Below are 67,247 nucleotides of genomic sequence, written 5' to 3'. Positions count from 1 at the left end.
AGAATAAGTGCTCGCAGGCGATTATTCAGGTGTTTGCAGCTTGGCGTGATATGTACTGTTAACTACTAGAAGTATTCACGGTAGAAAGATAAAATGTAGAGGTCAAATGTATAATAGCATTCAAGCTGAGTTGTGAATAGTATTCACAAACTCCAGTCTATATAGTTGTGTGTAGTCAAGAGCTGCTAGCCCTATTAATTATATGAGAGATAGAAATAGAGATAAAGAATTTATGAGAAGTGAGATTTCTTACATACTCTCTTCTCTCTAAGACTTTGTCTATGAAGTCTTTCACTGAGTAACTTCATAGAATCAGCTCAGTACTGTAGTAATACTCACTAAAAACTCTTCATATCTATAAAAAACCTCAGTGAGGAAAAATCCCTTATTACTATAAAGAGAAAAGAGTCTGTCACTCAGTTTCTTATTCTGTGAGATTCTTTATAATTTACAGATTCTTCTCTAACTATTACACAGATTCATCTCACATCTTCTATACAGAAGAATTTCAGTTGACTCTCAATCATTTTCATAAGATTCTTATGTGATCATTACACAGATTCATCTCACAGATGAATCACTTTCTGTAAGATTATTCTTATCAAAGAGAAGTATTTATGAGTTGATCTTTTACTTATTCTCATGAATTATTGTTCTTTGATATGATAGAATTGTGAGGAATTTTTCATTCTTTTATCAACTCTGTAGAATTGTAGAATCAAGATATCTGCAGTCTGCAATCACTCTTTATAGTTATATAGAAAGATTCAGACCTGTAATTCATAATCACTCTTATTTACTAGAGTAATCTAGCTGTTTCACAGAATTACTCACAGTGTAAATAAATCTCTCTAGAGTAGTATAAATATCTCAGATCTGTCTATGAAATCTTATCTTCTTTTCTCTTTTTCTGTAACAGCTTTCATTCTTATAAACTGTGAGTATTCTCATTTATCTATAAAGTGTTTTCACTCAGATAATAGAGAGAGAGTGTTTCTAACAATATCTGTATATTAATTCAAGAACTTCTCAAGAATAAAAATTTTTTCAATTTCAATATCTTTATAAATGATATCTAATTATCACTGAGCTTCTTATAAGTGTTTCTGTAACTTCTCTGATCACTTTTTACTGATTAATGAAGCAGAAACACTGTCACTCATAACTGTGTCTTCATCTCTCTCAGCTTTATCACTACATCTGATCTTCAGACTAGTGATCAACTTCATGTCTTCTTCAGATCAGCTTCTGACTTCAAGCAGTGTAGTCTCTCTCTTTACTGTAAGTCTTCTTACAAGTAATTTCTTACAGACTCTAACTAATGATTCTTGTAAAGCTCTTAGTGTTATCAGTATCTCCTGTACTCTTACAGGCCTATGATCACTCTTTCTCTGCTTACACAATCTCTGATCAGATATATGTGAATATGTCTAGATTTGTTATTAATGATCCTCACATCACAGTGCATTTCTGCAATCTTATTGTCAATAGAAGATGAGTCTTCAGGTACTCATAAAATTCAGATAATCAAGACAATGTGAATACTATGAATTCATAATAGAAGTTAATCTGAACAGATAAGTCTTCTCTCTACATCTCAATTATTTTCAGGCTGAATACTTCAGTACAACTGAAGAAGTAAACACAGCTTTATAAGAGATATCTGATTACACACACAGACAGCCAGCTCTCAAGACTCTGTCATAACTGTATATACTCTAATATTCAGCTTCTCTGAAGTCTGTGCATTTCTGACAGTCTTTGTATCAAATATAACAATTATCTGTATCACAGACATAATACTCTCTGCTTCTTTAAAGAGAGAAATTAATAGTTATGAAGAGATTGAGTGTCACAGATAATGAAAGTATAAGTTTAAGTTTTCTTTATTTTTTCTTTATTAGTCTTCAAATTGTGTTCACAGCTCTGTTTATTTTCTTATTTTTTAGCTTTAATAAGAATATGATTTCTTCTTTTCTTGTATACACTGCAGACTATTCATCTCAGTAGAAACTCATTATCTTATAAACTAGAATTTACAAATGACAGTGTTAATATCTTTATCACAATCAGGTTCTTAGTAAAGATTATATTATTCTAACTTATCAGAATTTACAGTATGAAAGTCATATCTTAGCTTCTATAGATATCTTATCTGTTTAGATAATTCTTAAGTGAACTTATTCATCTTATCAGAATGCTCTTATCACTGAATCTTGAATCAGAGCTTGTAATCTCACTTCTCTAAGTTAATAATTTCTTTAATCTGATATTCTCTTTCACTCTCTAGTACTTTATAGATAGAGTAATGAGTCACAGAGTTCTCTTCTGAGAATTTCTTATATTCACAGAGTAAAGAGATATGAAAAACATTGTATATCTATAACTTAGATAACAGTTTCAATCTGTAGAACTATAAACTAATTTTCTTCATAATCTTGTAAGACTCTGTCTGTAAGAGATTCAGCTTCTTACTAGATCTCTACATAGTAATATTTTCTAGACTCAGTCAGACTCTATCATCTTTCTTAAAACTCTTTACAATGTGCTTGAAGTCATAGTATCTCTTCTGATACTCTTAAGCCTTTCTTAAGAATTCACAGACTTTCTCTCAGATCTTCTGAATTCTCTCAGCCTGTTCACAGGCATTATTACACTCTATAGTGTACTCTTGCAGATTCATCAAGATTCTTCATGAATAAGTCTCAGTGAGTATCTTAAAGAGGGTTTTATCTGTGCTAATATACTTTGAGTTGTTATATATAAACTCTGTGAGTGATAATCAATACACTCAGTCATTCTGATTGTAATTAACAAAGTATCACAGATACTGTTCTAATATACTTATCAGATATTCTATCTGATCATCTGTCTGTTGATGAAAAGCTGTGCTTAGATCTAATGAGATCTTTAGTATAGTTATCAGATCAGATCAGAACTCTTCTATAAAGATTGATTCTCTGTCTGAGACAATGTTTGCAGACAATTCATGCAACTGAATCACATCACAGATGAAGATATAAGTCAAATTCTTTGACTTCAAGTTCTTACAGATGAGTATAAAGTGTGTTATCTTGATAAAGTAATTCACTATTATCAGCACACTGTCAAAGCAGGCATTATATATGTCCTTGCTTTCAGAGAGACTTATAAGAGCATTCATTTCTAGCTGTTCTCAAGATTCTCACAGAATGAGTAGAGAAGTAAGTTCTTCATATAATTTGAATCATACTATCTGTGAACTCTGATAAATAGCATAAGAATTCACTATCTTCTTTATAAGTTCTCATATCTTCAGTCAGAAGTATTTTCTTACAAGCAACTCATGAGTTCTAGTATCTATAAAATAACCTATTAGAGAAGAGTCATGATGCCTTTTAATAAGTTCTATGCATAGAAACTTATTTATAGATATATAAATTCAGCTCTCTCTTTATAAGAGACTATTTAAGTTTCTTCAATTCTTTATTTCTGTAGAATTGATTCCTGTTATAAGCAGTTTCTGAATATACTGAGCATATTCATTCTTCAGTTGTAGTTCAGACAATCTGAATAGAAGATCTTGTGAAGACTTATACTCTATTTTCTCTTACATCAGGTCTTTCACAGTACTTCTCAAAGCCTGTAAATTCTTCAGATTATAGATATTCTCTTCAAGAATTCTTATAAAGATTCTTAGAGTGTTGACTCTTAGTATTGTAGAGAGTAGTTATACAGGCTTCTTCTCTTTCTTTCTTCTCTTCTTCTGTAGAGAATTGAGAGACTCTTCAGTTAATCTCTTTATAATACTCAGTCTGAGCATTCTGTGAAGCTTTTCTATCTTCTCTAGTCTCTCTGTGTCTGTTACTCTGATCTTCTTAATATAGTCTGATCTGTGAGAGAATCTGTCTGCTGAGTTCTTAGTTCTCTTAATATATTCTATCTTGAATCAGAACTCACTCAGTCTCTGAGCTCAGTAAATCTATCACTGCAAGAGTTTCTTGATTGAAGTAAACTATTGTAAGCTGTTATAATCAGTTCTAATAGTAATCACTGTTACAAGACTCTCAAAGTAGTGATATCAGTGATGAAAGAATTTCACTATTATAAGAAGCTTCTGATTATAAATGTTATAGTTGATCTCTGCAGATTACATCTTCTATAAGAAAAAGACCACTAAAATCCAGTTCTCATTTAACTGTAGTTGTGAGACTATTTCTAAAATTATAAAGAAGAAGACATCTGTCTCTAATCTAATTAAGAGTAAGAGATCAAAGTGAAACAGTATCACTGTATTCATGAATATCTGTTTCAATCTTGTAAAGACTCTGTGAGCTTCTGAGATAAGAAAGTTCTCACAGTTCTCTCTTTTCAATAATCTTTTCATTCTCTATTCACAGAATAACTTCTTCTTATTTTCATTCTTCAGCATGTCTGTAAGAGTTAAGAAGATTCTCATGAATACAAAGATAAATCATCTATAGAAATTCATAAAGCTCAGAAAGATCTGAATCTCATGAATACTAATTAACTCTGATTATAATAGAATAGTCTTAATCTGTGAAGATTCTATCTGAATATTATCTGCAGTGATTACATATTTTAGGAAATTAATTCAATAAGCACTGAAGTTGTACTTTATAAGCTTAATATACAGTTCTATCTTATCTAAGATCTTCAACATACTTCACACATACTCAGTGTGTTCTTTCTTCTTCACAGAGTATACTATCACATCATTCAGATATATTATCATGAAGACATTCAGATATGTGTGAAGTGTTTTATTAATGAAAGACTGAAATGCTATGAGAATATTAATCAGATCAAAAGACATCACTAGATATTTAAATAATCTCAGTGCAGTTCTAAAGACAGTCTTTCATTCATTCTCAGACTGTATTCACAGCTGTGTATATATATTGATCACATTCAGTTGTATGAATATAACAGCTCTTATAAGACAGTTAATTACATTCTCAATCAGAAATAGAAGATAACAGCTCTTTATTATCTTAAAGTTCAGATTGTGATAGTCTATATATAATCTGAGATCTTCATTCTTCTTCTTTGTAAACATCACAGAGACTCTCACAGAGGCCTGTGAAGATCAGATAAAGTCATTCTTCAGATTCTTCTTTATATAGATCTGTAAGATCTCTGTCTTATAATAAGAGAGCTTATAGATTGATTCTCAGAAGAGTTTCTATTCTTCTATTAAATCTATTATCAGATTCTTCTCACAGTAGAGAGAAAGCTCAGCTGTCTTTACTGAGCTGAATATCTCTGTAAGATTTCAGTATTTCTCTGATATCTGAAGCTCAGTTTTCATGACTGCAAGATTCTCAGACACTTATAAAGTTATTATATAGATGAGCTTATCTTCTCTAATTAACTCTACAGTATCAACTGATTCTATCTCTATAAGTAAGTCTGCTAACACTGATTGAAAGTATAAACCTGACTCACAGACAGCTATGTGCAGATTATGTCTTTAAAGTTGTATAAGTCTCAAGTATATGTCATCTGTGATATCTGTGATAATTACAGTTTCTGCAAATCTTCTTCAGATTTCAGAGAGATCTTGCAATTCAAAGATGACTCTTATAGATCTCTCAGTTCTCAGGTCTGAGTTCTTATACTCTACTTGTTATAAGAGCAGGTTCTTAGTCTTCATCTTTCAGCTCATTCACTCTGCAAGCTTTAGAGACATCACAGTGATCTGGGATTCTGAGTTCATCAATGCTTCTCATACTTGTGAGATAGCAGCACTGTGATGCAGTCTCTCTCTGTGAGTAAGTATTTTCATCAGAGAAGTAACAGATTCAGGTGTCGGCTTTAAGACTTTTAAGAAGGCTGTTACTGACTCTGTCTGTGACTTCTCAAATTTCTATTTTAATTTGTCTGAACAGTTTGTATAAAGATATTCTGATTTAAAACAGATGAAGCAGAGTCTCTTTTCCTTGATCTCTCTGTTATATATTCTGTTTATAAGAGCTTATGAAGCTCTTTCTCTCTGCTCAGCAGTCAGATATAAATCTCTCTATATCTTGTCATCTTTTTCTGATAAATCTGTTCTCTGTTGTTCTGACTCTCACAGAGCTAATCAGTAGTTCACTCTTTATAAGTCTGTGACTCTCACAGTGATCTGTAAGTGATGAATGAGAGTCATCAGTTTCTTCAGAATTAAGAACTTAGAGTCTTACTTAATGAGCTTGTTCTGCATGTTTTTATTCAGTCTCTTCATAAATATTATTATTCAGGTCTTATTTCAGAGCCCTGTTTTCACAGATCTTAATTCATATTATAATTCTATGAAATGCTGTGAGTAGTCTTTATCAGATTTCTTATCTCTTTTTCTAATATTAATGATTATGACTCAGATGTTCTCTGTTCAGCTTGCAGAGTTCTTCAACTTATTCTCTAAATAGATCTTGAGAACAGATTAGTGAAATCTCTCATAATCATTCTCTAGATGATTTAGCCAGTTCTTGACTTCAGTGTAATAGAGATCTGTTATTATATAGATAACAGCTTCTTCATCTTTCATGTCACACAGTCAGGCTTATGAGTCAATTTTAAATGCAAACTCATAAAAGCTTTTATAGATTGTGATTTAATAAGTGACCTTAAGTGATTGTATCTTAAGAAAGTTTCTTTTCAGTTCATAGATATCTCTGAAGATTATGTCTAAAGACTCAGTTTGAGAGTGTTTATGAACAGTAAGCATTTCTTATAGAAAAATAGCTTAGTTCTGCAGAAGATACTCAAGAATGTTCTTCACTGAGATTGATTTATTCATGAGTTTGAAGAGTTTCTCTGTCACAGATGCAGAGAATGATGTTCTGTGAGTGATTGATAAGTTCTCTAAGACTTCTTTTATAGAGATTATTCATGATTCAGATGACTGCTTCTGAGTGTCTGCAGTAGAGTTCACAGAGATTGAAGCATATGAGTTTCTAGTTCTTTCAGTTATAATGAGTGATTACTGACTAACTGAGCTTGAAATATAAGAATAAGTACTCACAGGTGATTATTCAGGTGTTTGCAGCTTGATGTGATATATACTGTTAACTAGACTGACCGTGTGACCGTGTCTGGGACCAGGACCAGATTTTTTGATAGTCCCATTACCAATTCAACTGATCCCATTACACGGTTTTAACATTAGATAGTAGTCTCATACTGTCCCAGTGGAACTTACTGTCTACTCTTGTCACATTTTCCAAATGGGACCATGATTTCCACTTCTCAATTTAAATTATTTTTATTGCTTTAAATGACTTTAAATCTCATTTGAGCATTACCAAAAAGCGTTACTTTTTAAAAAATTAAAAATAGTCTAAAAAAAACCTTAAAATGTCTAAAAATAGTAACTTTATGCCAAGAATGGGACTAAATGGGACCAAATGGGACCACTTTCTCATTTTTTTCAAGTCATGGTCCCATTTTAAAATCTGATATATAGTCACTTTGCATGTTTTTTTGATAGCCAGTCCCAGCGGGATTCACGCCAAGAAATGTATGGGACCAGACCAAATGGGACCAAACGTGAAATTCATGGTCCCGGCGGCCAGTCTACTGTTAACTACTAGAAGTATTTACAGTAGAAAGATAAAATGTAGAAATCAAATGTATAATAGCATTCAAGCTGAGTTATGAATAGTATTTATGAACTCCAGTCTATATAGTTGTGTGTAGCCAAGGGCCGCTAGCCCTATTGATTACGTGAGAGATAGGAATAGAGGTAAAGAATTCGCGAGAAGCGGGATTTCTTACAGAACTATTTATTCATGATGAAAGACAGATCTATATAATTATCTATATAAATGATATTCATCTCTACAGTCTGAAAATCAATAATCTGAACTGAGTCAAAGCTGAAATCACTACTAATTACAAGATCAAGAATATAGAGAATTTCAATCACTATCTAGAAATGAAGATTGATAGAGATTTAACTTTATTAATATTATTTCAATCTCTCTTTATAAGAAATCTTCTGAAGAAATTCTCAATGAATGACTGTCACTCTACATTCACTTCTATGAAGAAGAACATCAATTTCATAAATAATGATAAGAAATCAATTATATAGATAGCAGAATTTACTCTACAGTTCTATTAATTCAGTATTAGATCTTTGTAATATCTGATATTCAATACATATTCTGATATGACTTATATAAGCTTCACTACAGAATTTCTTGAATAATTCAGCTTTCAGTCTACATTAAAGAACTTATCTCTCTGAAGAGATAAGCTGAAATCTCTCATAGACTTACAAATAAGTGAACTATCTAAAGAGAGAGAATATGAACAGCATTTGAAGATCTCTACAATCAATATAAAAGACTCTATTCTGATTTACTCAGATGACTCAAAAAATGAGAATTTGAATAGATTAGACGCAGGCATTACTTATACTGAAGATAATATCAATTTTATCTCAGATTTCTGAAATTTAGACTGTGAAGCTGAAGTCTTTGATGCTGAACTATTTGCAATAGTGAAAGCTTTCAAACTCATTGAAATAAAATCTTATAAGAGAGAAAATAGTTTGAAAGAGATATGAATATTCTCTGATAGTCAAGCTGCTTTAAAAAGACTTAGAAATAGTCAGATTTATAATGATCAAATGAATCTTGAACTGATTTTAAACTCTGTTTTGAAAATTCAAAAAAGAAGAACATTAAAAACTGATAATTCATCTACACTGAGTTCTGACTTATATGAATATTCATGGCAATGAATTGATTAATTCAGCTGTAAAAAAGAGTTCAGAATTAAGCAGATCTATTCAAAAAACAGTGTTCTGTTCTTTTATAAAGAGAAAGATAAAAGAATCTTGTTTAAATAAGTGAAATGAAAGCTGGCAGAAACAAAAGAAGAGTATACATTATTCAAGATTTGAGATAAAATCAAAGTGGAAATGTTGTTCAATTAAATGAAAAAAGAAAATATTCTCATCTATAATTCAGCTGAAACTAGAACATGATTATTTCAAATTCTATATACAAAGATTTGATGATAGATTTAATTCAACAGAGTACTTATTCTGCAATACAAATGAAAATCCTGAGTATATTGTAATACATTATGTATTATACAATAGTCTCAGAGTCAGATTGAAGAAGAAGTATGATTTAAATCAATTAAATATAAGATTCTTATTCTCAACTGAGACAGGAATTAAATACTTAATAGACTTTCTATCAGAAACTTAAGCAGTTATAAGACAATGACTGAATTCAGAAGTATCTGAATATGAAGAAGTGGAAATTAATTAGATATAGTCTGTTAAAACAGCTATACATCATTCGCCCCGGTGGCCGAATGGTTAATGCGGCCACCTGGTAGCGCCTTGGCGTGGGAAACCAAGGCGCGTGGGTTCGAAACCCGCAGGGGATACATTAAATCCGGAACTCAAGCACCTCAGGTTCCTAATAAATACAGAGGTGTACAAATCGCTCCAATGAATCGCTCTATGTTCCTGGGCTGGGAAGTTATTATCGCATGTATCTAATTGTCACTCCTTTGTATTTTCCTATGTTCTTGTTATCTTGGCGTGGTCTCAACACCTGTATTTCCTCCTGTATAACCAACACTTGGCCTGTATTTAACATCACGCAAGGACTCATCATAAGCTCCGCTTGCATATGAGTATAATGGAAGAATAATAATAATAATAATAATAGCTATACACTATCTTTTAATATTTTTTTTTATTATTCTTATAGTCTCTCTTTACTATACTTGTTTCTTTCTGTTCTTTTCTATCTATCTGTTTAATGTGTCTATCTTTAAGACTATGTTCTCTTTTCCTTTGTCATGATATTTTCAAATGATTTCAAAGTATCAAAAGATGTTGAAATACTGTAATTTGTAAACAGTTTTTATATTCTGAGCCGAAATTTTCTGATTTTACATATCTGAAATTGATAAATGTATAATAGTTGACTCTATAGATGTAGGAAAAACTCTGAGAACTAAAGGTTCTTGAGTAGATATCATAGTCTCTGACTGTATACATATATAATTGAAGAATAATAATAATAATAATAATACATCAAAGAACTGAGCTGTATATAATTATACACTCTAATATCTAGACTGGCCGCTGAGATTATGAATTTCACATTTGATCTCATTTGATCTGATCTCATACATTTCTTGGCATGAATCCCGCTGGGACTAGTTATTAAAAAAACATGCAAAGTGATCATATATGAGATCTTAAAATGAAATCATGACTTGAAAAAATAAGAAAGTGATCTTATTTAATCTCATTTAGTCTCATTCTTAGCATAAAGTTACTATTTTTAGATATTTTAAGGTTTTTTTTAGACTATTTTTAATTTTTTTAAAAGTAATGCTTTTTGATAACACTCAAATGAGATTTAAAGTCATTTAAAGCAATAAAAATAATTTAAATTGAGAAGTGAAAATCATAATCTTATTTGAAAAATGTGATAAGAGTAGACAGTAAGTCTCACTGAGACAGTATAAGACTACTATTAAATGTTAAAATCATGTAATGAAATCAGTCAAATTGATAATGAAACTATCAAAAAATCTGATTCTGATCTCAGACACAGTTATACAGTCAGTCTACTAATATCTACAGAATTTAATTAATTATTATTATTATTATTATTCTTTCATTATACTTATATGTAAGTAAAGCTTATAATGAGTCCTTACATGATGTTAAATACAGGTTAAGTGTTAATTATATAGGAGAAAATACAGGTATTAAGATCATATCAGAATAACAAGAACATAGAAAAATACAAAAAGATGACAATTAAATACATGCAATAATAACTTTCCAGCTCAGAAACATAGAGTGATTCATTGAAGTAATTTGTACACCACTGTATTTATTAGAAATCTGAGATGCTTGAGTTCTGAATTTAATGTATTCTCTGCGGGTTTGAAACTCACGCGCCTTGATTTCTCATATCAATGCACTACTGAGTGACCGCATTAACCATTCAGTCACCAGGGCGAATTTAATTAATAAGAGTATAATCTATCACAGAGATGCTGAAATTGAATCTGTAGTATACTGTAATGTGATTAAACTGAAGCGGTGGCTAGTCAGCAGTGTCACATAGAGGTAGTAGTTTAAGAAGCTGTATGAATGAGCTTAACTATCTTGCTTGAATAGTGAGCTTGTAGACTACAGAGTTATTGTGAGAATATCACAGATATAATACTTAGTATACTAAGAAGATTGTATGAGACACATAGTCACTCTTGTATATATTCTAATAGAAGAAAAATGAATTACTGACTTCTTTAATGAGAAGCCAGTATCTAGCTATTCTATATAGACAATGAGTGAATATTCTTCTCTCATTTCATAAGTGAGAATAGCTGAAGTAATATCTCAGCAGTGTCTCACTATTAAGAAAGAGTAATCTGCTGACCTTGTATAAAAGTGAGATTCTCATATTTATCAATCAGATCTTTCTATAATATATCTGAATGATGTCATAGAGTGATTGAAAACTAGTTTAAATAGCCTGTGAGATGAATGAAATCATCTGTATAAAAGTGATGAGTTATATGAAACTGCAGTGAGGTCTTGATGCAGCTGAGAGTATGACAATACTCTTCTCTTTAAGAGCATAGTTCTGATGCTCTCAAGATTACTGAATTAGAAGTTATCTTTATTATATAGCAATGATTATCAACTGATTAACAGCACATGTGCTGCACATGATATAAAGAAATAGATAAGTTTTTCTGCTGACTGTGTAGATCTTTCTTTTCTCATCTTTATTCAAATCAAACATGTGATAAGTGAGTTTCTTATATATTAATTTAAGATGTGAAAAATGTAGTTAATAAGTAATTTACAGATCTCTCATCATATTTCATTCTATATATAGAATTCTCTGTAAAAGTGATGTGTTTTAGAGACTGTCAGGAAAAAGAGGTTATACACTACTGAACGCTATCAACATCATATTACTACAATATTTCTCATCATCATTAGCTTACTATAATACTTGTCTAATACTCGCTTATGCTAGCTCTCTTGGCTCGCACATATATTTTACTATAAATAGCTCTATCTTTTGTATGAAATAGATATATTAGATAGTGTACAGATAATATAACAAGCAGATCTTGATATAAATAAGATTCATATGTCTTCAACATATTCATCTGTGACACTCAATCCGACAGTTATGAGCCTGGTAAGCAGCATCTGAAGAGAAGCGCGATACACTGATCTCAATCCTCATTCAAATTTGACAACAATCATTTGAACTGAGATGATTGATCCTCATTCATATACGGTCTGATCTACTCAACTGTTATACCCGATTCCCAGTAAGCAGCATCTGAAGAGAAGCGCGATACACCGATCCCAATCCTCATTCAAACTGATAACTATCATTCAAACTGAGACGATTATACACCGATTCCAATCCTCATTCGAACTGATAACTATCATTCGAACTGAGACGATCATACCCGATTCCCGTCCTCATTCGAACTGATAACTATCATTCAAACTGAGACAATAGATCCTCACTCGTATACATTCCGAAATACTCGACCGATATACACCCTGAATTCTGATCATATTCATAAATACTTGAACCGATTCCTCAATCCATTCAATATAACCGATATGACAGACAAGACAATGTCTAGTGTGACAGTTCATCTTAGTGTTCCTGGAGATTGGAAACTTTGGTACAAGCATATGCTAGGATATGCAAAGGACAAGAAGGTATCAGACTTCATCAATCTTGATAAACCTGATATCTTCTCTGAACTAGAAGAACCTCTGGAACCCGAGTGTTCAGAAGAAGCCACCGCAGAGGCCAAGATAGCATATAACATCAAGATCACTGCTTGGAAAATCAAATATATGAAATATGAGAAAATGAATGAAGGTATGACAAAGATATGAGATGTCATATGAAGAACAGTGAATGTCACAGAGCTACAACATGTACACAGTGAGAATGATGATATAAAGAACATTATCTGTTTATTAAGAGATTGTCTCTTCCTCACAATCACAGACTATCAAGATAATGTGAGAACCTGATACCATGATCTCTGCAAAGCACTGAAAAACAGAGATATAGAGAAGTGATTAAATGACTGATCACTCATTGAAGATGATATCAAAGAGGCAGATATAGCTGAACAGTTCAACTTGAAGAAAGATTTCTTAAATGCAAATCTAGTTATTGATGCAGGTTATGTATAAGCATGAGCTAAGAATGTCTGATATGATAAAGATGTCATATCTTTAATAGAGTTAGTTAAGAACTTCAAGAAACAGTATAGAGAAATGAGTATTCTCAAAGAAGATAAATCTATAAACTTCACTACTCTTAATAAAAGATCAGTGACATTCAGAAACTGCATCTGCAGAGCCTGTCACTGATACACTTAGTGCTACTATCTCAATTCATCAAGGAAGCCACCTGAATGAAAGGAAAACAGGGAGAAGAGAACTCAGATTGATCAAGCTCTTAAGAATCAAGAATTGAAGAGATGTATTGATCATGCAATATCTAAAGATTCATTCACAAATACAGATATAATAGATGTCAATGAAGCAGTTCTAGAAGAAATGATTCTGAAGCAATCAGATCATCAATCTATTGATCATCAATCTATTAATCAGCAAATCTGAAAAATATCAATGAACTCTTCACATTCTTACTTCTATCTCTGAAACTTCTGAATCTTTGATACTAGCATGAAACAGTATATATACAATAATTGAACACATTTTCTATTCTTTACACCTGCGAATGAGAATGCAGAAGTCTATACAGGCAATTCCAGCACTAAAGTTGAAGATTATGAAACTGTTAGAACTATCATGATAAATGAAGCAGGAAAGCAGTTCAATGTCAAACTCATCAATGCAGCTTACATTCTGAATTTTCATATAAATATCATTGCATGAAAACTGTGTTTTCATATAGAAGGCATCTATTATGATGGAAAAGACTTCAGATTGTAAAAACATACAGATAATACAATCTTTGCATGCATTGAAGTATTTGAAGAGTTACTAGTTACAGAATATAATAGTGAAACAGCTGTTTTCTTAACTATCTCAGAAAAATCTACTACTGAAGCTGATGCAGCTATCACATCACATACATCTAACATCACTATATCTGAAAAAATGATATTTTCAAATTCTTCAACTTCTACAAATTCTTCTTCCAACCTGTTAATATGCATAAAATCTTCTCAAAAACCTAAGATCTCTATAGCTACTCAGTCAAAATGGTATAAGAGATTAGAACATTCATTGAAAATCATCATTCAAAAGCTTGCAAATGATGCAACTGATGTTCAAATCACTAATCTAGAAGATGCTGCAGATGAGCTTATCACTGAGCTTTGCAAACCCTGTCATCTATCTAATGCAAAAAATCAAATATCTAGATGTTCTCACATTAGATCTCAAATATCATTTGAATGTCTACATGCGGATATCACACATGACTCTATGCAGTGCTATAATAATGAGTATAAACATTATAACATTTCAATCCTTTCTACACCAGATTCAATGCCAGAGCCAACAGGTTCTGATGTTGATATTAATACTCATTCAGCTGTGATAGATAATTGAACACAGAACATTGCATCTAGAGCTCATGATATCAGTGCTAATTTTAATGAAGCTAATATCATTGAAGGCTGCAGAACACAAAATCACAGAGCTGCCTATCTTGTGACAGTTGCAAATGTCAAAGTCAATTCTTTTCAAATGATCAATGAAGCATTCTCTTATTCTCATTCACACTCAGACTTCTACAAGTCTCAAAATTTATTTCCTAATACTGTTTTTACTGTTATCAATAATACATCTATCTCAACAGCATCAATTCCTTCAAGGATTCATAGATCTCAACTGTCAGATTCACTGAACCACTGAGCAGATGTTGAAAAACACTCACATCATGAAGAATCTGAGAACGCTAGGCTTCATCTCTATGCCAGAGAATTGCTGTCTCTTCTCAAATGATTGATTAATTGTCTTCTTCTATGTGAATGATATCGTCATCCTATCCGAAAGATATCAATCCGAGAACATGTTCAATCCGGCGATATTACAGTTGATTGAGTGCCTACGGCCCAGATGCCAGTGGATGGCCTCACTAAGGCTCTGCCACGCCAGAAACATACAGAATTCGTCAAGATGCTAGGCCTAGTTAATATATCAGATATCATCGAGGCGCAAGCAGAATAAATAATCTATCTTGATGTAATCTCTACAGATTCATCTACACTCTTTTTGTTGCAGCTTCATTTACACTTTCTTTTACATATTACATTCACTGAAGAGGGTGTGTCAGGAAAAAGAGGTTATACACTACTGAACGCCATCAATATCATATTACTACAATATTTCTCATCATCATCAGCTTACTACAATACTTGTCTAATACTCACTTATGCTAGCTCTCTTGGCTCGCACATATATTTTACTATAAATAGCTCTATCTTTTGTATGAAATAGATATATTAGATAGTGTACAGATAATATAACAAGCAGATCTTGATACAAATAAGATTTATATGTCTTCAACATATTCATCCGTGACACTCAATCCGACAGAGACAAAGTTAACAGTAGTGAGAGAATTTTTTGAAAAGATCTTCTTCTCTATAAAACATTTTTCTTTCTCTTCTCTCAATTACAACAGTGAGTGTATGAGAGTATTGTTCTTGAAGAATAATAAAGAGCTTATTCTGATGTTTTCTAGTGAGTAAATGTCTTCATGATGCAGCTGCAGTCTCTGTGACTGTTAAGAAAGCTCAGTTAAAGATGAAGACAGTGATGTTAACAGACTGTGAAAGCATTGCTTTCATTATCATATCTTCTTCTTCTTCTTCTTCTTCTGCTTCTCTTGCAGTCATGATAATAGTTGCTGTGTCTTGCAGTGAGATGTTATTTCTTCTGCCACTTGATTCATTTATATCTGATTCTTTCTCTGTCTCTCTCACTACTGTTGTAACACTGCTTTTCTTCTCAGTCAACACAGTAATGTATGACTCTGTATGATTATTTGAAGAGGAATCTGAAAAGAGCTTGATTTCAGAGACAGTGACTATAAGAAGCTCAATCTGTAGTTTCTCTCTCACAGCATGTCTAAGCCCTGCTCAGAATACTACTGAGTTAAGTTCACAGAGTTCTGCAGTTTCTTTGTCTTCTCTCTGTGAGAAGGCTTCAGTGCAGTCTCTGATCAGTATTATCACTTATCTACACTGTGTTAAGCAGCTGAAGAAGAGAGGGATTTTATACATCTACTTCTTCTTTCACTCTTATTATTTTTATTATATCTGTAATAATAACTTCTGTCTCTCTATAAGTATTATCTCACAGAAAAATGTCATATTAACTCTGATAAGAAGCTCAGATGCTTAAACAGTACAGAGTGAGAGTCTCAGAGCTTTAAGTATTGACAGATTCTGTCAAGACTGAGAAGATTTCTCTTATTCATCTTTGAAAGAAGATGAAAGTGTGAATCTCTGAGATGAAAAAATATCTCAGAATAGCTGATCTTAAGAAGAAGTCAGTCAGTGCTGCTGTTGAAAGTGTCATGAAGATCAATCACTGATTAAAGAGAATCTTACTTTAATTAAAACAGATAACTGAGATGCTTTATAAGTTAATAAATTGATACTTTAAGTATCTCTTATACTCTTCTATAGTATGCTTCTCTGCAGTACTACAGTGCTAACTATTTAATAGATAAAGATATCAGTATTAAAGACTTCAACAGTAAAGAATGAGTTTGATAAGAATGTAATTATTAATAAGTAGACTCTGAGATTCTCTCTTTTTACTTTTTTAACAGGCTGCAGTCTCATTAGAATAGCAGCAGTCTGTAGATTGATAATATTAATCTTTTTATTAATTTCAAATATTTCTTTTCTTTAACTGCTTCAGAAATTTTACACTTGTATAGTCTTATTAAACTTCTAAAAAATCCTTTGAGAGAAAATAGAAGAAGAGTGCTACAGAGCTTATAAGATATCAGCTCATCACTGTGAGATTATTTCTAAAAAACTCTTTAAGAAAAATGAGAAGTCTTAAGCAGTATTTCTTACTCAATATCTCTGATGTGTAATAGAGCAGTCTTTACTAGTTATTTTATAGCTTATAATCTCTTTCTCAGCATTTTTCAAATGCTCAAGTGATTTTTATAAATTCTTTGATAATGAATAATCTTCTTATTTAATAAGATATTAAAGCTCACTGTAATATATTTACTTATTCAATATTTTCTTCATAAGATATTTGATATCACTCTCAATCTTAATATCATTCAGCTGAGACAGCTCTGTCTCAGAGTATTATTATTATTATTATTCTTTAATTATAGATGTATACAGTCAGAGACTATGACATCTACCTGAGAATCTTTAGTTCTCAGAGTTTTTCCTATATCTATAGAGTCAACTATTATACATTTATCAATTTCAAATATGCAAAATCAGAAAATTCCAGCTCAGAATACAAGAACTGTTTACAAATTGCAGTATTTCAACACCTTCTGATAGTTTGAAACCATTTGAAAATATGATGATAAAAGAAAAGAGAACATAGTCTTAAAGATAGACACATTAAATAGAGAGAGAAAAGAACAGAAGGAAACAAGTACAGTAAAGAGAGACTATAATAAAACAAAATTATTAAAAGATGATGTATAGCTGTTTTAACAGACTATATCTAGTCAATTTCCACCTCTTCATATTCAGATACTTCTGAATTCAGTCATTTTCTTGTAGCTGCTCTAGTTTCTGATAGAAAGTCTATTAAGTATTTAGTTCCTGTCTCAGTTGAGAATAAGAACCTCATATTTAATTGATTTAAATCATACTTTTTCTTTAATCTGACTCTGAGACTATTGTATAATGTACAATGCATTACAATATGCTCAGGATTTTCATTCATATTGCAGAATGAGCACTCTGTTGAATCAAATCTATCATCAAATCTTTATATATAAGATTTGAAATAACCATGTCCTAGTTTCAGCTGAATTATAGATGAGAATATTTTCTTTTTACATTTAATTGAACAAGATTTCCACTTTGATTTTGTCTCAAATCTTGAATAATGTATACTCTTCTTTTGTTTCTGCCAGCTTTCATTTCACTTGTTTAAACAAGATTCTTTTATCTTTCTCTTTATGAAAGACCAGGACACTGTTTTTTAAATAGATCTGCTTAATTCTGAACTCTTTTTTGCAGCTGAATCAGTCAATTCATTGCCATGAATATTCATATGAGCAGGAACTCAATGCAGATGAATTATCAGTTTTGATGTTCTTCTCTTTTAAATTTTTAAAACAGAGTTTAAAATCAGTTCAAGATTCATTTGATCATTATGAATCTGACTATTTCTAAGTCTTTTTAAAGCAGCTTGACTATCAGAGAATATTCATGTCTCTTTCAAATCATTTTCTCTTTTATAAGATTTTATTTCAATGAGTTTGAAAGCTTTCACTATTACAAATAGTTCAGCATCAAAGACTTCAGATTCACAGCCTAAATTCCAGAAATCTGAGATAAAATTAATATTATCTTCAGTATAAGCAATGCCTGCGCCTAATCTATTCAAATTCTCATTTTTTGAGCCATCTGAGTAGATCAGAATAGAGTCTTTTATATTAATTGTAGAGATCTTCTTCAAATGCTGTTCATATTCTCTCTCTTTAGATAGTTCACTTATTTGTAAGTCTATGAGAGATTCCAGCTTTTCTCTCCAGAGAGATATCTTCTCATGATCAATTTTCTCAACATTTAATGAAGAAAATTAATTCTTAATAAGTGAACATAGTCTATACAGTTGAGAGGGCATTTTCTTTAAAGTATTATTCTCATTTCAATCAAGAAATCTATTTCAATCCAGTTCATTTCCTGAGTTAACTGATGAAAATGAAGAAGAGACTCTTTCTCTGATTATATGATTTGAGCTCATCTTCATGACTCTCAGAGCATAGTTCATACAGGCCTTTTCAAATTGAATAGCAGAAGATGGAATTAAAGCTTCAATTTTCATTACTTTAATAGAAGATGACTTGAATGCTTTCAGAATTCTTCTCAAAGCTCTATTTTGTAGACTTTGAAAGAGTTCAGTGAAGTTTCCTTGATTGTTTCATCATACTTGAACTTCATAATCAGCTACTGAGATAATACAGACTATGTATAACTGTCTCATAGTCTGAAAGAATAGATCTCTCTCAGTATTTGATAGTCTGATTATACTGTTCAGTAGTCTCTCTGCCTTGATGATTCTTTGTTGAATATGATATTTAAAATTCAACTTGGAGTTTAATCATACTCCTAGTCATTTGACATTCAAACTGGGTTTAATCTCTTTATTCAAAAGTGTTAGACTTAGTTCTTTCTCATTAAATCTGGGAAAAAAGTGAATTAGCTCAATTCTATTCATATCAAATTGAATTAGATTGATATCTGCTCTAACAAAGATTTTCTTTACTGCTTTCTTAATTACTTCTAAATTCTCTTTGATTGTCTTTGAACTGTAGAGTAGATCAATATCATCTATATAACTTAGAGATCTCACTATTTTCATCTCTCTATTCTTGAATAGATATGCAGTGTATATTGCAAATAAAACAGATGAGATTGAAGATTCTTGTGATACTTCTATTTTTATCTCAGTTTTATCTTGTTTTCTTTCATCAAAGAATAGTTATATAATTCTTTTAGATATGAAACAATTTACTCATTTTATTAGAGAAAGTGGCAGTTTTAACATCTTCAAAGTTTGAATTATCTTAGACTTTGACACATGATCAAATGCATCTTTTATATCAATAAAAACTGCAGTTGAGACCAGGCCTTCATGCTTTGCTACTTGAATATCATGAATAACTGAGAGAACAGTATCAATTGCAGAACATTGTTTTCTATCTCTCATTTATTCATTAAATAGAAGAGAATCACTAATAGAGCTTATAAAAGATAATCTAGTAGCTATTATCTTTTCTAGAATTTTTCTCAAACAGTTCAACAGAGATATTACTCTATATAACTTAGAAATTGAAGTCTTTTTATTAGATTTTACAAGGATTACTTTAGTAGCTTCTCTCCAGCATTCAGAATGATAATCATTTTTTAAGAGATTGAAAAAGAGCTCAAAATATTCATTCTTTAAGTAGGAATATGTGTTTTGAATAATTGAGTGATTAATTGAATCAGGCCCTGCAGCAGTTTTAATTGAACTTGAGAATATTGCTGACTCTAGTTCATCATATGTAAGCTCAGGCCATTCCCAGTTATTTTCATCAATATATTCATGAAATGACATATTCTCCTCTTCTAAATGTGATGAGTTTTGGAAGAGAATTCTCATAAAAGCTTGACATTTTTTCTCAAAAGAGTTTGCTGTATGTAATTCATTCTGAAATTTATATTCTAAGGTTGGAAGCTTTGCTACACTTCTTGTTTTAGTATAGTTGAAGGCTTTGAAAACTTCTTTTTCTTGTGCTTCTTCAAGAAATTTGTTCCAGCAATCTGTTTTGGCTTTTTTAATATGTGAAAAATATTCATTTTGAATAGCTTTGAACTCTTCATCAGATATTAAGTGATTCTTTCAATCTCTCTTAGCAGTGACTAATTGCTTTCTTTTAGAAGTGATATTCTCATTTCATCAAGGTTTGAAATACTCAGAAGACTTTTTCTTTGAAATATTTTCTTCAATACTTGTTAGAAGAATAGATGTAATCAGCTTTGCTCTATTCTTAAGCATTTCATTTGAGATATCTTGACTGTGATTTCAATAGAGCTCACTCTGTCTTTCAGATTTCAGCTGTTTTACTCTTTCTTCAACTGCTTTTCAATCAGCTTTTTCAAAGTTATACTGATTAGAGAGAAGAGGATTTTCACTTCTTTGTTTTTCACTCAGTTCAATATTAAATTGAATGATCTCATGATCTGATTCTGAGGTTTCATTTGAATCAATAAACCAGTTTATAAGTCTTTTTTCAATTAGATTTTATGACATGAAAGTTAAATCTATAATAGATTTCTGTTTCATATCTTTTCTAAAGAATGTTTGTTGATCAGACTTGTTAACTAAATCTATTAAATGCTCAAAAGTTCATTCAACCAGTTTATCTGCTCTTACTGCTCTTGTGCACTCTGAGTTCTATCAGGGATAATGTGCATTGAAGTCTCCTGCAATTATAGAGTTTTTTAAGAGAGTTATATTCAAAAATTCTCTATCAATTGTCCAGGTATTGTTGTTTTCTTTCAATGATTTTTCATTATAGATATTTATAAGTTGAATAGTATCAAACTCATTATCTTTATCTATAATGTCACCCACTAGAATGTCAGAGTCAGATATGATATTAAATCTCAGATTAAATTGATATTTTGATCTTTTTCTCCCATAGATTGCTACTCTTGATTTTATCTCAGATTTTTCAGGAAGAAAGCAGTAATAGCTTGAATGAGAAATGATGTACTTTTACTCAGTATCAAAGTTTGATTCTTGAAGAAGTACAAAGTCAACTTTTTATTCAAATGCAATCTGAAGACAAGAATAAATGCAATTTGAGTTTCTATCTATATTGTTTTGAATAAATATGATTTTTGAAAAGTTTTTAAACTTTTTTTGTTGTTTTTGTTGTACATTCATACTAAAAGAGAGTGAAGATATAGTAGAATCTAATCACTATCATCAGATAGTAGATTATAACTATTTTGAAAAGCAGGAATCTCAACTGCTTACATTCTATCTAGTTTATCACCAGAGTCATTTCTCAATTCTCTAATCTTAACAGATGTTTGAGAATTCAAATTCTGTTTACATTTAGCTGAAGAATTGAAGTTTGAAGACCTAGATAGTTGAGAGTTTCTTCTTTTTGAGCTTGCAGTTGTGAATTTACTAGCTTGACTTTTCTCCAGTTCTTCTAAGTTCTTGAAGTAAATACACATTCTTTTGAGCTAGATGCATGTTTTTCTTTGCAATTGAAGCACTTAAGCAGAGTATGTTGACATATTTCATCTTTTTTTGAGCATGTTTCACATTTATACTCACTAGTTTTGTGATCTCTAGCACAGAATGCGCATTTTGAGTCTCTGAAACAAGAGATTGCAAACTGTTCATATCTTTGACAGTTTGAACACTGTGTTTGAGCTTTGAGATTCATTCTTGAATCTTTGTATTCATGAACTCTCATTTTCAAACCTGCTACTCTTACTTCAGAGATTCTTGATTGTTCAAGTGTCTTTGTATACACTAGAACAGAGGCATTTCTTCTACTCTGTCTGAACTCAATTGAATTAAGTCATACAGACTCTTTTCTCAGTTGAATAGAATTGTATTCTTCTAATTCATTTTTGAGAAGCAGCATTTCTTTCTCACAGTCAAAAATTTCAACTGAAATATTATGAAGAATGAATTTGTCTCACTTTTCATCTCTTTCAGATAGAATTGTTGTATTCAGTATAGATTCTATTACTGATTTTCAGAGATTCTCATTCTGAATGAGGAATTCTGCACTGAATTCAGGTATTGTAGTCAAAATAATAGAATTTTCACAGAAAGATGGCTCAATTGAAGCTATGACTGATTTTTGAACTTCAATATCAGTCATTAACTGAGAAAAGAACTGCTGATTAATTTCATTTCTAATTCTGAAAATAAGATTTGAGTTTAGCTTGTTTTTTTGCAAGCTCTTCTGATTTGAGACTTTGAGAATAAGTCTTCTGTTTCTGAAGATTTGAAAGTTCTTCTCTTTTTGTATTTCTTTTTTTTTTTCTTTCTATGAACAGAGGTCTGAGTAATATTCTTCTCAGTTTTCTCAGAATTTTAAGCAGATTTTGAACTAGCAGGTTTGAAGACAGTAGATTCTGCTACTTGAGCATATATTTTCTTCTGATTTGAAGAAGAAGATGAAGAAGTAGAAGATGAAAAAGAGTCAGTGACTGTACTGAAAGATTTTAATGTTTTTTGAATTGTGTTTGAAATTTCAAGTTTGAACTTGATCACTTCTTATAGTTGTCTAGTCTGAGTATGAAGAATTAACAGAACTTCTTCATTCTTCTCACTCAGACACTGTTTTTCAAGAATTTTACTTGCTTTTTCCAGTTTCTGTATCTCAAGAACTTGTTGTTTCTCTATTTCTTTCTTCTTTCTTCTCTTTAGAATTTCAATCTCAGAAATAGCATCTGGGAAAACATCTTTTTTCACATCAACTGAGTGTACTCTTGAACTTATTTTACTCACTGAATGAAAAGTTGATCAGACTGTTTCAATTGAGAGATTTATCAGTCTATTTTTAAATGAAAAGTTGATCAGACTGTTTCAATTGAGAGGTTTATTAATCTATTTTCAAATGAAAAGTTAATCAGACTGTTTCAGTTGAGAGATTTATTAGTCTATTTTCAATTGAAAAGTTGATCAGACTGTTTCAAAAGAAGAATGAAAGACTTTTATATATAAAACACCTGATTTCTTTCACACTAGTTCAGTAACTAGGTTAGATTTTTGAAGAGAATCTAATAAACTAAAAGTGATTTTTAAGATAAATCAATAAAATCTTTACAAACTCTTTCTTGGGATACAGTGAGGAAAAGTATGATATCAATTGATAATAAATCAGATGATATGACAGTTTTTAAGAGAAAAACTGACAAAAAATAAGTCAATTTTTTGCAGAGAAATTGATTAAAACTATTCAACTACGGGCGCTAGCCACCCGCAGAATGCATCTTAAGCTAATTATATTAACCCTCTATAATTAACCGACCACCGCGTCCGTCCTCTCGGGCCAGTCACTAATTTCCAGGGGCATTAGTTAGTGGCTGCCACCACCCACTTGGTGGTATATACACCAAGCTTCCGATTGCTGATCTCGGCCTCATTAGATGCTCATAGGCCTATCAATCAGCTGTCATGGCCTTGCCCCATGTTAGGGACTAATAATAGGCTTGATGACTGCAGTCCTCTCTGCCAGTATTAGAACTTGATAGTGAGCTTGCAGACTCTAGCCTATCAGAGTGCCCTGTCTAGGGCCTAGATGTGTGTCTAGGCCTGCTAGTCAGGTGGTTTTCAAAATCATTCTCTGTATTTGAGAGAGAGCTAGCTCTGATGACAGCTCTAGTTAGAGACTTGCTTAAGTAGTATATAATCACTATATTAGGCTTGGCTCTATATCATTAGAACCTTGACAGGTGTACAGTAGAATAGTGAGACATTGACATTCTATGCCAGCTCTAGTGAGTGTTCGCAGGATCTCACTTAACTAGTGGCTTGGCTTGCAGTAGAGAGTTCTACCCCGCACCAAGCCTTACTAATTAGACTCAGCCTCTATTACATGGGGGCTTTCATGGGTAAGAAGTGGCAGGTGTCAGCAGTGAGATTCGAACTCACACACCTCTAATGTGTGCGGCCTTGGTTACCAGTCTTATCAACTGGGCCACGCTGGCGTCTCAGAGTATTACTTATAGAGCTTTAAATAGAAAATGTGAAAAATAGAATGAATTGATTTCAATTCTGAGAGTAATTTCAACTTATATATTTACTTATTCATAACTTTTATTACTAAGAAAGATTCTAGTTATTACTCACTGAGCTTCTTACACAGTCTTATTATCTTGATATTCTTTACTGAAAGTAGTACTTAATTCTCTATTAAGAACTTCATTGAAAGATGTTTTTAATTATAGTATTTTATATATCACTTCTGAGTGTAGTAGATACTTTTTATTATCTTCTTATAAATTTTATTTAAAAGTTTTAATCTCACTTTTACTTCTGATACTGAGAAATACTCTATTCTCTATATCTGTTTAATATTCTGACTATCTATTTCTCTCTTTAAAATGTTGTTCATAATGTCACTGAGTAATAAAGAATTATATTTATAATAAGTATAGAAAGAAGATATTTTTAAGATTGCATTCTTTGCATTATTATATATGAATTCAGTGATTAGAAGATGTTTGAGCTAATTATTCTGATAATATAAATAGAATACTTAAAGATGCTGTTCTAGTGTCTGATTCTGATATTCAGTCTGATCATCTGTCTGTAGATGAAATGCAGTACTGAGAAGATGTCTTATTATAAGATGATAGTAAAAAGCTGATCAGTATTTACTGATAAAGAGGAATTCTTAATCTATTATCAATAATTTCAGAGCACTGTGATTATAAATAATGATATCTAAAAATAGATCAGTCAATTCAGAGGCTTTAATCTTTTTATAAGTAGAGATATATCTGATTATCTTTGTAAAGCAGTCAATAATAATCAAAATTAAGTTATATTCTTTAACTCTTGTTGACTTTAGTAGATTAACTATGAAATTCATTGATAGATTCTGTTATAAGCTCTTTGAAACAGACAGTGATATTAACTTACTGTATTACTTATACTGCAGAATCTTTATTCTTTGATAGATATTATAAGTTTTAATGTACTCTTTAACATCTGTCTGAAGCTTATCTTAAATATATTTATGTTTTAAAAGCTTCTCAGTCTTCTCTAATCTGAAGTACTCTGTATGAGAATTATTATGATGAATTCTCAATAACTTCTAACACACTGCTCTACTATAAGAGATGAAGACTAAATTATTTAGTAGTAGAAGTTCACATTCTTCTAGTTATCAGTGACTTGATTTCTTAGCAGTATCATTCTGCTCAGAGTCTGTCTCTTTCAAGTTCAAACTGAATTCTTTCTTCTTCAACTTCTGAATTTAAACTGTAGTAGAGATGTCTCTCTTCTGTAACTTATCAATAAATTTTAAAACTAGTTAAGTTAAAAGATTGTAGATTATTTCATTCTTTATCAATTCAATGATTGTAAGATATAATATAAGAAGCTTATAATCTTCAGTGTCAGTTCTCTGTAAGAATCTGAGTTTTCTTTCATCTTCTATACTGAGTTACACAGCTGTCTTATCAGTGCTGTTTCTGAGCTTCAGAGAACTTTAACTCTCTGCAGTCAGCTTCTTCTGCAGTAATAGTAGAGATTCTTTTATAGAATTCTTCTCTACATTAATAATATTATAATCAGACTGTCTAGATAATATATCAGCAGAGTTAAGCTAATCTGAACAGTATCAGATATAGAAATTATACTCTGAAAGCAGCTCTGTCTATCTGACTTAACATTCTATCAAGCTCTTTATTGTCAAGAAGTAATGCAGATTTGTATAATCAGTGAGAACTTACACTGAGTACTTACTACTCTGAAGATAATGTTATCAGATCTTAAAGAATTTAATAATTACTAACATCTTTTAATTATAAGTATTATACCTTCTCTGTATAAGTAATAACTTCTTGAAGAAGAAGATCACTGATCTTCATTCACAGTGTTTTATAAACTCTGTAAAAAAGTCTTCTCTTACAGACAATTTATTGTCTGTATTATTAGAAGTAATTATTCTCTGATTCTTTCAATGTTGAAAGATCTTCAGTGTCAACTGTGAAAAGATTTCACAGATCTTATTTCTGAATACATCAGTCTCACACTGACTGAGTAAGTCAGAATTAAAGTGATTTAGTATTGTAATATGTGTAAAAGCTTATTTCAATTCTGTAAACATCTGTACAGTGTCTTGAGTGAGAATAAATAGTTCTGTTTTTCTGTCTTTCATACTTCTCTTTAACAGATCTGTAAGAGAGGCAGTAATCTGTGAATATATATAGATGAATTATCTGTAGAAATTTACAAATTCTAGAAATATCTGCATCTCACAGTATATCTATGACACTGATCAGTTCTCAATGACAGAGACTCAGCTTCTGTTCATTGAAATGCTGTTTATCTTAATAATATAATCTAAGAAATCAATCTTCTGTATGTAGAATGAGTATTTTTCAGTGTTTGTATAGAGTTGATACTGTCTCAAGTGACTCAATACTTCTTAAACATGAGTATCATATTCTTTCTCTGATTTTGAGAAGATTAGAATGTTGTTCAGATATACTATGCAGAAGACATTGACAAGGCTCTGCAGTGTCTCATTTATATGAATTTGAAAGATGGCTGAAGTATTACAAAGATTAAAAGATAAAACAAGATATTCAAAATTACTATACTTGATATAAAAAGCTGTTTTTTAAATATTATCTTCATTAACTCTGATTCTATAATAGACATTCTGTATATTAATCTTTGAGAACATCTTTGCTTCAGATAATTGATTAATTATCTTATCAATTAACAGTAATAAATAGTAATTCTTAACTGTCATCTTATTAAGGCCTCTGTAGTCAAGCAACCGCTCCACCACGAACTCGCTCGATTTTTCGAATAAGAACCCGCCGATAGATCCATCGAAAAGCCCTCGATCATACGAGCATTTTGACCCCATCGCCGACCGCATACCCCGTGTGGTGGTGGAGTTATCCAGCCAAACGTGAACTGGATGTTGTTCGAAGCTCCTGTGTGGGATTATCCCCCGTTCTCCCCTACCACACCACAACCCCGGGCCAGAGTGCCATACAAATTGTAAGGTGAAGTGACCTAGCCATATGCACCAATCTTCTCGATTTTGGAAGATCCCCGACCTGTAGTTGTGGAGATATCCGAGGAGCGACCTCCGCGAAAACCCTGTCCATCTTTGATGTTCCAAAACACCAACGCCAAGTCTCACCCTCGTACCGCCCTTCCCAATCTGGCCCATCCCCAGCAGAAAAATACAAAAAGATACCTCGGTGATAATATCAAGCACATAATCAATGGACTCTTCTGAAGTGCAACCTCCACAATCCGCTGCCAGTGTATCTAGACTTCAACACCAAGTCTCACCCCTGTACTACCCCTCTCAATCTGGCCCATCCCCAGCAGAATGATACAAAAAGATACCTCAGCAACAGCATTCAATACATAATCAGTGAATAATGAGTCAACAGGATATCAACAACTATAAAATCAGTATACTTCAAGGTCTGACTGAGCCTTTGATCCCTGCATAGTGAGATATATTAAATCTAGTTTTAATATCTCAATATTCAATAGATTCTGCAAGAGATTGAGAACAGCAACACTGAGTTTCTATTGAATTTGAGAATTAACTCTATATTAATATAATCATTGACAAAGTCTTCTATTTTGAGATATAAATAACCAGTTCCTCTACATCCCGCTGACAATATTTATATTATCATATAGAAACAGACTTATATTCTCTATAATATCAAGACTCTGAAGAGAGAAAGTCTTGATAGAGAGTATACAGTAGTGCATATCTTAGCAGTTTCTATCTCATTCTTTCTGCAGCAGTTAATGCAAAAAAAAGATCTTAGAAATAGTTTTTTACTTCTCTTGAAAAAGTAAGGTGTTTTTCTCTGGATTTTATACAATATTCTTACAAAGAATTAAAAACAGAGTTGTTTTCTGTCATAATTTCATATTCTTTTAAGTAAGAATTACTTTTTCAGTGACTGAAGAGCTTTCATTAATACTTAATTCTTTTTTACACTCTTTATTAACTGATTTGAGTTGCACACTTGTTGTGTGAGAAGAATTAAATGATTTAGAATAAAATTGAATAGTTTTAATCAATTTCTCTGTAAAAAATTGATTTATTTTTTGTCAGTTTTTTTCTTAAAAACTGTTATATTATCTGATTTATTATCAATTAATATCATACTTTTCCTCACTGTATCTCAAGAAAGAGATTGTAAAGATTTTATTGATTTATCTTAAAAATCAATTTTAGTTTATTAGATTCTCTTCAAAAATCTAACCTAGTTACTGAACTAGTGTGAAAAAAATCAGGTGTTTTATACACAAAAGTCTTTTATTCTTCTTTTGAAACAGTCTGATCAACTTTTCAATTGAAAACAGACTTAGAAATATCTCAATTGAAACAGTCAGACCAACTTTTCATTGAGTGAAAACAATGAGTTCAAAAATACACTCAGTTAATGTAGAAAAAGATGCTTTCTCAAATGCTATTTCTGTCACGCTCCCGGCCGCGCCAAGGCCCCGTTGCGGTTCCACACGGCCCATCGCTTCCATGCGGATGATTCCATCCTGTCCGAACCGGTTTCCAACCACTCTATAACATCATTCAGATGTATCATAGGAAGATCTGATTGATGAATATGAGAACCTCACTTTTATATGAGGTCAGCAGATTACTCTTCCTTGACAATGAGACGCTGCTGAGATATCACTCCAGCTATTCTTGCTTATGAAATGAGAGAAGAGTATCTACTCATTGTCTATATAGAATAGCTAGATGCTGACTCCTCATCAAAGAAGCCAGTGATTCATTTTTCTTCTACTGAAATATATACAAGAGTTACTGCATGTCTCATACAATCTTCTTAGTATACTAAGTATTATATCTGTGATATCCTCACAATAACCCTGTAGCCTATGAGCTCACTATTCAAGCAAGATAGTCAAGCTCACTTATACAGCTTCTCAAACAACTATCTCTACATGTTGCTGCTGACTAGTCATCACTTTGATTCTGTTATATTACAATTTGAATCACTTAATCTGATTACACATTTGAATCAGTCAAGCTCTAACAGACTAATATGACCTCACACACTTATACTGGGACTGACTCAACTCCATTCTCTGAGAGAAATACTACATCATTCTCTAGAGTGTGTACATCTCTACCTCAGCAGAAATCTGAGATTCCTGAACTCACTGCACATTTTGATATGAGCTCTTCAATCACTCTGTCACTGCCGCGGCCTCTACACATCTACATCTATTATGAAGATAGAGAGATTAAGATCAGAGATTCTTTAAGATACAAGAGAAACATCTTATCTGAATTTCACAGCTTTATTTGTACTCTTGAACAGAAATTTCACCTTAATCTGAGCCAGTATAATACTCATGAGATATGAGTAATATACACTGCCAACCTTCTTGAAGGCATCTCTGTGACTACTTGAGCTATTAAGAAGAGAGAGCTTAAGTGTATCAATACTGCTGTGACTTAGGAAGAATTCAAGAACTTTCTACTTGATCAAATTGAAGATCACTGCAACTGCAGCTTTATGACAGTGCAGTGATTCAACTCATTACATTAACAAGATGATGAGAATCCTTCTGATTTCAATGCAAGATTTGAAGAATATTGAGAGAAATTAACTGATGATTTGAATCAATTAAAAACACAGCTTTATCTTATAAAGCTGACTCACAAGATGCAGATAATAATATCATAATATCAGAGTTCATTAATCAATTGCACTGAGCTTGTCAACCTGGCTTCTCAGATCTATTTGAATAATCAATTCTCTGAGAAAAAGATCAATAAGACCTCTTTTAAGCAATCAACAATGAGATCTAAACAGCATTATGACAGCTTCAGTGTGAAGAAAGTAAAGAAGAATTCTAAGCATTCTGATTCTTCACTCACTGTGAAGAAATATTAAAAAAGATTTGATAAAGATCTCTGTTTCAACTGTAGAGCTGGTAGTCACTATGTTAGTGATTGTAAGAAGCTGAAGAAGAGAAGAAACTGAGAAGATATCTTCTTAAAGTTGACTTCTCTTCTGACAAATGTATTCATGAAAGATAAAGAAGAGAAAGAAAAGAATTGATAATTCTCACATCTCTGAGTTCATGTTATGATCACAATGTATACTCTGAATGAGAAGATATCAGTGAGATACCTACTCAACTTCAGAACAGATATTAACTTCATATTCTATTGACTTTTTCTTTGAATGAAGAATTGAAAGAAGATAGGCCTGTCAGATCATGTGAAATTTACAGATGAAAATGAAATGTCACTGTTTTAGCATAATTCAAGCAAAGTGTGTGATCATAGACTCAGAAGAAACCTTCAAGAAGAGCAGTCTGCTTCTTCACACAGTTAACATCATAGATAAGAATGTCATTCTAGGTCTTCTATAATTGAGAGAAAACAATTCTCTCATTGACTGAGTCACTCAGATGTGGCAGTATCATCTCACTGATGAAGAGATGATGATAGAGGAATCTGAAGAGTTTCATCAGAAGAATCTTGAGAAAAAGATTGAGTTGATATACTGTGTAGCAGGTGATTGAGACTTGAAAACAGGTGAAGAAGTCACTACTCTCACTGCAAGATTAGCAGCAGTATCTGTCATTAAAGATGAATATATATGACATCTCTTTACAGATTTTAAGGATGTCTTTTCAGAAAGGAAAGCAGTGAAGTTTCCTGACATCAAGATATGACATAAGATTCATCTTGAAGACAGTGCAACAGCACTGTACAGACCTCTTTACAACTTGTCTGTAAAGAAGTTGAATGTTCTGTGCAAATATCTTGAAGAAGTGCAATCAAAGAACTGAATACATTTATTAAAGAGTTTGACAGAGATACTTATACTCTTTATGCTCAAGAAGAATGATAGACTATGTCTATGTGTAGACTACAGAGACCTCAATAAGGTGACAGTTAAGAATTGCTATTTATTACTGTTAATTAACAAGATAATTAATCAATTATCTGAAGCAAAGATGTTCTTGAAGATTGATATACAGAATATCTATCATAGAATCAGAGTTAACAAAGACAATGTTTGAAAAACAGCTTTTCATACTAAGTACAGTAATTTTAAATATCTTGTTTTATCTTTTAATCTTTGTAATGCTTCAGTCATCTTTCAGATCTATATAAATAAGGCACTGCAGAGCCTTGTCAACATCTTCTGCATAGTATACCTGGATGACATTTTAATCTTCTCAAAATCAGAGAAAGAATATGATACTCATGTTCAAGAAGTGTTGAGTTGCTTGAGACAGTATCAACTCTATACAAACACTGAAAAATGCTCATTCTACATGCAGAAGATTGATTTCTTAGATTATATTATTGAGATGAATGATATTTCAATGAACAGGAGCCGGGTCTTCATCATTGAGAACTGGCTGACACTGTGAATGTACTGTGAGATGCAGGTGTTTCTAGAATTTGTGAATTTCTACAGATAATTCATCTATGCATATTCACAGATTACTGCCCCTCTTACAGATCTGTTGAAGAGAAGTGTGAAAGACAGGAAAATGAGACTGTTTATTCTCACTCAAGACACTGTGCAGGTGTTTGCAGAATTGAAACAAGCTTTCACAGATATCATGATGCTGAATCACTTTAATCTCAACTTACTCAGTCAGTGTGAGACTGATGTATTCAGAAATGAAGTCTGTGAAATCTTTTCATAGTTGACACTGAAGATCTTTCAACATTGAAAGAATCAGAGAATAATCATCTCTGAGAAAATAGATAATGAATTGTCTGTGAGAGAAGACTTTTTCACAGAGTCTACAAGATATTGTAAATGAAGATTAGTGATCTTCTTCTTCAAGAAGTTATCACTCATGCAGAGAAGGTATGATACTCATAATCAGAAGATGTTAACAATTGTCAAATTCTTTAAGATCTGATAACATTATCTTCAGAGTAGTAAGTACTCAGTGCAAGTTCTCACTGATTATACAAATCTGCATTACTTCTTGACAACAAAGAGCTTGATAGAACATTAAGCCAGATGGGCAGAGCTGCTTTCAGAGTATGATTTCTATATCTGATACTGTTCAGGTCAGCTTAACCTCACTGACATGTTATCTAGATGACTTGATTATAATATCATTGATGCAGAGAAGGATTCTACAAAAGAATCTCTGTCATTACTGCAGAAGAAGCTGGCTGCAGAGGGTTGAGGTTCTCTAAAGCTCAGAAACAGCATCAGAGAGGCAGCTGCACAACCCAGTATAGAAGGTGAAAGAGAATCTGAGTCTCTGCAGAGGACTGACACTGAAGATTATAAGCTTCTCATGTCACATCTTACAATCATTGAATTGGTAAAAAATGAAATGATCTACAATCTTTCAATCTGACTACTTTTGAAATTCATTGATAAGTTATAGAAGAGAGACATCTCTACTACAGCTCAAATTCAGAAGTTGAAGAAGAAAGAGTTCAGTTTGAACTTGAAAGAGACAGACTCTGAGCAGGGCAGTGCTACTAAGAAACCAAGTCACTGATAACTAGAAGAATGTGAACTTCTACTGCTGAATGATTCAGTCTTCATTCCTTGTAGTAGAGCAGTGTGTCAGAAGTTATTGAGAATTCATTATGATAATTTCCATGTGAGGCACTTCAGGTTAGAGAAGACTGAGAAGCTTCTAAAATGTAAATACACTTGAGACAAGCTTCAGACAGATGTCAAAGAGTATGTTAAGACTTATAATATCTGTCAAAGAATAAAGATTCTGCAGTATAAGCAATACAGTGAGTTGATATCACTGTCTGTTTCAAAGAGCTTATAACAGAATCTATCAATGAATTTCATAGTTGATCTGCTGAAGTTGACAAGAGTCAAAGAATATAACTCAATTTTGATCATTGTTGACTGCTTTATAAAGATGATCAGATATATTTCTACTCATAAAAAGGTTAAAGCCTCTGAATTGACTGATCTGTTTTTAGATATCATTATTCATAATCACAGTGCTCTGAAATCATTGATAACAGATTGAGAATCCCTCTTCATCAGCAAGTACTGATCAGCTTTTTACTATCATCTTATAATAAAATATCTTCTCAGTACTGCTTTTTATTCACAGACTGATGGCCAGACTGAATGTCAGAATCAGACACTAGAACAGCATCTTCAAGTGTTCTGTTCATATTATCAGAATGATTGACTCAAACACTTTCTAACTGCTGAATTTGTATATAATAATGCAAAGAATGCAATCTTAAAGGTATCTTCTTTCTATGCTTATTATGAATATAATTCTTTGTTACTCAGTGATGTTGCGGACAATGTTTCAAAGAGAGAGATAGACAGTCAGAATATTAAACAGATACAGAGAATGAAGTATTTCTCAGTATCAGAAGTAAAAGTGAGATTGAAACTTTTGAACAAAATTCATGAGAAGATGATGAAAAGCATTCACTATGTTCAGAAGTGACAGATGAAATACTACAATTAAAAACATCTTCTAATGAAGTTCTCAATAGAGAATCAAGTGCTACTTTCAGTAAAGAATATCAAGACAATAAGATTATATAAGAAGCTCAGTGAGTGATGACTAGAACCTTTCTCAGTAACAAGAGTGATAAGTAAGCAGATATATGAGTTGAAATTACTCACAGAATTGAAATCAATTCATTCTATTTTTCACATTTTCTATTTGAAACTCTATAAGCAATGCTCTGAGATAGAGCTGTCTCAGCTGAATAATATTGAGATTGAGAGTGATACTGAATATCTTATGAAGAAAATATTGAACAAGTGAACATATTACAGTAAGCTTCAATATCTTGTTAAATGAGAAGATTATTCATTATCAGAGAATTCATGAGAACTGCTTGAGTATTTGAAAAATGCTGAGAAAGAGATTGTAATCTATGAGACAGCTAGTAGAGACTGCTCTGTTACACATCAGAGATGTTGAGTAAGAAACACTGCTTAAGACTTCTCATTTTTCTCAAAGAGTTTTTTAGAGATAATCTCACAGTGATGAGTCAGTGTCTTATAGACTCTGTAGCACTCTTCTTCTATTTTCTCTCAAAGAGTTTTTTAGAAGTTTAATGAGACTACACAAGTGTAAAATTCCTGAAGCAGTTAATAAGAAAAGAAAGAAATATTTGAAATTAATAAAAAGATTAATATTAATCAATCTGCAGACTGCTGCTAACTTAATGAGGTTACAGCCTGCTGAAAAAGTAAAAAGAGAGAACTCAGAGTCTACTCATTAATAATCACATTCTTATTAAACTTATTCTTCACTGTTAAAGTCTCTGACACTGATATCTTTATCTACTGAGAAGTTAGCACTGTAATACTATAGAGAAGCATGCTGTAGAAGAGTATAAAAGATGCTGAAAGTATTAACTTATTAACTTATAAAGTATCTCAGTTATCTGCTTTAACTAAAGTGAGATTCTCTTCAATCAGTGATTAATCTCTGTAATACTTTCAACAGTGATGCTGACTAATCTCTTCTTGAGATCAGTCATTCTGAGATGTTTTTTCATCTCAGAGATTCACACTTTCATCTTCTTTTACAGATAAGCAAGAGAGATCTTCTCAGTCTTGACAGAATCTATCAATACTTGAAGCTCTGAGACTCTCACTCTGTACTGCTTGAGTATCTAGACTTCTTATCAGAACTGACACAATATCTTTCTATGAGATAATACTTACAGAGAGACAGAAGTTGTTGTTGCAGATGCAATGAAAATAACAGAAGTGAGAGAAGAGATAGATATATAAAATTCTCTTCTTCTTCAGCTGCTTGATGCAGTGCAGACAAGTAGTAGTGCCAGCTAGAGACTGCACTGAAGCCTTCTCACAGAGAGAAGATGAAGAAACTGCAGGACTCTGCAGACCCAACTCAGCAGCATTCTGAGCAGGGCTCAGATGTGCCATGGAAGAAGAACTATGAATTAGGCTCCTCAGAGTCACTGTCTCTGAAACCAAGCTCTCTCTGAGTTTCTCTCTGAATGACCACACAGGGTCATATGCCACTGTATTGGCTGAGGGGGGGGGCAGCGTCGCAACGGCGGTGGGGGAGGTGGGGGATGAAATGGACACAGACACACTAGCCAGCAGAAGAGATGACATCTCACTGCAAGACACAGCAACTACCACTGCAGCTGCAAGAGAAGTAGAAGAAGGTGTGACAATGAGAGTGATGCTTCTGTGGCTTATTAATGCTGTCTCTGCCTTCAACCTGGCTTTCTTGACAGTCACAGAGGCTGCCACCACACCATGAAGATGTTTATTCACTAGAAAATGTCAGAATAAGCCCTCTACTGTTCTTCAAGAATGATACTCTCATACACTTACTATTACAGAAGAGAGAGAGAAGAGAAGAATATTTCACAGAGAGAGAGATCTTTTTGAAAAATCCTGTCACTACTGTTAGCTTTGTCTCTAAAACACATTACTTTTGCAGAGAATTTCATATATAGAATGAAATATATTAAGAGATCTGCAAGTCACTTATTAACTATGTTTTTCACATTTCAAATTGATATATAAGGAACCTACTTATCATATGTTTGATTTGAATAATGATGAGAAAAGAAAGATCTACACAGTCAGCAGAAAAACTCATCTATTTCTTTGTATTATATATAGCATATATACTGTTAATCAGTTGATAACTGTTGCTATATAACAAAGATAATTTCTAATTCAGTAATCTTAAGAGTATAGAGACTATACTCTTAAAGAAGAGAGTATTATCACACTCTCAGCTGTGTCAAGACTCTGTTATGATTTCACACAGCTCATCACTTTCATGCAGATAATTTCATTCTGTCTGAACTGGTTTTTAATCACTCTATGACATTATTTGAATGTATCATAGAAAGATCTGATTGATGAATATGAGAACCTCACTTTTATATAAGATTAGCAGATTACTCTTCCTTGATAATGAGACACTGCTGAGGTATTACTTCAGCTATTCTTGCTCATGAAATGAGAGAAGAGTATTCACTCATTGTCTATATAGAATAGCTAGATACTGGCTCCTTATCAAAGAAGTCAGTGATTCATTTTTCTTCTACTGAAATATACACAAGAGTTACTGCATGTCTCATACAATCTTCTTAGTATACTAAGTATCATATCTGTGATATCCTCACAATAACCCTGTAGTCTACAAGCTCACTATTCAAGCAAGATAGTCAAGCTCACTCATACAGCTTCTCAAACAACTACCTCTACGTGTCGCCGCTGACTAGCCACTGCTTCGGTTCCGCCACGTTACAATTTCTGAGATTGAAATTCTGAAGAGAAGAAAGAAAGAAGAAATAGAGAAATAACAAGTTCTTGAAATACAGGAACTTGAAAAAGCAAGCAAGATTCTTGAAAAGCAGTGTCTGAGTGAGATGAATGAAGAAGTTCTGTTAATTCTTCATACTCAGACTAGACAACTACAGGAGATGATCAAGTTCAAACTTGAAATCTCAAACACAGTTCAAAAAACCTTGAAAATTCCTAGTATAATCACTGACTCTTTATCTTACTCTTCTTCTTTCTTTCTTTCTACTTCTTCTTCTTCTTTGAATTAGAAGAAAACATATGCTCAAGCAGCTGAATCTGCTGTCTCTAAATCTGCTATCTCAAAACCTGCTCAAAATTCTGAGAAAACTGAGAAGAATACTGCTCATATCTCTATTCATAGAAAAGTGAAAAAGAAAATGCAAAAAGAGAAAAACTTTCAAATCTTCAGAAATAGAAGACTTATTCTCAAAGTCTCAAATCAGGATATTCTGCAAAGAAACAAGCTAAACTCAAATCTCATTTTCAGAATCAGAAATGAAATTAATCAGCAGTTCTTTTCTCAGTTAATGACTGATATTGAAGTTCAAAAACCAGTTATAGCTTCAATTGAGTTATCATTCTTTGAAAACTCCATCATTCTGACTACAATGCCTGAATTCAGTACTGAATTCCTTATTCAGAATGAGAATCTCTGAAAGTCAGCAGTAGAATCTTTGCTAAACACAACAATTCTATCTGAAAGAGATGAAAAGTGAGACAAATTCATTCTTTATAATATTTCAGTTGAAATTTTTGACTGTGAAGAAGGAATGCTACTTCTCAAAAATGAATTGAAAGAATACAACTTCATTCAACTGAGAAAGAAGCCTATATGACTAAATTCAATTGAGTTCAGATAAAGCAGGAGAAATGCCTCTGTTCTAGTATATATAAAAACACTTGAACAGTCAAAGATCTCTGAAGTAAGAGTAGCAGGTTTGAAAATGAGAGTTCATGAATACAAAGACTCAAGAATGAATCTCAAAGCTCAAACACAGTGTTCAAACTGTCAAAGATATGAACACTTTGCAATCTCATGTTTTAGAGACTCAAAATATACATTCTGTGCCAGAGATCATAAAACTAGTGAGTATAAATATAAAACATGCTCAAAAAGAGGTGAAATTTGTCAATATACTCTGCTTAAGTGCTCTAATTGCAAAGAAAAACATGCATCTAGCTTAAAAGAATGTATGTTTGCTTCTAGAACTCAAAAGAACTGGAGAAAAGATGAAGCTCAAAGTCAATCTAGAACTGAAGAGAAGAGTTAAGCCAGTAAACTCACAACTACAAGCTTAAAAAGAAGAAACTCTTAATTATCTAAGTCTTCAAACTTCAATTCTTCAGTGAAATGTAAACAGAATTTGAATTCTCAAACTTCTGTTAAGATTAGAGAATTGAGAAATGACTCTGATGATAAACTAGATATAATGCAAGCAGTTGAGATTTCTACTTTTCAGAACAGTTATAATCTACTATCTGATAATAGTGATTAGATTCTTCTCTACTCTCTTTTAGTATGAATATACAACAAAAACAACAAAAAAAGTTTAAAAACTCTTCAAAAATCACATTTATTCAAAATAATGTGAATAGAAACTCAAATTGCATTTATTCTTGTCTTCAAATTGCATTTGAATAAAAAGTTGATTTTGTACTGCTTCAGGAGCTGAATTTTGATGCTGAACAAAAATATGTCATTTCTCATTCAAGCTACTACTGCTTTTTACCTCAAAAGTCTGAGATAAAGTCAAGAGTAGTGATCTATGAAAGAAAGAGATCAAGATATCAATTTAATTTAAGATTTGATATCATGTCTGACCCTGATATTCTGGTGAGTGATATTATAGATAAAGAAAATGAGTTTGATATCATACAGCTCATAAATATCTATAATGAAAAGTCATTGAAGAAAAATAACAATATCTGAACAATTGATAGAGGATTTCTGAACATAACTTCATTAAGAAACTCTATAATTGCAGGAGATTTCAATGCACATCATTCCTGATGAAATTCAGAATGCAAGAGAGCAGTGAGAGCTGATAATCTGATTAAATGAACCTTTGAGCATTCAATAGATTTGGTTAATAAGTCTGATTAACAAACATTCTTTAGAAAAGGCATGAAACAGAAGTCTATTATAGATCTAACATTCATGTCACAAAATCTAATGAAAAGAAGACTTGTAAACTGATTTATTGATTCAAATGAGACATCAGAATCAGGTCATGAGATTATTCAATTTGATATTGAACTGAGTGAAAAATAAATGAGTGAAAATCCTCTTCTCTCTAATCAGTATAACTTTGAAAAAGCTGATTGAAAAGCAGTTGAAGAAAGCATAAAACTGTTAAAATCTGAAAGACAGAATGAGCTATATTGAAATTCTGGTCAAGATATCTCAAATGAAATGCTTGAGAATAGAGTGAAGCTTATTACATCTATTATTCTAACAAGTGTTAGAGATAATATTTCAAAAAGAAAATCTTCTGAGTATTCAAAACCTTGGTGAAATGAGAATATCTCATCTAAAAGAAAAGAATTAGCTACTGCTAGAAGAGATTGAAAGAATGATGTAATATCTGATGAAGAGTTCAAAGCTGTCAGAAATGAGTATTTTTCAGATATTAAAAGAGCTAAAACAGACTGCTGGAATAAATTTCTTGAAGAAGCACAAGAGAAGGAAGTTTTTAAAGCTTTTAACTATACTAAAACAAGAAGTGTAGCAAAACTTCCAGCTCTAGAATATGAGTTTCAGAATGAATTATATACAGCAAACTCTTTTGAGGAAAAATGTCAAGCTTTCATGAGAATTCTCTTTCAGAACTCACCAGATTCAGATTCAGATTCAGAGAAAGAGAATATATCACTTCTCAACTACATTGATGAAAATGACTGGAAATGGCCTGATCTTATATAAGATGAATTAGAGTCAGCTATCTTCTCAAGTTCTGTTAAAACTGCTGCAGGTCCTGATTCAATTAATCACTTGATTATTCAAAATACATATTCCTACTTAAAGAATGAATATTTTGAGCTCTTTTTCAATCTCTTGAAAAATGGATATCATTCTGAATGCTGGAGAGAAGCCACTGGAGTGATTCTTGCAAAACCTAATAGAAAAACTTCAATTCCTAAGTCATATAGAGTAATATCTCTATTGAACTGCCTAGGAAAGGTTTTAGAAAAGATAATAGCTACTCAACTATCTTTTATAAGCTCTATAGGTGATTCTCTTTTATTCAGTGAACAAATGAGAGATAGAAAACAGTGTTCTGTAATTGACACTGTTCTCTCAGTTGTTCATGATATTTAAATAGCAAAGCATGAGGGTCTGGTCTCAACTGCAGTTTTTATTGATATAAAAGAAGCATTTGATCATGTTTCAAAGTCAAAGTTAATTCAGATATTGAAGATATTAAAACTGCTACTTTCTCTAATAAAATGAGTTAACTCTTTTATATCTAAAAGAATTATGCAACTCTTCTTTGATGGAATGAAATAAGACAAGACTGAGATAAAAATAGAAGTATCACAGGGGTCTTCAATCTCACTTATTTTATTTGCAATATACACTGCATATCTATTCAAGAATAGAAATATGAGAATAGTGTGATCTCTGAGTTATATGAATAATATTGGTCTAGTCTACAGCTCAAAAACTATCAAAGAGAATTTGAAAGTAATTGAAGAAGCTGCAAAGGAAATCTTTGTTAGAGCAGATATCAATCAAATTCAATTTAATATGGATAAAACTGAGTTAATTCATTTCTTTTCTAGATTCAATGAGAAAGAACTATCTCTAACTCTTTTAAATAGAGAGATTAAACCCAGTGTAAATGTCAAATGATTAGAAGTATGGTTAAACTCCAAGTTGAATTTTAAATATCACATTCAACAAAGAACTGTCAAGACAGAAAGACTATTGAACAACATAATCAGACTATCAAATACAGAGAGGGGTCTATTCTTCCAGGCTATGAGACAGTTATATATAGCCTGTATTACATCAGTAGCTGATTATGAAGTTCAAGTTTGATGAAATAATCAAGGGAATTTCACTGAACTCTTTCAAAGTCTGCAAAACAGAGTCTTGAGAAGAATTCTGAAAGCATTCAAATTATCTCCTATTAAAGCAATGAAAATTGAAGCTTCAATTCCTTCTCCTGCTATTAGATTTGAAAAGGCCTGTATGAACTATGCTCTGAGAGTTGTAAAGATGAGCTCAAATCATATAATCAGAGAAAGAGTCTCTTCTTCATTTTCATCAATTAACTCTGGAAATGAACTGGATTGAAATAGATTTCTTGATTGAAATGAAAATAATTCTTTAAAAAAAATACCTTCTCAACTGTACAGACTATACTCTCTGATTAAAAATCAATTTTCTTCTTTAAATGTTGAAAAAGTTGATTATGAGAAGTTATCTCCCTGGAGAAAAAAGCTTGAATCTCTTATAGACTTATAAATAAGTGAACTATCAAAAAAGAAAGAATATGAACAGCATTTGAAGAGAATTTCTACAATCAATATAAAAGACTCTATTCTGATTTATTCAGATGACTCAAAAAATGAGAACTTGAATAGATTAGATGCAGGCATTGCTTATACTGAAGATAATATTAATTTTATCTCAGATTTCTGGAATCTAGGCTCTGAATGTGAAGTCTTTGATGCTGAACTATTTACAATAGTGAAAGCTTTCAAACTTATTGAAATAAAATCTCATAAAAGAGGAAATTGTTTGAAAGAGGCATGAATATTCTCTGATAGTCAAGCTGCTTTAAAAAGACTTAGAAATAGTCAGATTCATAATGATCAAATGAATCTTGAACTGATCTTAAACTCTGTTTTAAAAATTCAAAAGAGAAGAATATCAAAGCTGAGAATTCATCTGCACTGGGTTTCTGCTCATATGAATATTCATGGCAATGAATTGACTGATTCAGCTGCAAAAAAGAGTGCAGAATTAAGCAGATCTATTCAAAAAATTGTGTTCTGATCTTTTATAAAGAGAAAAATAAAAGAATCTTGTTTAGACAAGTGAAATGAAAGCTGGCAGAAATAAAAGAAGAGTATACATTATTCAAGATTTGAAATAAAACTCAAGTGGAAATCTTGTTCAATTAAATGTAAAAAGAAAATATTCTCATCTATAATACAGCTGAAACTAGGACATGGCTATTTCAAATCTTATATACAAAGATTTGATGATAGATTTGACTCAATAGAATGCTTATTCTGCAATACAAATGAGAACTCTGAGCATATTATAATGCACTGTGCATTATACAATAGTCTCAGAGCCAGATTGAAAGAGAAGTATGATCTAAATCAATTAAATATGAGATTCTTATTCTCAACTGAGACAGGAATTAAATACTTAATAGACTTTCTATCAGAAACTCAAGCAGCTACAAGAAAATGGCTAAATTCAGAATTATCTGAATATGAAGAGGAGGAAATCAATCAGATATAGTCTGTTAAAACAGTTATACACTCTCTTTTAATAATTTGTTTTGTTATAGTCTCTCTTTACTTTATCTTTTTCTGTATCTTTTTCTTTCAATTTCTTTCTATCTATCTATTTAATGTGTCTATCTTTGAGACTGTGTTCTTTCTCTCTTTTCTTTTGTCATGATATTGTCAAATGGTTTCAAAGTATCAAAAGATGTTAAAACACTGTAATTTGTAAACAGTTTTTGTATTCTGGGCTGGAATTTTCTGATTTTGCATATCTGAAATTGATGAATGTACAATAGTTAACTTTACAGACATAGAAAAAACCCTGAGAACTAAAGTTCTCAGGTAGATGTCATAGTCTCTGACTGCATACATCTATAATTGAAGAATAATAATAATAATAAGGCCTCTGTAGTCTATGTATAGATATAGTCTATTATTCTTCTTAGATACAAAGAGTATAGATGTCTCTGCTTAACTCTTTGATAAGTGTATTCAGTTCTTTAATTATGCTTCTTCAAGATATTTATACAGAATATTCAATTTCTTTACATATAAGTTGTAAAGAAATCTGTACAGTGCTGTTGCACTGTCTTCAAGACAAATCTTATATCATATCTTGATATCAGAAAACTTCACTGCTTTTCTTTCTGAAAAGACATTCTTATAATCTGTAAAGAGATATTGTATATATCTGTCTTCAATGATGAATACTGCTGCTAATCTTGCAGTGAGAGTGATGACTTCTTCATCTATTCTCAAGTCTCAGTCATCTACTATATAGTATATTAACTCTATCTTTTTCTCAAGATTCTTCTGATAAAACTCTTCAGATTTCTCTATTACTGTCTCTTTATTAGTAAGATGATACTATCACATCTCAGTGACTCAGTCAATGAGAGAATTATTTTCTCTTAATTACAGAAGATCTAGAATGACATTCTCATCTATAATATTAACTGTGTGAAGAAGTAAACTGCTCTTCTTAAAAATTTCTTCTGAGTCTGTAATCACACACTTCACTTGAATTATGTTAAAACAGTGACATTTTATTTTATTAATAAATTTTATATAGTCTGACAGATCTATTTTCTTTCAACTCTTCATCAAAGTAAAGAAATAGAATATAAAGTTAATATTCACTCTGATGTTGAGTAAATATCTCACTGATATCTTCTTATTCAGAGTATACATTGTGATCATAACATGAACTCAGAGATGTGAGAATTATTAATTCTTCATTTCTTTCTCTTCTTTATCTTCTGCAGATACATTTGTCAGAAGAGAAGTTAACTTTAAGAAAATATCTTCTTAATTTCTTCTCTTCTTTGACTTCTTATAATCACTGATATAGTGATTATCAGCTCTGCAGTTGAAATAGAGATCTTTAATAAATCTTTTTTAGTATTTCTTTACAGTGAGTGAAGAATCAGAATACTTAGAATTCTTCTTTACTTTCTCTGCACTGAAGCTGTCACAGTGCTATTTAAATTCTATTATTAATTACTTAGAAGAGATCTTATTAATCTTTTTTTTAAAGAATTGATTATTCAAATAGATCTGAGAAGTCAGATTGACAAGCTCAGTGTGATTAATTAATGAACTCTGATATTGTAATATTATTATTCACATCTTATAAGTCAGCTTCATAAGATAAAGCTGTGTTTTTAATTAATTCAAATCATCAGTTAATTTCTCTCAATATTCTTCAAATCTTGTATTGAAATTGAAAGAATTCTCATCATCTTATTAATATAATGAGTTGAACTGCTACACTGCTGTGAAGCTGTGATTGTGATAATCTTTGATTTAATTTAGTAGAAAGTTCTTGAATTCTTTTCAAGTTATGATAGTATTAATACACTCAAGCTTTCTCTTCTTAATAATTCAAGTAGTTGCAGAGATGTCTTCAAGAAGGTTGACAGTGTATATTACTTATATCTTATGAGTATTATACTGACTCAGATTAAGACAGAATTTCTGTTCAAGAGTACAGATAAAGCTGTGAAATTCAGATAAGATATTTCTCTTATATCTCAGAGAATCTCTGATTTTAATCTCTCTATCTTCATGATAGATATAGATGTGTAGAGATCACAGCGGTGACAGAGCAGTTGAAAAGCTTATATCAAAATATACAGCAGATTCAGAAATCTTGAATTTCTGCTGAGATAGAGATGTACACACACTAGAAAATGATGTAGAGTATTTCTCAGAGAGTGAGATCAGATCAGTCTCAGTGTGAATATATGAGATTATATCAGTCTGTTAGAGCTTGACTGATTCAAACTTATAATCAGATTGAGTGATTTGAATTGTAATATAATAAAACTGAAGCAGTGACTAGTCAGTGATATCATGTAAAGATAGTTGTTTAAGAAGCTGTATAAGTGAGCTTAACTATCTTGTTTAAATAGCAAGCTTGTAGACTACAGAGTTATTGCAAGAATATCACAGATATGATACTTAGTATACTAAGAAGATTGTATAAGATACATAGTAACTCTTGTATATATTATAGTAGAAGAAAAATAAATCACTGACTTCTTTGATGAAGAGTCAGTATCTAGCTATTCTATATAGATAATGAGTGAATACTCTTCTCTCATTTCATAAGCAAGAATAGCTGAAGTGATATCTCAGCAGTGTCTCACTGTCAAGAAAGAGTAATCTGCTGACCTTGTATAGAAGTGAGGTTCTCATATTCATCAATCAAATCTTTCTATGATATATTCAAATGATGTTATAGAGTGATTGAAAATCAGTTCAGATAGTCTGTGAGATGAATGAAATCATCTGCATGAAAGCAATGAGCCGTGTGAAACCGCAGCGGGGCCTTGACACGGCTGAGAGCGTGATATATACACAGATACTGATTGAGCTGATAGAAATTCAGAATCTTATTTAATCACTGATTATATCATCTATATAACAGATAACTCTGTTGTATGACAGAGCTATTAGTAAACAGAGATCTTTAAATTATTAACTGAGACTGAATATATTACATTCTCTGAGACTGTATATAAGCTTATCTATCTCTGTAAGCTTCTAGAAGATACTGAATTCATTTGATTCTATTTCAATAATCTGAATGCTAATAATTATCTTATTCTTATCACAGTTAATAATCTGACTTATATAATTTATACTGATAATAAGTTCATCATAGAGCTATTCTCTTCTGAAGCAATTTCACACTGCTTAAAGTATATAGAGGTTTATTTTCATATTCTTCAGAATCTTATCTGTAAGAATAAGATATCTATCTGATATATTTCATCTGCTAAGAACATGATAAATAAGCTTACTAAATCACTTAAACCATTGAAATATATAGACTGACTGCTGAGATTATGAATTTCACATTTGATTTCATTTAATCTAATCTTATACATTTCTTGATATGAATCTCACTGAGACTAGTCATCAAAAAAACATATAAAGTAACTATATATCAGATCTTAAAATGAAATCATGACTTGAAAAAAATGAAAATATAATCTCATTTGATCTTATTTAGTCTCATTCTTAGTATAAAGTTACTATTTTTAGACATTTTAAGATTTTTTTAGACTATTTTTAATTTTTTAAAAAGTAACACTTTTTAGTAACACTTAAATAAGATTTAAAGTCATTTAAAGCAATAAAAATAATTTAAATTGAGAAGTGAAAATTATAATCTTATTTGAAAAATGTGATAAAAGTAGACAGTAAGTCTCACTGAGACAGTATAAAACTACTATCTAATGTTAAAACTGTGTAATGAGATTAGTCAAATTAGTAATAAGACTATTAAAAAATCTAGTTCTAGTCTCAGACACAGTCACACAGTCAGTCTAGAAATATACATGTTAAAAGAAGAATATAAAGAAGATAAGAGAATAGAGAGATAAAAAATGATGTATCTCATGACTAGTTTTTCATTACTATACATTTTCCAGTCATTTTTTGTACCTGTACTTGATTTGAAGGCGAATTTTGTATATAGCATTGTGTATATTATTATTATTATTATTCTTCAATTATAGATGTATGCAGTCAGAGACTATGACATCTATCTGAGAACTAAAAGTTCTCAGGGTTTTTCCTATATCTATAAAGTTAACTATTATACATTCATCAATTTCAGATATGCAAAGTCAGAAAATTCCAGCTCAGAATATAAAAACTGTTTACAAATTGCAGTATTTTAACATCTTCTGATATTTTGAAATCATTTGACATGATAAAAGAAAAGAGAACACAGTCTTAAAGATAGACACATTAAATAGATAGATAGAGAAGAATAGAAAGAAAAAAGTAAAGTAAAATAAAGAGAGACTGTAATGAAACAAATTATTAAAAGATAGTATATAGCTGTTTTAACAGACTATATCTGATCAATTTCCTCCTCTTCATATTCAGATATTTCTGAATTCAGTCATTTTCTTGTAGCTGCTTGAGTTTCTGATAGAAAGTCTATTAAGTATTTAATTCCTGTCTCAGTTGAGAATAAGAATCTCATATTTAATTGATTTAGATCATACTTCTCTTTCAATCTGACTCTGAGACTATTGTATAATACACAGTGCATTACAATATACTCAGAATTCTCATTTACATTGCAGAATGAGTATTCTATTGAATCAAATCTATCATCAAATCTTTGTATATAAGATTTGAAATAATCATATTCTAATTTCAGCTGTATTATAGATGAGAATATTTTCTTTTTACATTTAATTGAACAAGATTTTCACTTGGATTTTATTTCAAATCTTGAATAATATATACTCTTCTTTTGTTTCTACCAGCTTTCATTCTACTTGTCTAAATAAGATTCTTTTATTTTTCTCTTTATAAAAGATCAGAATACAATTTTTTGAATAAATCTGCTTAATTCTGAACCTTTTTTTACAGCTGAATCAGTCAATTCATTGTCATGAATATTTATATAAGCAGGAACTCAGTGCAGATGAATTATCAGCTTTAATATTCTTCTCTTTTGAATTTTTAAAATGAAGTTTAAGATCAGTTCAAGATTCATTTGATTATTATGAATCTGACTATTTCTCAGTCTTTTTAAAGCAGCTTGACTATCAGAGAATATTCATACCTCTTTTAAACTATTTTCTCTTTTATGAGATTTTATTTTAATAAGTTTGAAAGCTTTCACTATTATAAATAGTTCAGCATCAAAGACTTCAGATTCACAGTCTAAATTCCAGAAATCTGAGATAAAATTAATATTATCTTCAGTATAAGCAATGCCTGTGTCTTAATCTATTCAAATTCTCATTTTTTGAGCCATCTGAATAAATCAGAATAGAGTCTTTTATATTAATTGTAGAAATTCTTTTCAAATGCTGTTCATATTCTTTCTCTTTAGATAGTTCACTTATTTGTAAGTCTATAAGAGATTCAAGCTTTTCTCTTCAGAGAGATAACTTCTCATAATCAACTTTTTCAATATTTAAAGAAGAAAATTGATTTTTAATCAGTGAGTATAGTCTGTACAGTTAAGAAGATATTTTCTTTGAAGAATTATTTTCATTTCAATCAAGAAATTTATTTCAATTCAGTTCATTTTCAGAGTTAATTAATGAAAATGAAGAAGAGACTCTTTCTCTAATTATATGATTTGAGCTTATCTTTATAACTCTCAGAGTATAGTTCATACAGGCCTTTTCAAATCTAATAGTAGAAGAGAGAATTGAAGCTTCAATTTCCATTGCTTTAATAGAAGATGATTTAAATACTCTCAGAATTCTTCTCAAAGCTCTGTTTTACAGACTTTGAAAGAGTTCAGTGAAATTTTCTTAATTATTTCATCAAACTTGAACTTTATAATCAGCTACTGAGATAATACAGACTATATATAGCTGTCTTATAGCCTGAAAGAATAGACCTCTCTCTGTATTTGATAGTCTGATAATGTTATTCAATAGTCTTTCTGTCTTGACAGTTCTTTGTTGAATATGATATTTAAAATTCAACTTGAAGTTTAATCATACTTCTAATCATTTAATATTTAAACTGAGTTTAATCTCTCTATTTAAAACAGTTAGAGATAGTTCTTTCTCATTGAATCTAGAAAAGAAATGAATTAACTCAGTTTTATTCATATTAAATTGAATTTGATTAATATCTGCTCTGACAAAGATTTCCTTTGCAGCTTTTTCAATCACTTTCAAATTCTCTTTAATAGTTTTTGAGCTGTAGACTAGATCAATATCTCTACATAACTCAGAGATTACACTATTTTCATATTTCTATCTTTGAATAGATATGCAGTGTATATTGTAAATAAAATGAGTGAGATTGAAGATTCTTACAGCACTTCTATTTTTATCTCAGTTTTATCTTATTTCATTTCATCAAAGAAAAGTTGTATGATTCTTTTAGACATAAAACAGTTAACTCATTTTATTAGAGAAAGTGGCAGTTTTAACATCTTCAAAGTCTGAATTAACTTTGACTTTGAAACATGATCAAATGCTTCTTTTATATCAATAAAAGCTGCAGTTGAGACCAGACCTTCATACTTTGCTATTTGAATTAGCATTATGTATAGTTACTCTGATAAGTGCGGGTGTCAGATCACATGATCTGACTTACTAATTCTTTCATTATATAACTTGTAGAATAGTTGAAGGTTGTATTAATAGATTTATCTACAGAAATATAATATAGTAGTGAGTCACGTGATCTAGTGGGATCGCTAACCGCAATGACCGTAAGGGCCAACACTCTCTCTTGAGATAACAAGAATTACATACAAAAACACTCAAATCATCAAGATAGTCTGTCAAAATTAAATACAAATGTAAAATTAAACATTTTTAACTTTTATACCTGTAAGACCTAGCAAAATCATGAATCATACAAATGTCACAGTGTTTAGAGATTTAGTAAGTTTATTCACTATCATCTGAGCAGTAAGAATATATTCTAAATCAATGATTCTCTGATTCAACTGTCAATGTGAAAAATGAAAACATGTGTTAGTATACTTACTTCAGACTGTAATGACTGTCATCTTTGTAAGATCTATGACACTCTTATTATCAGTGAGAATCTGTATTAGAGATGTAGTGATAAAGTCAAGCTCAATCATGAGATTCTGAATTCATGTTGCTTCATGAACCACCTCACTAAGAGCCACATATTCAGCCTCATTGAAACTCAGAGATATACAAGATTACTTCACTGAACACTATGAAATCAGGCTGTCTGTGAGCTTAAAAACATAGTCAGATGTTGATTTTCTATCATCATTCAAGAGACTGACTCAATCAGAATTCAAGTAGCTAAAGAATAGATAGAAATCATCAGAGAAATCAGAGATAATGAAAAGATCAGTAGATATGAACCTCTCATATAAGTCATATCTGTAGAAAATACTCAGATTCATGATCTCTTTCAAATAATATATAATATATAATAGAGCCTTTCAATATTGAGATGTTGAATCAACATTCTGTTAAGTGAGTAGCAAGGCAGTGTAAGTGATATCAGAATGTGTTTTAACTGCAAGATATTACAAGTAACTCACATCATGTTAATATCACTGAATTGTGAAATCAGTCTCTTTCTCAGATATAGAGAAATTATCAATGTAGAATTCATTCTTTATTAATATTCTGATAACAGCTGTATTATCAAGATAGAAATCTTCAACAAGGCATTTGATATATTGATAATATATTAAATTAATTCTCTTGTCTGAATAATTAATCTTCATACTTAAATACTTGATTAGCTGATGTAGATTCTTGACTTTCAATTTCTCACTGAGCATGCTCACTAGTTAATCAGCATTCTCAGAAGCTTCAGATATGATGTTAAGATTATCAATATAGATTATCATATAGAGATGATGTCTGAATATATGATATCAGAGTGCTGAATCATGAGCACTGACTGTAAATTCAAGATCACTCAACAGAGCTGTTAAGTAATTATATCAGATCTTTGCTGCAGAGTTCAGACTGTATAGACTACTCTCAATCATGCAGACAAGTGTTTTCAGTGAATCTGTCTCAAATTCAGTGAATTATCTTATATAGATCTTCTTAGTGAGGCACTTATACAGATATACTATCACTATATTTACTTGATAAAGTGTTTAATCATGTAGTGCTGCTATTGTAAAAAGAATACAATTGACAGTATCAGTGATGACAGAAGTGTAGATCTCTTCTCTAGAATTCTTCTTAAATCAGTTATCACAAATCACTCAATACAATTTTCTAAGAATATTATCAGAATCAGTATTCAAGTCTGTGAGTCTATCTTTCTTAAGAAACACTCAACAGTCTGAAGTAATCAGTTCATCTCTCAGAATATCAGATCTAGAAATCAAACTTCATGTATTACATCTCTTCAGATTGATAATCTCACATTGCATGAACTTCTTTCAATAATCTTCTACTCTCTCTGACTGAGATGTGATATTCTTGTAGAACTTTGAAAGGTTATCTGTAATAAAACTCAGAGTATATGTAGTCAGCAATTTCACAGACTGTAATCATGTGGAATTCAGATCATCAATATCGGGAGTGTCTTCATCATCAATCAGATGAATATCAGGTTCTGATACATCAGCATTATTAGTGAATGTCACAGATGTGACAATCAGTTCAATAACATGATTGATGAGTTTCACAGATGTAACAACCAGTTTTTCAGCAATCAGAAACCTCACATCACTACTGACAATAATCTTATCAGATTCAGAATGCCATAGATGATATATTGATATGCCACTGAATTCAATGATATAATATGAATCAGCATGTGAAGAGAGCTTATCCGCGGGCTGCTGAGATTCATGCAAGTGAATAAAAACCTCTGTGCTCAATCAGTAAAAATGCCTCATATTCAGCAGAGTATTCATAAATGCATATCAAGAAATCTTATATGAACTTAGAATCACAGGAATCTCTGCAGTAGAGAATCAAAATTTTAAGTTATAAAGAACTGTAAATGTGAGAGTATTATTAATTATTGTAATCACTGTCTCTAGAACATCTGCTCAGAACTTCTTAGAGAGATTACTCTTCAAAAGAGCAGCTCTAATCTGTCTCATGATAGTACAGATCCCACATTTAAAAACATCATTCTAATGTGATGAATGTGATGCTGTTAGTTTTCATTTGATATCATATGAATTCATAATTATGTGCATATGTGTGAATCAGAAAACATCATTAATATTGATCTGTAGAAAAGCAGAGACTGTATATCTGAGATTATTCATGAATCTGAGTTACAACTCAAAGTATTGAACAGTCTCATTCTTGAACTTTAAAAAATATACTCAATAGTAGTGAGTTATATTATAGATAATAAGTATTCAGTATTTGATTCTCTGATGAGACTCTAAGAAGTGATCAGAGAGGTCTTTCAATGTACATTTATCATCTACAAGATTAATATGAATCTTCTCAATGAATTGAATAGATCTAGACATCAATGTTTTCAAATAATCTCATATCATATCTGTCTTGACACATTTCTCACAAAAGAACTTAGTCTTAGAATCTTTAATTATGACTTCAGTATAAGAATTCTTGACTATAGCAATTCTAGCATCAGTATGAATGTGACTGAGATTGTAATGTCAATTCAAAAGAGTCTTTGATATTCTTGTATTCTTGAGACCTGTATTTGAAACTGTAGAATCAATGTTATCAACAGTAGTAGCAGCAGTCATAGAAAGATCAACTTTTCAGTCAAAATCATACTTATATAACATTGTAATATACTTGACTGTCTTGTTCAGATGATTGAAATCCTCATTGAACTCTCATTTATTAACCTTATATATGTTATTCTGAGCAGTCTGAACTGCATGAAAAATAACACTGTTTAGAGCTCTGTAAATGAAAAATGAGAGAATAGTGAAAGATAATATAAATCAGAATCTCTGATCTTCAAGCTTTATAAATGAGAGCAGATTAACTGTAATATTAGAAATATAGTGAATATTCTGCAAGTTAACATCATCACTCTCAATCTTCAAGATAACAGTTTCAATCTTCTTAATAAACTCAGTTTTCTCAGTCACAGAATTGACAGAGATATTATCATTGAAAGATTTGATATTTGAAAAAGAATGAAGCTTACTCATTATGTTTAGACTTGCATATATATTCAAATATCAAGATCTAGAGAATGGTTTTTCAGTGACTGTAAAAGAGAAATAGAACTCAATCTTTGTAATTACTGCATTTACTGCTGATTGAGAACTTATCAAGTCATTCTTCTTCTCTTTCTTCTTATCATTCTTCTTTTCATTCTTCTTTTTCTTTTTATCAGAGTGTAAGATGAAACACCTGTTAATAGTATATTCATATCTTCTGCAGTGAGTGCACTTTCATACAGATGTGCTTTTATTCTCATCTTTATTCTTGTTCTTTTTCACAGTCACAGAATCAGTCTGAGACTGCTTTTTTCACTCAGTGATAATCTTCTTAAATGTACAATTGATCAGTTGCTTCATTAAATTATTAATATTAATATTAATAATAGATCTCTGATCAGTGAAGAAAAACTCATTCAAATATATCTTAATAAATGATCTTTGATAATCTTGTAGATTGTTAAGAAAAAGATTATAGTATATATTCTCAGTACTCTGACAGAGCTTCTTATAACAGATAATAAGATAGTAAAAACATCTCTGAAAAATAAGATAATTATTCTTCTTAACTTATAATTTAATCAATTTCTTGAAGACATTAACTCTAGACTGGCCGCTGAGACCATGAATTTCATGTTTGATCCCATTTGGTCTGGTCTCATACATTTCTTGACGTGAATCCCGCTGGGACTGGCTATCAAAAAAACAGGTAAAGTGACTATATATCAGATCTTAAAATAGAACCATGACTTGAAAAAAATGAGAAAGTGATCTCATTTGGTTTCATTTAGTCTTATTCTTGACATAAAGTTACTATTTTTAGACATTTTAAGGTTTTTTTTAGACTATTTTTAATTTTTTAAAAAGTAACACTTTTTGATAACGCTCAAATGAGATTTAAAGTCATTTAAAGCAATAAAAATAATTTAAAATGAGAAGTGGAAATCATGATCTTATTTGAAAAATATGACAAGAGTAGACAGTAAGTCTCACTGAGACAGTATGAGACTACTATCTAATGTTAAAAGTGTGTAATGAGATCAGTCGAATTGATAATGAGACTATCAAAAAATCTGGTTCTGGTCTCAGACACGGTCACACGGTCAGTCTAATTAACTCATTCTTCAATCAGTGATATTATATATTTCATATTAATCTTATCTCACAGAGCTGCAGTATTATCAGCTTTCAAGATTTTAATAGTAGTTTAAACATTTTCAATAAAACTTGATAGTATACATCTATATAGAGACTTGAAATGAATTCTTCACTTCTCAGAGTCAATATAATATATAAAAGAGAATTCTCATTGAGTTTTTAATAGAATATCAGTTTCATTAATAACTTCTGTATTAGTTAATATATTAATATATCAGACTTCATAATTAGAGTTATTAAATGTAATCACTGATTTAATATCTAGTGTATATTTAACTTTCTTCTAATATTTCTATAACTTATCTCTCATAGTGTCTCTTTATACAGAGATAGATATAGTAAGATATTAAGTGATTTCAGCTGCAGTTATCTGATTCTGTAGTATTATTTATATAAGATTTATAAAATTGTCTGCAGTACAATAGATAGATTGATTCAGATCACTGTTAAAAGTTAGTATTTCAGAAATAAGAGATAGTGAAGAACTTAAAGAGTTAAAATAAACAGATTCTTTAGATAAATATTAACTCTGCTTTTCTTTATTCTGAAGCTTCTTCATTATCTCATTATTAAATTTCATACTCTGGTAAAAACTGATCTCAGTCTTATCTTATAAGTTAGAAGTCTTCTTATAATAAGTGATTATTCTATTAATAAGTTATCTAGTGAAGTGTGTGATTCTGAATCTTGAGCTGAACTCTGAAGTAATAGATATATCACTTATATTGAGATAGCTCTGCTTCTTCTAGATATATAAAAAAAAAAAAGTGATATTCTTCATAATAAAGAACATGCTTTTTTAAAAATATAAAGTATATAAATCTACTGATTAGCAGATTCAGAGAAAATGAAATATCTCTATTAAAGAGTAAGAGTCTTTTTAAAAAAGATGAACTATTCATGTCAAAAATATTAATGCAATATTCTAAAAAGAAAAATGTGCCATTCAGGCTATAATCTGTAGAATAGTTGAAGATTGTATTGATAGATCTATCTACAGGAACATAATATAGTGGTGGGTCACGTGATCTAGTTGGATCGCTAACCGCAACGGCCGTAAGGGCCAACATAACTTTCCACAAGCTAGCAACCTTTCAATCACACAAGCTTTACACCTTTCACAGAAAGTACATGCACTAGACACATTCACCACATCATTACCTAGATAGATCTCTCATAATATTGATTTTTCATATTTTTCAAAGCCTCTAACTTCTAATTCTAATTCTAATTCTAATTGAAGAACTCTCTAGTTTACACTCCTACACTAAGTTAAAAAAGAGGATTGAGTGGGGGAATTGATCAAGAGTTAGACCTGATTAGTAATAGTTAGTTAGGTGTGTATTTTAGAGGGTGCGCTAAAAGTGGGCCAAAAGTTGGGACCAACAATCATCCAAAACCCATCTTCTCGAACCATTTAGACCTATCCACGAAAGAGTATCTTTGGGGATAGGCTGCTTGTCTCACATCCTCCCCGCAGCACATCCTCCCCGCAGCTTTTTCTTTCCACGGCTTCGATGCGTCGAGCAGCCACTTACGTTTTCCGTACAGCCCGCTGTCGCCCTCTCCGCAACCTCGGGCGGGCCTCTCCAGCACCGTTCACAGCCAACCATGCAGTAGCGCTACGAGCTCTATCCTCCACACGGAAAACCGCTGCTATAACTCCCGCTACACTCCAATCCTCTATGCACTTCCGCAACTTTTCTCTGGCATTTATTTCAACGTTGGTGGCTTCAGGTGCGTGGTACGCCTACCAAGGTAGCCAACAGCCCGGTGGGGTCACAAACTCTTCTGGCTCAAGCAACAGCCTTGTATCGCCCACTGGAATTCACTCTAGGGGGGTTTCATCGACGACTACTGCAAGTATCAGCGCAGAGGAAACTGCTGCAGCTACACGCCGTGCTCTCTTGGTGGAGAATGATCAGTTCTACGCAAGCAATATTGTTGGCAACGGGCCCCTCTCAAAAGAAACGGACGATTCGGGGAGACGAGTACTGGAAATGTTAACTCCCGAACAAGCAACGCAGAAGCTGAGGCGGAATGAAGAGTCTTATTTGGTAGGCCGTGGAAGAGGCGTGGTCCGATATGATGTTGTTCAATTACCCAGTAACGACCCTATCGAAGATGACCACGCGGAAAAAATAGTAGAAGTACCACAATCAGTTGCCGCTTCTGAGGATGGTACAACATCCAGTGATTGGATGTTTTGGGGGGTATTTGATGGCCATTCGTGGGTTTAACTGCGCACCACGAACTATGACTCCCGCGCTGACTTCTTTATTCTAGAGGTTGGACAACATCCGCGAAACTGCGTCAGGCCTTGATATCCTTTGTTGCACGCGAATTAAATTCGACATATAAGTCTGCTGCCACAGATCCGTCTAAGACATTTCCGTCACCAGAAGCCGTTGACACTGCAATAAGAAACGGCTTCGTCAGGCTCGATCACGAAATAGTCCACGAGAGCGTAAACAAGGTTATGAAATCGAAATCGAAGCGGGTTGCCGCAGAGCTCCTCGCTCCTGCATTATCTGGTTCATGCGCTCTTCTCGCCTTCTATGATAGCAGATCGAACTTACTACGAGTTGCCTGCACTGGAGATTCAAGAGCAGTACTTGGACGCCGGGCAGCTAGTGGGAAATGGGTCGCTACTCCACTTTCAGAGGATCAAACTGGTTCAACTCCATCAGAAGTTGACCGGCTGCGTCGTGAACATCCTGGTGAGCCAAACGTTGTTCGGAACGGTAGGATCCTTGGTAACCTTGAACCTAGCCGGGCTTTTGGGGACGCATTCTACAAGTGGACACGGGAGACCCAGGATAAAATCAAGCGACACTTTTTTGGAAGGACACCACACCAACTTTTGAAGACGCCGCCCTATGTGACAGCCGAGCCTATCATCACTACCACACCAGTTGAACCTCTCAATGGCGACTTCGTCGTCTTGGCTACGGATGGTCTGTGGGAGATGCTTACAAATGAAGAAGTTGTTGGGCTTGTTGGGCAATGGATAGAACACCAGCGCTCCCTTGCTCAGGGTACACACGGGGGCGCCAAAGGCTGGTTGCAAGGCTGGTTCAGCTCTGAGTCGAATTTACCTGTGGAGAATATTGATGCGGGAAAGGCGAGTGGGCAACGCCTCCCAATCCGCCAGCAGCAATATAACATTCCCGCCACCAGCAGCAGATTTGTCGTTGAAGACAAGAACGCAGCTACCCATCTTGTGCGCAATGCACTTGGCGGTAAAGATCAGGATATGGTCTGTGCATTGCTTACGCTTCCTAGCCCATACTCTAGACGGTATCGGTATGTTCCCAATTCCTAGGTCTCAGCCCACCCCCATTTTGCTAACATCGTGGACAGAGATGATCTCACAGTCGAAGTCATTTTCTTCGGCGAAGGCCCTGACAGCGGAGATGTGACATTAAACACCGAAGCCAGCGCCAACGCATCTGAAACGAAACCTAAGCTCTAGAATCTCCAGCTCAATTGCTTTCAGGAGTTTAGTTTGCTTGCGGCACCTTATCGGCCTATGGCACTGTGGAAATGGTGACCTTCGTTCTCCATTAGCCAGCTATTGGAAAGGCGTTACGGATAGACAGATATCTGTATCTTTATCGTTGTTCAATTTCTACTCAGTTGATTGTTTGCATCGTAAATTTCCGAGTCTTTCTCATACTACTTTCTTGGTACGGTCGGATCCCTTACTACTTTCATATTTCTCCTTCTTTTGTTGGGTTGTAGGTCCTTCTTCTAAAGATCTGATTGGCCCAGCTTGAAGAGAATTTCCTGACGAATCTCTCGATATACGTATGTTAAAAGATACGGTAGCTCTTTGATTCTTTCTCGCTTCTCTTCGATATTTGTTCTTCTAGTTATTATTCCCTTTCATGCAGCATGAAAGTGCTAAATTAAGCTACCAATATCCCCAAAACGGGGCTTGCTGAAGGCTCCATAAACAAGTGAGAACAATACACCAAATCAAATTATGTACTGTGCAAGATGTCGGCCCTATCCAAATAGATATCTGGGTATTCTATACCTTAAACCAAACAATTTCAAGTCACTTGCCAGACGCACAAAAAAACACATCAAATCAATGCGCCAATGCCCATGCCGCAGCCTTCCACCCGTTGTGTACTAGTTATACATATGATCTTCATTCGAGAAAATACATGCTCCGAAGGCTCTCTTCCCCATGGCCCCGTGCGAGGCCGGCAAGACATTTTATATCTTGATATATTTCTATTCTCGTCCTCCCTCCAAATCTCCCAGTAAGCTCCGTACGAGTGACCATCCCGTCGATATTCCGTCATATGGTGAACAGAGTTCGGATCCTTCCGGCGCAGTACAGGTCTAGTAGATAGGGGGTAAACTTGTCTGGAGGACCTGTCACTGTAGAATCCATAATGAACATGGCACCCTGTCTCCTCGAACGCTCCAGCCATCTATAAAATATATCAAATATCACACTTCCAGGCCTCGATACTGCAAGAGAAACAAAGGGTTGTTCTGTAGAGAATTTTTTCGCAAATCACATCATCATTCCAAACCGAGGGACCTTACGAAGCTCTTGAGTGCCTGGTTTCCGTTCATACATAAACCTCACAATCGTCCGTTTTCTGCAAGGCATGGGGATGTTCGGAGTCGGCATGTACATTTGCAGAAGCCGGGACTGGACAATTGCAACGCAAGTCGTGGATAGCCAGTAGATACAGAGAGCTGCAGGGGCTTGTGAATACAATAGAGCCGGCGCAATCCAGATCGACATTGCTTGAAAGATGCGATGGATCGCCCAACTAAATACGCCCTGCAAGTTGCCTAGTGCTACCAATTTGGGAATATCTTTCATCTTGTTAATCTTGGAGCCCCAAGTAATATGGATGAACATCAAAACCGAAATAGCAACTGGAAGCACGCCGAGGGGATCTGCGGCCATAAGGTCAGGAAACCATAGCGCCCCTTCAGTGGAGAGAGAAGATTCCACTGGAACTTGAGCTTTGACGCCATTCGGATTAAACCACTGTTGCAAAATGACGAGGAGACCAGGTTGCCACCCACTCATTGATCGGATACTCTCCATAAAAGCGAGCCAAAAGGGGAGTTGTAATATCGGAGCGAACGGAGCGAACGAAGACAACCGAAGGTGATGGCGCTTAAACAACCCCTTTTTGAACTGCGCTGCTGCCACAGCAGTGTGGCGGCTCACAACACGTGGTGATAGAAACTGCTGTTTCTTGGCAGCTGCATCCATGATACTCTTCCTCTTCATATGGGTATAGGCAATCATCGCTGGGGCTACAAGCACTTTTCTGTTTTGTTGCGATTTTGACCACATGAGAAAGGGCAATCCGAACATAACCCGGGCTGTAATAGCTGTGAGCGGGATGGAAGCCACCCAGGGAAGGCCAGTATATGTATGGACCACTTGTAAGAGATCGTGGGCACACTCAATGGATGTGGCAACCATTCGAGTAGGTCGTGACGGGTGGAAATTGCGCCTCTGCTGAGTTGTGACGAGCAGCCTCGCGGCGCAATGTGGAGGAGCCGAGCATGGTACTCGAAGGGGGTGTGCATTCAGGCCATGTCGGGTAGCCCGCAAAGCGCCGAGTCGCAACGAACAGCCGGGAGCGGACATCGTGCGCTTCACCACTCAACCACTCGATTATGGAGCTTCACCCATCCGATGGGCCAAGGAAGCAGGGAGCTGGATGACAGAGTGGGTGAATTGAGTTCCATCAACTGGTCGAGTTGAACTCGCACGAGCAAAAAGAAAAGAAGAATCCTGGCCGGGGCGCGGAGAAACTGTATTGCCGGTGTACTATACACGTGATTTATCTGCTTATATAATCACAACCCAAAAACTGTAGGATAGTTGAAGGTTGTATTGATAGATCTATCTACAGGAACATATTATAGTGGTGGGTCACGTGATCTAGTGGGATCGCTAACCGCAACGGCCGTAAGGGCCAACACCCCCCCTCGAGATAACAAGAATCACATACAAAAACACCCAAACCACCAAGATAGTCTGTCAAAACCAAATACAAATGTAAAATTAAACATTCCCAACTTTTATGCCTGTAAGACCTAGCAAAACCATGAATCGCGCAAATGCCACATTGCCTAGGGGTTTAGTGAGTCCATCCGCCGCCATCTGAGCGGTGGGAACGTATTCTAAATCAATGACCCCCTGATTCAACTGCCAACGCGAAAAATGGAAACGCGTGTCAATGTGTTTGCTTCGGGCCGTAATGGCTGCCACCTTTGTGAGATCTATGGCACCCTTATTATCGGCGAGGATCCGTATCGGAGATGTAGTGATGAAGCCAAGCTCAATCATGAGGTTCCGGATCCATGTTGCCTCGCGGACCGCCTCACTAAGAGCCACATATTCGGCCTCATTGGAACTTAGAGATACACAAGGTTGCTTCGCCGAACGCCATGAAATCGGGCCGCCTGCGAGCTTAAAAACGTAGCCGGATGTTGATTTCCTATCACCATTCAAGGGGCCGGCCCAATCGGAATCCGAGTAGCCGAAGGGTAGGTAGGAATCATCGGGGAAATCAGGGGTAATGGAAAGATCGGTAGGAACGGACCCCTCATACGGGCCGCGTCCGTAGAAAATGCCCAGATCCATGGTCCCTTTCAAATAACGTATGACGTGTAATAGGGCCTTCCAACATTGAGGTGTTGGATCAACGTTCCGTTGAGCGAGTAGTGAGGCAGCGCGAGCGATATCAGGACGTGTTTTGACTGCGAGATATTGCAAGCAACCCACACCATGTTGGTATCGCTGAATTGTGAAACCAGCCTCTTTCTCAGGTATAGGGGAATCGTCAATGCGAAATCCATCCTCCATAGGTGTCCTGGCGACAGCTGCATCATCAAGGTAGAAATCTTCAACAAGGCACTTGATATATTGACAATGTGTCAAACCAATTCCCTTGTCTGAACAATTGACCTCCATACCCAAATACTTGGTTGGCTGGCGTAGATCCTTGACTTCCAATTTCTCACTGAGCATACTCACTAGCCAATCAGCATTCTCAGGAGCCTCGGATATGATGTTGAGATCGTCAACGTAGATCGTCATATAGAGGTGACGTCTGGATGTATGATACCAGAGTGCCGGATCATGGGCGCTGACTGTAAATCCAAGATCGCTCAACAGAGCTGTCAAGTAATCATACCAGATCTTCGCCGCAGGGTCCAGGCCGTATAAACTACCCTCAACCGCGCAGACAAGCGTTTTCGGCGAACCTGCCTCAAATCCGGTGGGTTGCCTCATATAGACCTTCTTAGTGAGGCGCCCATGAAGATATGCCATCACTATATCCACTTGACGGAGTGTCCAACCGCGTAGTGCTGCTATTGCAAAAAGAATACGATTAGCAGTATCAGTGATGACAGGAGCGTAGGTCTCTTCTCTAGAACCCTTCTTAAGCCAGTTACCACAAATCACCCAACGCGATTTTCTAAGAATACCATCAGGATCGGCATTCGGGTCCGCGGGCCTATCTTTCTCAAGGAACACCCAACGGCCCGGAGCAATCGGTTCACCCCTCGGGACGTCAGATCTAGGGATCAAACTCCATGTATTGCGTCTCTCCAGGTCGGTAATCTCGCGTTGCATGGACTTCTTCCAATAATCTCCTACCCCCCCTGGCCGAGATGTGGCATCCTTGTAGGACTTCGGGAGGTTGCCTGTAATGGGGCTTGGAGTGTAAGTAGCCAGCGATTTCGCGGGCCGCAACCATGTAGAATTCGGATCATCAATGTCGGGAGCATCTTCATCATCAACCAGATGAATATCAGGTTCCGGTTCGCCGGCATTATTAATGGGTGCCACAGATGTGACAACCGGTTTTTCGGCGATCGGGAACCTCACATCACTACTGGCAATAATCTTGTCAGATTCGGGATGCCATAGGCGATATATCGATGTGCCACTGAATCCAATGATACGATAGGAATCGGCACGTGGAGAAAGCTTATCCGCGGGCCGCTGGGATCCATGCAAGTGAACAAAAACCTCTGCACCCAATCGGCGAAAATGCCTTACATTCGGCGGGGTATTCGTAAGTGCACACCAAGGAATCTTATGTGGACTTGGAACCACAGGGATCTCTGCAGTAGAGGGCCAAAATTTCGAGTTGTAAAGGACTGTAGATGTGGGAGTATTATTGGTTATTGCAACCACTGTCTCTAGAACATCTGCCCAGAACTTCTTAGGAAGATTACCTTTCAAAAGAGCAGCTCTAACCCGTCCCATGATAGTGCGGATTCCACGTTCGGAAACACCATCCTGATGTGGCGAATGTGGTGCCGTTGGTTCCCATTTGATACCATATGAATCCATAACTGTGTGCATACGTGTGGATCGGAAAACACCATCAATATCGGTCCGTAGAAAAGCAGGGGCTGTATACCCGAGATTACCCATGAATCTGAGCCACAACTCAAAGTATTGAACAGCTTCATCCTTGGACTTCAAAAAATATACCCAACGGTAGCGAGTTGCATCACAGGTGATGAGCATCCAGTATTTGGTCCCCTGGCGGGACTCTAAGGGGTGGTCAGAGAGGTCTTCCAATGTACGTCCGCCACCTGCAAGGTCAATATGGACCTTCTCAATGGGTCGGATAGATCTAGGCATCGGTGTTTTCGAATAATCTCGCGTCATACCAGCCTTGACACATTCCTCGCAAAAGAACTTAGTCTTAGGACCCTTAATTGTGACTCCAGTATGGGGATCCTTGGCCATAGCAATTATAGCACCAGCGTGGATGTGACCGAGGTCGTAATGCCAATCCAAAAGAGTCTTTGATATCTTTGATGTCTGTGTCTTGAGACCTGTATTCGTGTCCGCAGAATCGACATTATTAACAGTAGTGGCAGCAGCCACAGGAAAATCAACTTTTCGATCAAAATCGTACTCGTGGGGCATCATCGCAATATACTTGACTGCCCTGTTCGGATGATTGGGATCCTCATTGGACTCCCGTTCGTCGACCTTATATATGTTGTTCTGAGCGGTCCGGACTGCATGGAAAATAACACCGTTCGGGGCTCTGCAAATGAAAAAAGAGGGAATAGTGGAAGACAATGTAAATCGGAATCCCTGATCTTCAAGCTTCGCAAATGAGAGCAGGTTAACTGTAATATTAGGAATATAGTGAACATCCTGCAAGTTAACATCACCACCCTCAACCTCCAAGGTGACAGTCCCAATCTTCTTAACAAACCCAGTTCCCCCAGTGGCAGAATCGACAGAGATGTTACCATTAAAAGGTTTGATGTTTGAGAAAGAATGAAGCTCACCCGTCATATTCAGGCTTGCACATGTGTCCAAATACCAAGATCTAGAGGATGGTTTTCCAGTGACTGTGGAAGAGGAATAGGACTCAACCTTCGTAATTGCTGCATTTGCTGCTGGTTGAGAACTCATCAAGTCATCCTTCTTCTCTTCCTTCTTGTCATCCTTCTTGTCATCCTTCTTTCTCTTTTTATCAGGGTGTAAGATGAAACACCTGTCAACAGTATGTCCATATCTTCTGCAGTGGGTGCACTTCCATACAGGTGTGCTTTTGTCCTCATCTTTGTCCTTATCTTTGTCCTTGTCCTTTTTCGCAGTCACAGAATCAGCCTGAGGCTGCTTTTTCCGCTCGGTGGTGATCTTCTTGGATGTACGATTGGTCAGTTGCTTCATCAAATCATCAATATCAATGTTGATAATGGGTCCCTGGCCAGTGGAGAAAAACTCATCCAAACGTGTCTTGACAAACGGTCTTTGATAATCTTGTAGATTGTTGAGGAAGAGATCATGGTATATATCCTCAGTGCTCTGACAGAGCTCCTTGTGACGGGCAACAAGATAGCGGAAACGTCTCTGGAAAGTAAGATAATCATTCTCCTTGACTTGTAATTTTGTCAATTCCTTGAAGACATTAACTCGTTCCTCTGCCAGTGATATCGCATATTCCACATTGATCTTGTCCCACAGGGCCGCAGCATTGTCAGCTTCCAAGGTTCCAATAGTAGTTCGAACGTTTCCAACAAGACTCGATAGCATACGCCTATATAGAGACTTGGAACGGATCCTCCACTTCTCGGAGTCGATATGACGTGTAAAAGGGGATTCTCGTTGGGTCCTCAATAGGATGTCGGTTCCGCCAATAACTTCCGCATCAGCCAACATACCGACACGCCAGGCTTCATAATTAGAGCCATCAAATGTGGTCACTGATTTGGTGTCTAGTGCATATTTGACTTCCTTCTGGTATTCCCGCAACTCATCCCTCGTGGTGTCTCTTTGTGCAGGTGTAGTGAGATGTTGAGTGGTTTCAGCCGCAGCCATCTGGTTCCGTAGCATCATCTGCATAAGATCCATAAGATTGCCTGCGGTGCAATAGATAGGTTGATTCGGATCACCATTAAAAGTCGGCATTCCGGGGGTGGGGGACGGTGGAGGATTCGATGGGTTGGAATGAACAGATTCTGCAGATGGATGTTGGGGTTGACTCTGCTTTCCTTTGTCCTGAAGTTCCTCCGTTGTCTCATCATCAAATTCCATACTCTGGCGAAAACTGACCTCAGCCTCATCTTGCAAGTCAGGAGCTTCCTCATAATGAGTGGTCATCCTATCAATGAGTCGTCTAGTGGAGCGTGTGGTCCTGGGCCTTGAGCTGGACTCTGGAGTAACAGGCGTATCACTCATATCGAGGTGACTCTGCTTCTCCTAGGTGTGTAAAAAAAAAAGATAAAAAGTGATATCCTCCACAATGGAGAACGCGCTTTCTCAAAAAAAATAAAGTATATGAATCCGCTGACTGGCAGATTCAGGGAAAATGGAATATCTCTAATAAAGAGTAAGAGTCTTTCCAAAAAAGGTGAACTATCCGTGTCAAAAATGTGTTGGTACAACGTTCTAAAAAGAAAAACGTGCCATCCGGGCTATAACCTGTAGGATAGTTGAAGGTTGTATTGATAGATCTATCTACAGGAACATATTATAGTGGTGGGTCACGTGATCTAGTGGGATCGCTAACCGCAACGGCCGTAAGGGCCAACAAAAACTCCAGGCAGAGTAACTTGTAAGATGACAGGAACATCTTCTCCTGGGCAATATCTCGAGCAAAGCTACTTGATCCTCCACTATGCGCTGTCAGCGTCTACTATTTCTCTCCGCTGACTGCATGGCATGATGTTGTCACCCGCGTCATCTGTTGCTACGCTTGTGACGCTTCTCGCGCTCTTTCTGATTGCTCCGCGGTTGGCCGCGTTTGTCTTCCGCTGTGTTTTCAGGTTGATTGGATGGCTCATTGCCAGGAAATATCGGTGGAAGCGGGACCTGTTACGTGCCCGGATAAAAATAGATGAGAAGGAATATCAGTTAAGAAGACCCAAATATGCGAAGCAGGAAGATGAGGATTGGGAGAAAGTCGAAACAGGCGGCATAGGAACCGCTTCTCACGCGGATGCTGCGGAGGACGATTGGGAAGGCATCATAGGATTTTTTCATCCATTCTGGTAAGGAAAAAGGGATTTAAGTGCTGCAATTAATTGTTCCCGATGCAAGTCGACTAATCGATCTTTCTGCAGCAATGCTGGTGGAGGGGGTGAACGTGTCCTCTGGGCGGCAGTAAGAGCCACACAAAAACGCTGGCCGAAAGCTATATGCGCGATCTACACAGGGGATAATGACCTGAATAAGACCACGATGCTTGAAAGAGTTGAGGTGCGTTGGTTCTTCTTATTAAAATGCAAAATATGGCCGTTAGCTAACATGCAATGTATAGAACCGTTTCAATATCCGCCTCTACCCTCCAACGATTGTATTCTTGTATCTTTCAACCCGCAGATATGTCCTCAGCAGCTTATATCCCCGTTTTACTCTCCTTGGCCAATCTTTGGGTTCTTTAGTCCTTGGATACGACGCATTCACTCTCGTAGTTCCCGACATCTTTATCGACACTATGGGTTATTCCTTCGTCCTGGCGTTCTGCCACTTCCTCTTCCCCTCGACCCCGACTGGAGCGTACGTCCACTACCCTACTATATCGACAGACATGCTCGACTCCCTTGATGATACCTCGGGTACAAAGGGTCTAAACGCTGGCGCAGGAACCGGCTGGAAGGGAATTGCGAAACGACAATATTGGCACGCATTCGCAAAGCTATACGGCTGCGTTGGTGGAACAATTGATGTAGTCATGTGCAATTCATCCTGGACATCCTCACATATAAACTCTCTCTGGCTCCCCTCACGGCAAAAGCGACGAGAATTCAAAGAACCCACAGTTGTTTTCCCCCCTGTGGCCGTCTCGGAACTAAAATCCATAGAAATAGATCTCGCCCATGAGCGAGAATCCCGCGACCCAACAATCCTCTACATCGCCCAATTCCGCCCAGAAAAGAACCACGCCCTAATCCTCCGCGCCTTCTCCCGTTTCCTCAACGAATTCAAAAAGACCCATAGTAAATCCCAACCTAAACAATCTCCACAGCTCATCCTCATCGGCTCCGTCCGCCACTCCAGCCCAGACGAAACCCACATCTACAATCTACGCCTACTTGCCCACGAGCTCAAAATCCGCGACAACACCACCTTCCTCTGCGACGCCAGCTGGCCCACCATCCTTGCCCACCTCCGCCGCGCCTCCATCGGCGTCAACGCCATGTGGAACGAGCACTTCGGTATCGGCGTGGTCGAGTACCAGGCGGCGGGCCTGATCAGCGTCGTGCATGACTCTGGCGGGCCTCGCCAGGACATCGTTGTCGATTTGGGGGAGGGCGGGACGGGCTTTCGGGCTACGACGGAGCTGGAGTTCGCGGCGGCGTTTGAGGCGGCGTTGGCGCTGCCGGAGGAAGAGAGGGTAGCGATGAGGTTGCGGGCGAGAGAGTCGTCGAGGAGGTTTTCGGATGAGATGTTTGCGGAGAGGTGGGTGGAGGAGATGGAGAAGTTGGTTGGATTGGAGAGGAAGAGGAAGAGTGGGGGAGGGGAGAAGAGGTAAGAACTATTATTTGGTCAATGGATTAAGTTCGGTTCTTTGTATCTGTTAATGCGGATCGCAAAGATTTTCGGAAAAACTCATAGAAATATATTGCTCTTTCCCTCCCCCCCAAACAGAAGATTCTTCCTTCATGTATTTTTACCAGGCCGTATTTACTACGACGAATTATTTACTATAGATCTATCTACATTGAACTCGAAATTTCGATACGTTATGAAATGTGGTTTACAATATATATAGCAGGCGACACTCCCCCTACCCTTCCCCCTCTTTGAAGGCTGCAATGTTCACGACTCTATATATCGCTATCAACATGGAGAAACTCCCCACCCACGATGCAAGATAGTAAATATAAAGTCATGCTACCTATCCTCTCATTTCACCGCGTTGGTTCAATCCACTCCTTCTCCAGCAATCAAATACATGCACAGGCTCCATTGTAATACCTAAATAATAAAAAACGTTCGGAGAAGACGTAAATAACGTAGACTTGATAAATATAAGAAGGAGGGGAAAAAAAAGGTACAAGGGAGGTCAAGAGTTGAACTGGGTATTTGTTAAAAAAAAAATTTAAGAAAATAAAGAAATTAAAAAATTAAAGGGGGCAACAATAAGCAAAGAAACTAATGAGATGAAATTCCCAAAGGTAGGAGAGAAACAAGGAAGGTGGG

The 67,247-nt window shown here is 34.3% G+C and overlaps 5 protein-coding genes and 1 pseudogene across 6 annotated transcripts; 5 read left to right on the top strand and 1 right to left on the bottom strand.

The window, feature by feature from the left end:
* Positions 1-9,301: 9,301 nt before the first annotated feature.
* On the top strand, positions 9,302-9,390 carry BDCG_16648 (annotated as a pseudogene). Its single transcript has one exon. The product of its transcript is annotated as a tRNA-OTHER (tRNA).
* Positions 9,391-12,646: 3,256 nt separating this feature from the next.
* Positions 12,647-12,916, top strand: BDCG_16647 (uncharacterized protein; the record flags this gene model as incomplete). Its single annotated transcript, XM_045425852.1, has 1 exon — positions 12,647-12,916. The coding sequence occupies one exon, from the start codon at positions 12,647-12,649 to the stop codon at positions 12,914-12,916; it is 270 nt and encodes an 89-aa protein (XP_045280251.1).
* A 22,641-nt stretch (positions 12,917-35,557) lies between these two features.
* Positions 35,558-35,746, top strand: BDCG_16646 (uncharacterized protein; the record flags this gene model as incomplete). The annotated part of the gene is made up of 1 exon (XM_045425851.1): positions 35,558-35,746. One exon carries the CDS (start codon positions 35,558-35,560, stop codon positions 35,744-35,746), a length of 189 nt encoding a protein of 62 aa, XP_045275107.1.
* Positions 35,747-54,676: 18,930 nt separating this feature from the next.
* Positions 54,677-57,974, top strand: BDCG_02981 (protein phosphatase 2C). The gene is made up of 3 exons (XM_045418571.1): positions 54,677-55,790; positions 55,847-56,866; positions 56,924-57,974. Exons 1-3 carry the CDS (start codon positions 55,078-55,080, stop codon positions 57,033-57,035), a joined length of 1,845 nt encoding a protein of 614 aa, XP_045275106.1. The 5' UTR covers positions 54,677-55,077; the 3' UTR covers positions 57,036-57,974.
* Positions 57,196-59,354, bottom strand: BDCG_02980 (mitochondrial export translocase). Its single transcript, XM_045418570.1, has one exon. The coding sequence runs from the start codon at positions 59,196-59,198 to the stop codon at positions 58,095-58,097; it is 1,104 nt and encodes a 367-aa protein (XP_045275105.1). The 5' UTR covers positions 59,199-59,354; the 3' UTR covers positions 57,196-58,094.
* A 5,291-nt stretch (positions 59,355-64,645) lies between these two features.
* BDCG_02979 (alpha-1,2-mannosyltransferase) lies at positions 64,646-67,067 on the top strand. Its single transcript, XM_045418569.1, has 3 exons — positions 64,646-65,092; positions 65,165-65,300; positions 65,362-67,067. The coding sequence occupies exons 1-3, from the start codon at positions 64,764-64,766 to the stop codon at positions 66,574-66,576; spliced, it is 1,680 nt and encodes a 559-aa protein (XP_045275104.1). The 5' UTR covers positions 64,646-64,763; the 3' UTR covers positions 66,577-67,067.
* Positions 67,068-67,247: the final 180 nt, after the last annotated feature.

This window comes from Blastomyces dermatitidis, assembly GCF_000003525.1.
Source record: "Blastomyces dermatitidis ER-3 genomic scaffold supercont1.3, whole genome shotgun sequence".
NCBI lineage: Eukaryota > Fungi > Ascomycota > Eurotiomycetes > Onygenales > Ajellomycetaceae > Blastomyces > Blastomyces dermatitidis.
The sequence above is the reverse complement of the archived record's forward strand: the minus strand, read 5'-3'. Positions and strand labels throughout refer to the sequence as shown.

Excerpts from the sequence above, each read along its gene's own strand:
- BDCG_02981 (XM_045418571.1), top strand. The coding sequence starts at position 55,078 with ATGCGTCGAGCAGCCACTTACGTTTTCCGTACAGCCCGCTGTCGCCCT. Across the intron at positions 55,791-55,846 it reads GGGGTATTTGATGGCCATTC|AGGTTGGACAACATCCGCGA; the intron begins GTGGGTTTAACT and ends TCTTTATTCTAG. Across the intron at positions 56,867-56,923 it reads CCATACTCTAGACGGTATCG|AGATGATCTCACAGTCGAAG; the intron begins GTATGTTCCCAA and ends CATCGTGGACAG.
- BDCG_02980 (XM_045418570.1), bottom strand. The coding sequence starts at position 59,198 with ATGTCCGCTCCCGGCTGTTCGTTGCGACTCGGCGCTTTGCGGGCTACC.
- BDCG_02979 (XM_045418569.1), top strand. The coding sequence starts at position 64,764 with ATGATGTTGTCACCCGCGTCATCTGTTGCTACGCTTGTGACGCTTCTC. Across the intron at positions 65,093-65,164 it reads GGATTTTTTCATCCATTCTG|CAATGCTGGTGGAGGGGGTG; the intron begins GTAAGGAAAAAG and ends ATCTTTCTGCAG. Across the intron at positions 65,301-65,361 it reads CGATGCTTGAAAGAGTTGAG|AACCGTTTCAATATCCGCCT; the intron begins GTGCGTTGGTTC and ends TGCAATGTATAG.